The 72,089-nt window shown below is 36.7% G+C and overlaps 4 protein-coding genes across 11 annotated transcripts; 3 read left to right on the forward strand and 1 right to left on the reverse strand.

Moving 5' to 3' along the window:
• The first annotated feature begins 674 nt into the window (after positions 1–674).
• On the forward strand, positions 675–2,579 carry LOC137715986 (uncharacterized). 2 transcript variants are annotated; one of them, XM_068455372.1, is made up of 4 exons: positions 675–861; positions 1,135–1,247; positions 1,334–2,026; positions 2,157–2,579. In XM_068455372.1, exons 3-4 carry the CDS (start codon positions 1,423–1,425, stop codon positions 2,279–2,281), a joined length of 729 nt encoding a protein of 242 aa, XP_068311473.1. In that variant the 5' UTR covers positions 675–861; positions 1,135–1,247; positions 1,334–1,422; the 3' UTR covers positions 2,282–2,579. The 2 variants fall into 2 exon arrangements, with proteins under 2 accessions (XP_068311473.1, XP_068311471.1); XM_068455370.1 differs by lacking the exon at positions 1,135–1,247.
• Positions 2,580–19,906: 17,327 nt separating this feature from the next.
• Positions 19,907–26,595, forward strand: LOC137714932 (nonsense-mediated mRNA decay factor SMG7). 2 transcript variants are annotated; one of them, XM_068454094.1, is made up of 9 exons: positions 19,907–20,072; positions 20,322–20,370; positions 21,316–21,426; positions 21,641–22,228; positions 22,316–22,438; positions 22,742–22,974; positions 23,155–25,181; positions 25,261–25,401; positions 26,016–26,595. In XM_068454094.1, exons 3-7 carry the CDS (start codon positions 21,358–21,360, stop codon positions 25,160–25,162), a joined length of 3,021 nt encoding a protein of 1,006 aa, XP_068310195.1. In that variant the 5' UTR covers positions 19,907–20,072; positions 20,322–20,370; positions 21,316–21,357; the 3' UTR covers positions 25,163–25,181; positions 25,261–25,401; positions 26,016–26,595. The 2 variants fall into 2 exon arrangements, with proteins under 2 accessions (XP_068310195.1, XP_068310196.1); XM_068454095.1 differs by lacking the exon at positions 20,322–20,370.
• Positions 26,596–46,894: 20,299 nt separating this feature from the next.
• LOC137715029 (non-specific phospholipase C2) lies at positions 46,895–53,630 on the forward strand. The gene is made up of 4 exons (XM_068454234.1): positions 46,895–47,563; positions 48,941–49,545; positions 52,903–53,082; positions 53,205–53,630. Exons 1-4 carry the CDS (start codon positions 47,091–47,093, stop codon positions 53,513–53,515), a joined length of 1,569 nt encoding a protein of 522 aa, XP_068310335.1. The 5' UTR covers positions 46,895–47,090; the 3' UTR covers positions 53,516–53,630.
• A 173-nt stretch (positions 53,631–53,803) lies between these two features.
• On the reverse strand, positions 53,804–57,980 carry LOC137715031 (hydroxyproline O-arabinosyltransferase NOD3-like). Of its 6 annotated transcripts, XM_068454238.1 has the most exons (11): positions 57,746–57,980; positions 57,603–57,643; positions 57,376–57,515; positions 56,761–57,229; positions 56,069–56,136; positions 55,772–55,973; positions 55,213–55,310; positions 55,037–55,106; positions 54,886–54,957; positions 54,602–54,715; positions 53,804–54,164 (listed from the first exon to the last, which is right to left on the reverse strand). In XM_068454238.1, exons 4-11 carry the CDS (start codon positions 57,154–57,156, stop codon positions 54,105–54,107), a joined length of 1,080 nt encoding a protein of 359 aa, XP_068310339.1. In that variant the 5' UTR covers positions 57,157–57,229; positions 57,376–57,515; positions 57,603–57,643; positions 57,746–57,980; the 3' UTR covers positions 53,804–54,104. The 6 variants fall into 6 exon arrangements, with proteins under 6 accessions (XP_068310339.1, XP_068310341.1, XP_068310336.1 ...); XM_068454240.1 differs by lacking the exon at positions 57,376–57,515 and having other exon boundaries at positions 57,746–57,979; XM_068454235.1 differs by having other exon boundaries at positions 56,761–57,515; positions 57,746–57,979.
• Between the last annotated feature and the right edge of the window lie 14,109 nt (positions 57,981–72,089).

The raw sequence follows: 72,089 nt of genomic DNA on the forward strand, positions 1-72,089 counted from the left end.
TAACGTGCAAAATTAGAATCCTTTTTTGATTCAATGGACTCGATTAAACGGATGACAGTGCAAAAACTGGATCCAAACATTTTTTCACACAACTCAATATTCATTCGTACTACAATCATTTTATTTTCACATAACAAATTTTCAAAGCATAAAAAATATATTTATGAATTGTACTTTTGCACTTTGCCCTTTTCAAAATAATGGAGTTACACAAAAACAAGTACTAGCCAAAGTAACTAGCAAGAGCAAGCTACTTGCCTTTTACCTTGCCTTGCCCTTGCCCTCGTAAAACTAATAGACTTGCTCTTAAAGTTTGAAAAAAAAAATCCACAAATACCTTTTATTCAATTGGCATTTATTGGATAGTACTATCCACGTATATATTTTTATTTTTCACGCATTTTTCTTATTTTTCGAACGCCAGATCGAATAAATTGAAGAAGATCAATAATAGAAAAATAATAAAATTATATAAAACATAAAAATTAATATGTGAATGGTGGTGTCCTAATTATTAGGAAGAGATCTTCTCCGAATTTATATATTCGGAGTCATGAATCAAATGATCATGACCTTTAAAAATTGAACATACAATCAAAGTTACTGTAGCTTTCAAAAAAATTTCACTAATTCCTCCGCTTGTGTCCGTAAGAACAAATTTTTAAGGTCGGCATGATTTTAGCCCAATCCAAAGTCGTCCTGCCCACCACAATTTTACACGACACGCCTCAGCAGAAAGCCATTCGAGAAGTCTCTGCCATACAAATTGTTAGCGCATTCCTATGATTTCCGAAGCCCTTTTCTCCGTTTCAATCTTCAACATTTGGTTTCGTAGATGAATCTTTGCAGGTTCCGGTGCAGGTGCGTCCATTTTTCCCTATACAATAACTGAATCTCATCTTTACTTTTTCAATTTTCTTGTCTTTGCCTCTGTTTGGCTGCCGAGAAAACGCCCAGGAAAATCGAATTCCTTAATTCCTGTAATTTCTCCTTTTCACGCTTTGCCTTAATTCTTATTATCGTCTACTCAATTGGCAGGCTAGTAAATTTAGTGCAACTTTCCCGTCTTGATTTGATTTTCTCATGGTTTAAAATTCTTGCTTTTCCCGTTTTAATTTTCCCTCACTTTCCCAGCAACCAAACGCAGCGTAGATTGAACTTTTCTATTCAGTAGATGTTAAATCCTATCGGGAAGATCGAGTGTGGAGTGCATATAGCAGCGAACCAATATGGGTTATATGCAAAAAGTGCTAAACTGTTTTCCTCAAAACCCCATAAGTATAAGTGCTAAAATAGTTCTGTGTGGTTGAATTGGGTTTGTGTTTTTATGCAGAAACATAACAGGTGTGCGAATTTTTGTTGATAAACCTTTGCAAATTCGTTGACGGCTCGAATTGAATATATGCTACAACCCTGACCAAAATGAACCTGGGTTTTCTTGGTAATCTCCCTTGGTTTAGGGCCCAATCAAACAGCGATTTGGAATTGGAACCAACTCTTAATCCAACAACTACCCTTTTCGAGCAACCTAACCAAAAGGGTGGTTTTGATGTCAAGTTGTTGGGATTGTCCCTTCTTTCCTTTGTTCCATGGGTGGCGGAGAATTCTAAAGATAAGATTCGAACTCCATCCACTATTAACCGCGGCTTAAGAAGGCGTGCACAGCCTCGCAGGGTGTTTGAGAATGGGGATCCCAGTACGTCTTTGCGATTTAGGCCATATGTTTCTAGGGTTCCGTGGCATACTGGCGTAAGAGGTTTTCTCTCTCAGCTATTTCCGAGATATGGGCATTATTGTGGACCTAATTGGTCAAGTGGGAAAGATGGAGGATCTCCTATTTGGGACAAGCGGCCAATTGATTGGTTGGATTTTTGTTGCTACTGCCATGACATTGGTTATGACAGTCACGATCAGGCTGATCTGCTGAAGGCTGATTTAGCTTTTCTGGACTGCCTTGAGAGGCCAAATATGAGTACTAAAGGAGATGCGCGCATTGCTCACCTTTACAAGACAATGTGCACCACAGGTATGCATTTGCCTTGGCTTTTTTAAAAAAGTCATATTTGGCTTGGTGTATATTTCTCATATATACATGCATTGTTAATGGAGATTGATCTGTAGTGTTTGTTCCGTTTTTGTGCCGACGTGAATGGCAGGTCTCAGGAATTTACTTATTCCGTACAGAAGTCATCTTTTGAAGCTGCAAGCAGGACAACCTTTGATTCAATTTGGATGGCTAAGCAATGTTAGATGGAGAGTTTGGAAATTTCAGAAAACTTGAAAGGGGTCATGAGTTTTGAGAAGTGGTAACCAACAGTACTCAACTTCTCCGCATTGAAACAGGTGGTCTTTTTAAGTACTTTATCTCTGTTGATGCTTTTATGTGTTCCCGGTGGAAAATAGCAATGTTGAGTCTTATTGGCTTTCCTCCATGATGGATTTTATGTATATAACTTTGTTGAGACTTTTGGTGGTGCTTGTCTATCATCCATTAGAAGTCTCATATTCCTTACCTTAACTCTACTAATTGGGTTGTGTCCATAAGTAATGAACAATGCATGTTTCCTCTCTTTTATTTCTTTTTCTTTTTTTCAGTAAGATGATCATTAATCATCATATTCTACTTTGATCCCGATTCTCGTAGGCTCATTTAGGGCTGGAAATTTTTTCGAAAAATCCCAAACCAAACCAAAAAATTCCCGAATCCATACCAAAAAAAATCCCAAACCGATAATACTGAAATTTTCGGGATTCCATCCCGAACCATTTGGTACAGGATTCGGGATTACATATTCATTCCTTCGGTAATCCTGTTATATACTATTTAATTTTAAATATATATTTAGAATTATAACTGTCGAAGATTTGGTTGAGATTTAATCTCAACCATTGAATCCAAATGAAACCCTAGCTCTCTTTCGCCTGACTCAGGAGTGAATGGCAAAGTCCTGGGAAGAAAGAGGACTAAGTGACGTGAGAATTATACGCACACAAATTAAACCCTCTTTTTATCAATTGTACTGAAGAATGTAAGTAGGGATCGTTCTGGACCGGGGATTAGGAGGGATTGTTAATCAATTGGATTTGACTCAAAAACGTAAAAACACAATATAAAACACCAAACTAGACCCAAAGAATGCAAAACTAAAGTTTAAAACACTAAGACAAACCAAAAGACTCAAAACAGCAAGAAAACACTCAAAACTGCCTTAAAACTACTTTCTGAGCAGTTTTGAGCACTAGAGAAGAATTTGGACGAAAATAGTTATAACTTGACTCAAGATACTTTAAAAACACAAACTAAATTGATTTCTAACTAATTTGACACTCCAAGTAAAGGGGGATTTTGATTTTGACGAATTTGAAAACAAAACTTAAAACTTTGTAAAACGAACAGATTTTAAAACGAATTTGGATTTAATGAATGGAATGAAGGCTAGCTAAGGGGTTCATCTCCACACATGCCATACTTGCACACAAAACGATTTCTAATTGCTTTTCAATAAACCATGAATTCTCAACGCCCCAGATTAACCGTGAATTGCACTAATTAACCCTCATTTTTTCCTAACGTTATTGAATTGGATGATTTCATACAGTGGATCTGAATTGAATCATGACTATATAAGCTATTCTGATATTAAGATTCGATATAGATTAAATCGTGGAAGCGGGCCTTTGATTTCCTTGGACCACGTAAGAATTCGTCGTCCGATTGAACCTTCTTGTTCCTGGATGCTCCATAGAAATCCATCGCTATTCCTTTTCTTCCACTGAGAAAGGTTCATTCCAAATCACAAGAAAAATTTCTCTCTTTTTTTGACAACCCAAAGCATTCCCCACAAGTTCCCTACATGAATTGCATAATAGAGATACAAGCAAGAATCATTAAGTTCTTTGAAAACCATAAACATTGACGAAGCACTCGTCCAACGCCTTCGTATTGTTGAGCGTTCAATGCTCGATTAGCAATCAAGGTCTTTGCAGCCGTGGGGGTCTTGTCCACCAAGGCTCCTCCCGCTGAGGCATCTAGCATTTGACGTTCGATTGGTAGAAGTCCCTCGTAGAAGTATTGTAAGAGAAGTTCCTCCTTCATCTGATGCTGTGGACATGAAGCAACAAGAGATTTAAAACGTTCATAATAAGTAGGAAAAGATTCACCTTCATCTTGTTGAATTCCACTTATCCTTTTTCGTAGGAGGATGATTCGAGAGGTTGGGAAAAACTTCTCCAAGAAAACCCGTTTCATGCTCTTCCAAGATGTGACAGTTCTGGGAGCCAATTCATACAACCAATCTTTAGCTTTATCCATTAGAGAGAATGGAAAAGCTTTCATCTTCAAGATGCTTCCATCGACATTCACCGGGGTCATACTCGAACAAACAACTTCGAACTCCTTTAAGTGTTTGTTTGGATCCTCCATGGACAGCCCATGGTACTTCGGAATGTGATGTAACAAACTTGACTTCAATTCGAACTCGGCAGTCTTATCTGGAGCCGCCCTAGGATATTGAATACATAGGGGTGCGGCATTGTCCAATCCCGAAGCGGAAAGCTCCTTGATTATTAGGTTGTTCGCTGCCATGTCTACTTCACCCACTCTTGCCGTGGGTTCCTCTTCTTCAAATTCAGAAACGGACTCGGAACTTTCACTTGATTCGCTAGGTTCTGGGTTCTTTCTCTTTCGTCTCAACTCTTGCTCGAAATCGTCGTCAAAGTCCAAGATATGTTCACGAATCGGATGAGAACTCTGAGTCATAAACTAGTACCTAAAACAAGAAACAAAACGAGATTAAGAATTTGGAATAAAATAAAACAAACGAAAATAAAACAATCCAAGGGATTAGCAAAGTTGCTAATCCCCGGCAACGGCGCCAAAATTTGACGTGAGAATTATACGCACACAAATTAAACCCTCTTTTTATCAATTGTAGTGAAGAATGTAAGTAGGGATCGTTCTGGACCGGGGATTAGGAGGGATTGTTAATCACTTGGATTTGACTCAAAAACGTAAAAACACAATATAAAACACCAAACTAGACCCAAAGAATACAAAACTAAAGTTTAAAACACTAAGACAAACCAAAAGACTCAAAACAGCAAGAAAACACTCAAAACTGCCTTAAAACTACTTTCTGAGCAGTTTTGAGCACTAGAGAAGAATTTGGACGAAAATAGTTATAACTTGACTCAAGATACTTTGAAAACACAAACTAAATTGATTTCTAACTAATTTGACACTCCAAGTAAAGGGGGATTTTGATTTTGACGAATTTGAAAACAAAACTTAAAACTTTGTAAAACGAACAGATTTTAAAACGAATTTGGATTTAATGAATGGAATGAAGGCTAGCTAAGGGGTTCATCTCCACACATGCCATACTTGCACACAAAACGATTTCTAATTGCTTTTCAATAAACCATGAATTCTCAACGCCCCAGATTAACCGTGAATTGCACTAATTAACCCTCAGATTGTCCTAACGTTATTGAATTGGATGATTGCATACGACAACCCAAAGCATTCCCCACAAGTTCCCTACATGAATTGCATAATAGAGATACAAGCAAGAATCATTAAGTTCTTTGAAAACCATAAGGATTGACGAAGCACTCGTTACTATGAATTGCATGAAACTTATGCCAAGAATTTACTTAACGCAATAGAGATCATCAACTTTTACTACTTGTGAATATAAGTTTGTAACGATTAGGTGAAACTTCCTTATATCCTAGCATTAGATTTATGCATGATAATTAAGCGTGCACTCTCAACCAACACACACAAATCAGTTTAATTCAAATAGATAAGTAAATTGAATTCACAACTTATGAAACGCAATTAGAGGTAATCAAATCATATAGCAAGCATGATCATGGTCTCGAATCCCCCCTTAGCCAAGGGGGGGTTTAGTTCCTCATACGTACAAGACAAAGAAAAGTAAATTTAAACATTGAAATTAAAGGAGAGGAAACACCTAAAAATTCCAGCAACTCGAACTTGAATTACATGAACGTCCAAGCCCTCTTCTCCTCCTCTTTGTTGCGGCACAAGGTCTAAGGACAGGTTTTGGGTGTTATTTGTATGGAGGAATGGATGTGTGATGGTAGGGTAGTGTTTAGGAGGGATGGGGAGTGCGGCAAGGTGGGGAAATATGGAGAATGGTGAAGGATGGTTGCAGCAAAGGGTGTTTTCTGAAGGAATGTATGAATGTTGTGTGAAGGGGTGGATGATCTAAATGGTGCGGCAAGGGCTGTTTATATAGGCTAGTTTGGCACATTTAGCAAAGGAAAAGGGTTGCATAATCCCATTGAAAAAAGGTTAACTCAAGGCAGAAATCAAGTGGGATTGGGAATAGGAATTTCGGCTAGGATTTAGGGATTCTAGAAGGTTTTGGTGCGGCACATGAATAGGGCTGAGATAAGGTTTCTAGAAGGGAAGGTTTAGGGCAAATTCCTAAACCTAAAGGGCCAAGGATACATGATATTTGTGTAGGAAAAGGATTGCAATTCCTAAACCTACAAGGAATGGAGTTCTTGCGGCAATTAAGTGGATAAGGCTTCTAGAAACTGAGTTATGTGCTTAAATGTGTAATTAATTCCCTATTATTAGCTAGGAATAAGTCCTAACCTGATTTGGATAGGAGAGAATAGGATAATGTTAGAGATAGGATAGGATAAGGTTTCTAGGATATGATAAGATAAGGTTTGGATAAGGTTGGATAAGGTTCCTTGTTTCTTGCTTCTTCCTTATCTTCATTGCATTAGGACTTCTTCCACCAGATTTGTAGCCTTTCCTAGCCCTTCTTGTCTTCAATTTCGTCCATCCTCTTTGCTCCATGGTTAAGCTATCCAATCCATGCCCAAAAATGCTCCAAATAGCCTCAAAATGCACATTCTTGCTCCCTTTGCCATTAGAACCTAAAAACATACGAAAATGGCTTAAAATACTAAAACAACTATGAATTAATAACGTAAATGCATGAAAACAAGCTAAGTAAGTCGCCTAAATATGCTCCTATCACTAAGGAGGAAGCATGGGTTGATAAGAAGCCAGCTGCAAAGCATGGGAGGTGCTGGTGAGCTCTGTTGGAGTTTTGTTGTTTGTTTGATTATGTTTTTGGTTTAGCTTTTGCTTTTGGTGGGTTTCAAGAAAATGAGAGGAGAGAGGAAAAGTATGCAGAAAGAAAGGGGAATAAAGGAATTAGGTTTAATTTTGCTTTTGATTTAGTTTAGTCCTGTAACCTCTCGGATCCCTCACGATTTGCGTTCTTGTTCTGCTTATGCTTCTGCTTGCATCAAACCCCATCTTTCCTTCTTGGTCAACGTCTGCGTTCTTCTACCTCAATTTTCTGCGCCCTTTCTGAGCTTGCAGTGTGTTCAATTTCGTCAAACTTTGCCATTCTGGAATTTGAATTTTCTGCAATTGGTATGAAATCCCTAGGCTTATACAAATTATGAATTTTCTGGGTGGTTTGTACAAATCCCGAACTATTCTGAAATCCCGAAAATTTTTCGGAAATCCCGAAATTTTGATTTGGTTTTGGATTTTAGAATGCCGTCCCAAAAATTATTGGTTTGAGTTTCGGTACGGGATCCCATTCCAAACCAGCCCTACGCTCATCTAAAATGTTAAATCTTCTTTGATGAAGCATCATTTAATATTTGCGCTATTTTCTTAGGTAGAGTACGAAGATATGAAGCTAGACCTTTTCTGCACGAGTTATATGATGCCACTATTTATCTATTTGTCCTTTCTTGTCTAATTTCTCAGCATCCTACTTACAAATATAGTGGTTGTCACCCTAAAGTTCATTAGTCTCAAGGATATAGTTTTGAAAGAATTTCAGGAAGTGTAAAAAAAGTGCGTGTAAAAGAAGTCTGCCATTGAGCCCATAGAGCAATTTCACTCCTAAAAACCAAGTTGGGCAAGAGTCTTATTCAATCCATCCAAATGAATAGTATTGACTGCAATGAATACTAATTGTCCAAATGCATCTTCACTCCTAAAATGAATAGCCTAGTCAATTCGTATTAAAATATCATTAATTATTTTTTTTTAAATAAGAAAATAATAATTTTATTTTTAATTTCGGATAGAATTTTTAACCAATCTTGTCACTCCAAGTGTAATTATCTGAAAGTACAATTTTTGTGGAAGATGGTGAGGCATATAAAAAAATTAAAAAAAAATTCATTTTATTTTTCTGTATTTTTAAACAATTTTTTTATTAAGTTAATTAATTTGAACCAGTGGATTTCAAAAAGGTTGAAATCCAATAGCCCAAAAGTGGACATGTGGCCAAGCCAGCTAATTGGATGGGGTGGAGTGCATTTTTTGGGGGTTAGGGGGAAAATGGGCTATTGCCTAACTCATTTGTTAGGGGTGGACTTGCTCTTAAGGTAATAGCAATGCATGTAAAAGAAGTTAGCTAAACAAGTATGTTATGCATACATAATGTTGGATCTTGATGTAGATAGTCTATTATGCATTTGTAACGTTGGATCTTGATGTATGCACAACAAAATCAGTTTTTTTTTTAAAGCACAGTCATACCAAACTAGCTCTATGTCCTTCGATTGCTTCTAAAGAGACAATATGCATTATGGATCTTGAGCTCACCATCAAGCTCGAATTTTTTGAACTTGCTTGAGCTCGTCTCGTATAAGAAGCAAGTCAAGCCAAGCTCGAGCTCAAATATAGTTAAACAATCCAAACTTAATCACAATGACATTTTGTTCGGCTCAACAAATTTACTTTTGAACCAAAAATAAAAAAATAACAGTACCCAAAAAACAAATGAAGATACGACTACTTCTGAAGGTGATTGCCTCGCCCTTTCTCCGCCACCACCGCATTTCCACCTCGCCTCCCACCAAAGTCTCTTCTTCATTTCCCTTCTCCACCACTTCGCCTTTCCTCCCTTAACTCCCACCAAAGCTCTTCTACATACATGTTCAGTCACACCCACCTAGAACGTCTCCGATGATTTGGCTACATTTTGCCACCATTCTTAAATATAGCAACTAAAAATATAATTTTTAAAAAAAAAAAATTGTGCAGGCTATAATTTTTTATCCCCAACGGTGCAGGGGCAATATTTATTTCTCTTAATATTTTATTATTTTTTAACTTATTAAAAAATATTATAGTACAACACTCACACATTTAACTATGATATATTGATTTGAATTAATAATTTTTTTTATTTATAACTCTAGTTAAAGTTATTAAAGTTTTTTTATGGAATCAAAATTGAACACTAAGTAATTTTTTTTTTTTTGGCTTATTCTTTTATATGTTCTATGAAATTTAAAGTCTATACTCTCTAAAACTCAAGGGTATTATTCAATTAACCTCTAAAATTCAATTCTTGTCTCAAAGAGTAAAGTGAGATTCGACTTAAGATTAGGAGAACATAGCAAAAAATAAGGTTTTATTTACATTATGTACATAACAAAAAATAATACTATATTAATTATTAATATAATTTTTTTTTTTTAAATTTACTTCAATATAAATTCAGACACCAGCAATGGAATGGAAACATGACCACCTAGTTTTGTACGGGATTTAGAAAAATTACTTGATCTTTAGTGTCCGTTTTCAGCAGCCTTTTAAGATGCTTTCAGAAAAAAAAAATTTGGAAGATCAGCGGCGTGCGGTTGAGTTGCATTTTATCTAGCGATTTTATCGTGTTCGTCGTATTTGTGACATACTCGATATTTTAATGAGTCGTGTCGTATCAAACTCATTAAAATGAACGGGTTATATGACCTAACCCGAACTCGACCCCTTAAAATTAATGGCAATATGCCCTAATCCGTTACCCGTTAAAAAGAATATATTATAATTTACTAAATAATCAAATGAAAAACTTCATACTTTTTTTTTTTTTTTTGAGTCTGAAAAGTAAATTTCATTAATTTGATAGAAGGTTACAGGTCAACACACAGGAAGGCGAAGTAACCCAAATACATTGAGGGGAAATAGATACATAAAAGTCCAGCCCAATGAAATAGGCAAAAACAAAAACCCAAATCCCTAATTTCCGACTGCAAAAAGCAGTGTTTGCTGTCGTCAACGCCACGAAAGTCTTGCCAGCAGCTACCGAAGCAACAACATTAGAGAGAACAATCGAGTGGTGAAATGGACCAAGACATTGCAACACAAAAGTACCAAAAGCACACCACATCTAGATTTCTCCACCGAAGATGCAAAACCAAGAGATAGTCGCCAGATCCAAATCCCATGTACCAGTCCCTGCAAATATATACAAATATAGTAACACAGGGATAGAAGGTAAGGCTTTGGGGGTATGTAAAATATCATTACTTTAGCTGAAGCCGCCAAACACTTTGCCTCGAGGGAAATCCAGCATGCAAGTTGGGGAGGAAAAGTGAGGGAGGGAAATAAATCTGGTAACCATATTCCATATTTAACCATATCCTGCCTAGAGTCCGCATACCAGAGAAAAGGACTGGGTGGGGATAAATTATGAGGAAGGGAGACAGAGTTAAAAAGTGAGGGGAGATGGAGTTTTGGGTTTGGAAAGGAACAACCAAAGGAGGGGGAGGGGAGGGGAGGAGGGACATGAAGCCCAAAAGTGAGACAACCTCAGGGGAAAATTTGAGACAAAGCTCAAGGAATCTAAGATAAATCTTAGGGGAAAAAGAGAGAAAGAGAACAGGAGAATAAGGGAAAAAGGAGAACAAAGAGATTGGACAATGGCAATCACCGGCACCCAAGCCAAAGGCTAAGGCCGGCAGTAAGGGTGTTTGCAGAGTTGGGAAACCATAGAGAAAGCGCATTTTTTTTCCTCTTCCTATAGTACTATTAAATTACATAATAGAAAAAAACTTCATATTAAATTAAAATCTACATACACTAAATCCTAAAACCTAAAAATTCAAATGATGATTTAACTATCGTCAAGGCGTAGAGGATCCAATCACGAGCATTGGCATATTTCTTTCACATTTTTCACACTTGTAAATTAATTATTATGAATTATTACACATTTTCAACTTCACCTAAAAACATTGTTCATGAGAGTTTGGGGGGTTTTCAAAATCCAAATGACAATGTACCCATCAGCAAAAGGTAGAGAATGTGACCGCAAGCATTTACATATTTGTTTCACATTTTTCATACTTGTAAATGAGTTATTATGAATTGTTTAAGGGGAATTTGATCTTTAGCAGATGCAGAAAAATTAACTATTTGGATTATTGATATTGGGTTAGATTTTTACGGTTAGTGAAAATATTGCTCAGAGTTTATAAAGTCTCTTGAAACTATATAACATCCACTCATATTTCAGTTAACCGTAAATATCGAAACATGATATCAATGATTCAAGCCATTTATCTCTACATCTACTAAAGGATCTTATTTTAAAAAAACAAAATTATAAAAAAAAAAAAAAAAAAAAACGAAATCTTTAAGAAGAACGGAGTAAACGAAAACTACGGTTGGCGATTAAATATAAACCTAGGGTTTATAGATTATGGTGTCGAATTTTAGAATTAACCTCTTCACGAAAGTTGTAGAACTTGTCATTATGAGCATATATTTCTTTACATTTTTCACACTTGTACATTAATTATTATGAATTTGTATTAATTTTGCACTCAAACAAAAAAACCCTATCCATGATGGTTTGGTGGGTTTAAAATTTTAAATAATGATGTACCCATTGTTCAAGCTTAGAGAATGCAATCACGAGCTTTTGTATATATTTTTTTCACATTTTTCACACTTGTACATTAATTGCTATGAATTTTTATTTATTTTCAACTCCCCCTAAAAACATTGTTCACTAGGATTTGAAGGGTTTTAAAAATCCAAATGATGATGTACTCATCGTAAAACGAGGATGATGATATGACGAGTGTTTGCATATTTTTTCACATTTCTCACACTTGTAAAATAATTGTTTTAAATTTATTATTGTGCTTTAGTATATTGCAGAAAAAAAATAAAATTACAATACAAAATTCATAATGAGCAGTCAAAGTTGACCACCAGTGACGTTGGCTAACCTTGATCGTTGTGGACCGACGTTGATCAACAATAAGGATTTATGTGAGATTAAATCATATAGCTACTGTAGTAAGATTGTTTTAGTAGTTAAAATTTACCAAATTATCTTTTTTCTTAACAGGTTGAAACGGGTTACTCACGAGTAAACCTATTAATAACCCATTATTAATAGGTTTTTAACAAATGACCTGATTAGTTAACGTGTGGACTTGAAACCTGTTATTTTCGTGTTGTTTCGTGTTGAGTTAATGGGTCCTACAAGAAATTGCCAAGTCTAGGTTGCAAGAATTCCTTGTCGATCGCGTTCATTGGACTCACTCATTATTGAGCACTTACATACTTGTCTTGGTGTTATTCACACCAATGACTTGACTCTCCTCGGATACAAGACATAACAGGTACTGATCTATCTAGATCGTTGTTGGAAATGTTCCCTAAATCCAATCATATGGTGATACTTTACGGACATTTCACATGTTAAACTAAATTAGTTTAATATAGGGGCAAAGATTATTGTTTAAAGCCGTCTCATATAAATGTTATACACTTAAACAATAAGTCCAAGGAGTATGTAATTAGGAGAATGTGATCTAAAGAAGTTAGGTTCATGAGACCATTCTTTTTCGTACACATATCCTAAACGTTCCTGATCATATGATTGCCAATTTGGCATTAACGATCCGTTAAGATCAGTACATGATATGTCTTCTCTCCAGGAAAGTGACTGGTATCGATTCATTGTTATGACTGACACCAAGACAAGTATGTAGGTGCTTAATAGAGAATAAGTAAACTGAATGCAATTAACGAGGAGTTTTCCTTTCCTGTCACATGAGAGTTCATGGTTGAGTTAATGCAAAGTAGCCTTTTGGCCTAAGGCATCATAGTTGTCTTGTGGTTAGGTCCTTGACCTTTGACTGTGTCAAAGGCACTCCATTAGAGGGTGTCCACGACATAGTTGGTGTTAAGCTACTTAACTATGAAGAGAGGTGAATGTGCGACAAAGGATCTATAACCTTCAAACTATAGGATAATACTTTTTTATATGATTAAGAATCTTTAGCAAGAGTATGAATGAGATTTAGGAAGTCGTTTCAAATCACATTCAAGGTAATCATATAAGTAAGAGAATCACATTGGATAGTAGACATGAATAAACTTTCAAACCCAACAATGTGATCAAGAGTATTGTATTAGAGAAAAACTGTATTGCATTTGTAATCCTAAACTAAATAGGTTCTCCACCTCTTCTGTGTAGCTTGGGTAGCCATGACATACTGCTATGTGTCACTCATAGCTTGTGGAAGCCCTGAAGATGTGTAATCACTAAAGGGAGAATTGAAAGTAAGTTTTGATTCACAATCAATTAAAAGAGTTCTAATCGTTCACTCCCTTGCTAATTAGAACCTAATGGATCGTACACCATGTAAGATAGAGATTAGAAACAACAAAGTTGAGTAAGGACAATTAAATGGTTTAATTGTTCATGGTTAGGATTAATTAACATGTTAATTAATCAAACGAATAAGTTTGTTTTAGATCTTAGGTTAGCTTTGGGCCTCGGGGCCCAATGGGGTTTGAACAGTCAAGCCTAATGACTTAAGTTGACAACTTAAATCACAAAAGGGCAAAGATCCACTAACACCTAATGGTCCGCCATAGAGGAGAGTTTAACTTAATTAGATTCATGCCACTGTGAGTGGCTATAAAAGGAAAGTTATAATCCAAATTCATTTAGGGTTTTCATGAGTTCTCCAAATTCATTTAGTTTAACATATGAAATGTTCGTCAAGTGTTATCTTATAATTGGCTTTAACGCATATTTCCAACAGTAACTACAATCACTTCTTGCAACAGTCTTTATGGGGTTGCTTACATCCCATGGATTAGCTTGCAAATCTTACTAGCTCATTGGTTAACTCCATTAAATGGAATTCAAGCCATCTTAACTATGAGACAAAGCTCACAAGTAGGTAATGGTTTAGAAGCTTCAAGATTGATCAGTCTATCGTTAGCTAAACTTATGTGCCTAAGTTTTTGTTAATCGATCTCTTCGCAAAGCTATTTGCTCCTATTAATATTATTATCACTAGTATTGCAGTATAGGTCTCCTTCCAACGAGAGGATATAATGGTGTGCCTCTTACCTGTTATTCCATTCTTAACAGTAATCTTTTCAAAAACCCAATTAAAATCACATTACAAATTTCGAGTCCTGGAGCTTCTGACCGTTGAGATTGGAGTACAAAACGATGACCACTAGATTGATGTTTCTACCGCAAATAAGGGCTTTGAGACTATCAAGGTCTAAGCATAGTTGTAGCCATTGAGCGGGGTCACCTGAGACCTGATCGGATGAGAGGAGGGTGGCGACGATGACGAGATAAATATGAGGAGTGGAAAGAAAAGGAAGAGCAGAGGAAGATAAAAAGATTATGTTTTTATCAGTATAGAATGAGAGAAAGAGGAAGAGTAAGAGATGAAAGGAGAGTGCATAGCTGGCACATGGCCCCTTCTGAGATAAGAGCAAATGGAAAAAGTGTAGGTCTTCCTTCCCTTTTCACGATGACCAACCCGTGTCCCTTTGAATTTTTTTTAAGAGAATGGCAAAGTCGTAAATAATCAAAATCAGCAACTCAAACCCACCCAGATGCACAACAATTATTAATTTAAAATTGAAGCTCTAATTTATATTCAAGATGAATAGTGCAATTCATATCCCAATTTTACAAGAGAGTTGCTATTCCCACACCATGGTCTTATCTTCCCACCCACCTTTTAATGATTTTTTTAATTACAAATTTGTCCATTTGTAAAATAACTAATAAAGACCTTAGTTACCCTCTTTTGCCTTAACTTTTTTTTTTTATATAAAAAAAAAAAATTGTGTGTGATAACTCTCATGCTTTATTTAGACGATTTGTCTCTCTTACACCCTAACTCATCCTTCCCATCTTCTTTCATTCAGAGAAAGCAAAGAGAATGAACTTAGAAGATGACATTTACATGGAAGAAGTAGAGGATTATTTTTCTATCGAAGAGGTAGAAGAATAATTTTATGTGTGGGTCATCTTGATTTGTCACCATTGTACAATTGAAGCATAGCTCTATGGATTTTTATTTGAATTTGCATTAGGTTAGGATGCAATTTGTTTCACGTTTTCATATGGGAATTCTTGGAATTCGTTTGCATTAGGTTAGGGTGCAATTTGTTTCATGTTTCATATGCGAATTCCTAGAATTCGTACTTAACTTTCATATGATTTTATATTTAACCTTCATGTTTTCATACTTGTTCCATGTTTTCATATGATTTTATGTCTAACTTTCACATTTTCATATTCCTAGAATTTGTTTTGAAAAAAATAAACAAAAGCTAGTACAATCATATTTGCACATTTCTTTCTTTGTAGCAGGTGGATGAATCTGGTAGTAATTTAGCATCTACACATATGGTGGACTGTACTAGTGAATTTACCACAAATAAGGTAATATATGGATTGACTAAGTAATTGATTTACTTATATACTTGTATGTTTATTCATAATGTGTAATTTTGGTATGAAGTTATTTAAAAGTAGAGAAGAATTAATATAATGGGCTCGAGAAGTTAGGAAGGTCAATGGTTTTGTTATTGTGATGTTACAATCTGATCAAGGTAGAAAAGATAATAGGAGCCCTAGACTTACATTGGGTTGTGAAAGGATGGACAATATGTAAGTCGAATTCTCAGAAAAAGACATAAAGGATGAGGATAGAAGGAATTCTGGAACGGAAAAATGTGGACGCCCATTTCAATTAAAGGGTAAAAAGCTAGCAACTGATAATGACTGGATATTAAAGGTAGTTAGTAGAGTGCATAATCACACATCAGCAAACCATTTGGAGGGTCAGTCATTTGCTAGTAGATTATCGTGAAGAATTAATATAATGGGCCCAAGAAGTTGGGAAGCTTAGTGGTTTTGTTATTGTGATGTTACGATCCGATCAAGGTGGAAAGATAATAAGAGCCCTAGACTTACATTGGGTTGTGAAAGGAATGGACAATATGTAAGTCAAATTCTCAAAAAAGACAAAGGATGAGGATATAAGGAATTCTGGAACAAAACATGTGGATGCATTTTTCAATTAAAGGGTAAAAAGCTAGCAAATGATAATAATTAGATATCGATGGTAGTTATTAGAGTGCATAATCACACAGCAGTAGATCATTTGGAGGGTCATTCATTTACTGGTAGATTATCTTGAAGAATTAATATAATGGGCTCAAGAAGTTGGGAAGGTCAATGGTTTTGTTATTGTGACCTTATGGTCTAATCGAGGTGAAAAAGATAATAGGAGCCCTAGACTTACATTGGGTTGTGAAAGGAATGGACAATATGTAAGTCGAATTCTCAAAAAAGACATAAAAGATGAGGATAGAAGGAATTCTGGAATGGAAAAATATGGATACCCATTTCAATTAAAGGGTAAAAAGTTAGCAACTGATAATGATTGGATATTGATGGTTGTTATTGGAGTGCATAATCACACAACAGCATACCATTTGGAGGGTCATTCATTTTCTGGTAGATTATCATCAAAAGAGACTTCATTATTGGCTGATCTGTCTAAAAGTTTGGTGCAACCAAAGGAGATTTTGACTACACTAAAACGAAGAGACAAACGAAATGTATTTACACTGAGGATAATTTATAATGCACGTCAATGTTTGAGGCTTTTGGAGAAAGGTGGGAGGTCCTAATGCAATTGATGTGTAAGTTATTTGAGCATAGGTACACTGAGTGGCATAGGAGTTGCCCGACGACTAATGCTATATTGGACTTGTTTTGGACACACCCGACTTGTTTGGAATTGTTACACGCATTTCCATATATTTTGATTATGGACCGTACCTACAAGACCAATGGGTATTATATGCCATTGTTAGAAATTGTTGGAGTTACGTCAACTGATATGACATTTTTTGTTAGTTTTATTTATCTTATTGTGGAATGAGAAAATAATTACATTTGGGCCCTGAGTATATTGCGATGACTCATGGATGGTATTGTTATGCCTGATGTTATTATGATAGATAGAGAAATGGCTTTGATGAGGGCCATTAAACTTATATTGGGTACGAGTAAGCATTTATTATGTAGATGGCACATCAATAAGAATGTGCTAGCCAAGTTCAAAAAATTATATAAGTCCAAGGAAGATTGCGATAGATTTTTGGAGAAATAGAATACAATTTTGCATCTCCTACTGAAGCTGATTTCATAAGGCAGACAAGACAACTATGCAATGAGTTTAGTATGTATCAAGAGATGCTTCAATATGTGATGATACTTGGTTGAATCTATATAAAGAAAGGTTTGGTGCAACATGGATCGATAAATTTATGCCCTTTGGGAATACAACCTCAAATAGGTAAGCATTTATCACTTGTTACTTTATTTTCATTTTCATTTTCTAGTGAGATTGCTAAACCCTTGTTACTTTAACAAGGCCGAGTCCTTACATGCCAAATTAAAAAGACATCTTGGAAGTAGCCAAAGGAACATATGAGACATTGTGGGAAAGTATACGTGTTCTGCTTGGGTTGTAGCACACTAAAATCAAGGCTCATTTTGAGAAAAGTTTGATAGTGGTGCATTATGATTTTAGACATTCAGATTTCATGGAACTTCGTGGCTTTATCTCAATTAGTGCACTATATATGGTCCTAAAGTAGTACGAGTTGTCCAAAATGAACTGTATTGACGTCAAGGCATGTGGTTGTGTTTTACGAGACTCATGGTTTGCTATGTGCTCATGGGATTGTTAGATATATGAGAAATGGTTGACCTATTCCACTTGAGAGCATTGATCCTCATTGGAGGAAACTTAACATGAAGTATACACTTACAAGAAATGCAGCAAAGTATGCTTATGATGCAAAGATAAAGTTGTTTCATAGTCGTTGGATAGAATCTGATGCAACTGCAAGAATGGTCATTCAAATGAAACTTGTGGAGTTAGTATTACCACAAACTTCTTTACTTGTTGAACCATCTGTGACAACCAAGACTAGGGGTAAGCCAAGTAAAAGGATGGATAAATCTACTCGTTGTGATCTGTCATTGTTGAAGATTGTGGAATTGGAGTAAGGAAGTCATTAACTTGGGATGGATAGTTGTACCCTTGGTGGTCTTTATCCTGAAATGAGTTCAAAACAAAAGAGGCGACCAAAGAAGAAGGTGCATCACGCTTGTTCAATTAAGCTAATTGAGTTAACTAATGCATTTTCAGTAGCATTGAGGTCATACATTTTTCTTGTAAAACATGTGGCAGCTGATGTACTTGCGGTTTTAGAGTAATTGCATCATTGTTGGGTTATAATAAGGATGGATGGGTACAAATGCGAAAAGATTTATTAAAAGAGTTAGAGACTTACTCAAGTTGCTACTCCGAGCTATATTGGTCTGAAAATAAGGCCCATGAGTTGGAGCATGCATTGAGATATTTTGAAACTCATGCAAACATGGATCAGTAGATGAGTATGGCTGACATGGGCCATATTATTGCATCATGTTATGGTGTGGTACTTATCCACCTATCGGATGTACAATGTCTTACATTTTTATCTCTTAGAACAACACCTATACCACTAGTAGTGCATAAGGAGAGTCGTCGGATTCACCAATTATCATTTTGTGCAGGTATGGATATAAGGATTTATTGTTGGAAATTTTTGTAGGTGATCTTATAAGGATTGAATGCATTTACTTTAAGTTTAAGTTATAAATTTCTTATAGTCTAGTTTAATTAAGTTGTACTTTTATGCAGGTGTTCTTGAAACCAGGTCATCCAATTCCTCCTATAGCAACAAATTGGGAAGGATATTGTGAACCATGGTGTTTAGAATGGGCTACTCCCTACATTGCTCATATACAACAATTCAAATCCATTCCAAGGTCTATTGTCATAATTAGAGAGATCGTGGAGCTTGACGAAAATTGACGTTGGTGCAGTGCTTGTCCAAAACTCTAAATTTTCTCCTTTTTTGATTGGTCTAAGACCTTTTTTATTTTTTTATTTTTTTTTGCAATTTAAGGTTCAAGATGTTTTCTTTAATTTATATTAGGTATATGGAAAAATTATGTGATGTAAAACTTTTTTCTTAATATGTCGAAGAATTCACCAGGAAGCCCAAGCTTGTCAGGTTTTAAAATATCTTCAATAAAACCCAAAGCTTCCCTTAATGGGATTTCAAAAAGCATTCACAATCATCATATAGCATAACCCCACTTACATGCGTTCCTTGCAAAAACGTCCCATTTGAAGTTGTTTCCATTATCATCTAGCATAACCCCAGGGGTTCAGGTTGGAGAAATGCTTTACTTCAATAAGCTCCTTCATTTCAATAACTTGTCCATCAGGCTAAAGATTGGAAGACCCCTTTGTTTTTTTGGTTGACTTCTAGAAGAGAGTAATATTATTTGTTTATATCCTTGTTTTCTTTTTAAGAGACAAGTTTATAATGTTCATTGTATATATTACATAGGGTGTTAGGAAAACTAAATTTAAAGATAAAATTTACAAATTAAATGATATGTCGATATACTAATATGATATGTAAGTATGTGATGTCTCGGCATTACCAAAAAGGGCACACGAAACAGGTCAAGATTAATTTCCCGACTCAGCCATACAAAGGACAAAATGAAAAAGAAAAAAAGAATATAAATAAATAAATGGACGGCCAATGGGTATCAATAATCAGGACCCAAAACGTCGGCGTATCTTCGCTCGCCGCCTGAAATCGAAGCTGGTAAAAAAAAGGAAAAAAGAAAAGAAAAAAGAAATAGAAATTTCGTTTCTCTAACCTCATCCCATTGGACACAAAAACCACAAACCAAAAGAAACCAAACCACACCGTTCTCTCTCTCGCTCTTTCTTCCCTCATTTCTCTCATTCGCCAAACCCTAAACGCGAAGACTTTCAAATCGCAATCCGATGCTCTAGTCCGTCGAATCGCTGCGTGGATCCGCTGTGGAGTGGTGCGTTTCTCTTCCATCGTTTTTATTTTTTCTGAATTTTTCAATTTATTTCCCAGATTTTTTCGTGGAAAAGTTTAGGGCTGTTTGATGTAAGGCTGGTATGGGGTTTTGCTTATCGGATCTGATGTCTTCGTTAATTTTCATTTTTTTCATATATACTATATTATAAAAAGTCTCTTCTTTCTTTGTCTATATGGGAAAATCTCTCATAATTTTTTTCTTTCTAAATTTATTTTTTGCTGTATTCAGGAAAGGAATAAGGAAATAGAAATAGAAATCGAAAGGGTATGATACGCAGGTATTGGTTTTGAAACCTTTTTTTTTTATTTTTTTCTTCTAGGATTTGGTTTGTGTTCTTTTTCTCCCAAAATTTTCCAGAAACCAGACATGAGTTTTATACTGTTGTGTTTTTTATTTCTGAGTTGTTGATGAATATTAGGGGGTTGTATGAATTTAGTGTTTCCTGTCCTAAATTTCTAACTGTTGTTTGAGAATGTTGTTGGGATGCTTAAATCTGTACACCCGGTTATACGAATAATAAATGCGTGAATGATTTTGTGATGTGGGTTAGCGGTCCGATAAGAAACAAGAGTTTCTATTGGAGCAGGGAATCCTTTCTCATGGTTACAAGGAACCTAGTTATAATGCGGTTGCGGTCTTTAATGAGTTATACTATGCGTTGAATGGGTTGGTAGTCTTTCAGAGGAGCTTTAGGAACTGTTAGTGGTATTATTGGGTTTGTAAGGTAGTTGGTTTCGACAATAAATATATATTCTGTCGTGAATGTGATCACTTTTTTTTTTTTTTTTTTCTTTCAAAAATTTGTTTTGCTTCACGAAAGATGCTTTCTATTATTCTTACGTAAGTGTTTTTGGTGGCGTTATTCATGGGGTGTAGACGGTAAATCAAGCTTGCTACTTAGTTTTGATATTTTAGGGCATGTCTATTCCATGACGGCGTGTTTGGTTAAACTGAGTGGATATCTAGTTGAAATATCAATTGAGACATTGTCAATAAAATGTAGATCATGATATATTTGCTGGCGATAAGGGATGGTGTCCACAATGATTGGTCTTGTGGATGCTTAGTATGAAACCTTTTCAGCTAAATATGTTGCTCTAACAATAGGAATTTATGTTATGCTATTCATCCTCTCTTTCAATGGTCTTGATTTCATTCGGTTGAGGAACAAAATTTGGTTGATTTGTTTCTCAACAACTGATGCAGCTTAAATTTTATGCAGATTTAATGCCGCACCCAGTTAATCAAACACATTTGATGGACAATGATTCCACAGATGGATAACATGTCTGCTCCTTCATCAAGGGAGCGTGCCCAACGCCTGTATGACAAGGTATATCCTTTTGCCCCTGCCCTTTTTGGAAAAATCATGCTGTTTCTTCCTATATGTTTAAACTGCAACTACAACATGCATGATATAAAATGTTAAATGGGAGTTCTGTTAGACTTACAGCAGGAACCTGTGCGTGTATGTGTTGTATCTGAATTTTTCTGTCGATTTTGCTCCAGATTTGATGCTATTTTGCATTCATATTTTTACCTTTCAGATTCTTGAGTTGGAGAATAGGCGTCGGAGGTCTGCCCAAGCACGAATTCCATCAGATCCCAATGCCTGGCAACAGATGCGTGAGAATTATGAAGCAATAATTCTTGAGGATCATGCTTTTTCTGAGCAGAACAATATTGAGTATGCTTTATGGCAGTTACATTACAAGCGTATTGAGGAATTGCGAGCACACTTCAGTGCTGCTATGGCTTCTACAGGTTCAAACACATCTCAGGGTGTGAAGGGGCCAATTAGGCCTGATCGGGTTACAAAAATAAGACTGCAATTTAAAACATTCCTTTCAGAAGCAACTGGATTTTATCATGATTTAATAGTGAAGATCAGAGCAAAGTATGGGCTTCCTCTAGGTTATTTCTCTGAAGATTCTGAAAACCGGACTGTTATAGACAAGGATGGAAAGAAAGGTCTAATTTCATGCCACAGATGCTTGATATATTTGGGTGACCTTGCACGCTACAAAGGACTGTACGGGGAAGGGGACTCAAAAACTCGAGAGTATGCTGCAGCCTCAAGTTACTATATGCAAGCTGCATCTCTCTGGCCATCCAGTGGGAACCCCCATCATCAGGTATTTTCTGTATTTATTTTTCTTCATATATTCTTATCTGGATGTCTCTTTATCATTATTGTGATGGTTCGCTCTGAAATGCTTTAGCTTGCTATATTGGCTTCCTATTCGGGGGATGAGTTGGTGGCTGTTTATCGATATTTTCGTAGCCTGGCGGTGGATAGTCCCTTTTCAACTGCAAGAGATAACTTGATTGTTGCATTTGAGAAGGTATTCTGTATTTAACATGACCTCATTAAATTTTGTAACTATTTGCATTGATATTGTCTTGAAATTTCTGATAAATTTTTATTTATCTGGATCCTCCAATATAATTCTTTCAAATGTTTAAGCCATACATAGAAGTATCAAGCATTCGTTTAAATTTTTGTGCACCAAGAATGACGGAGGTTACTAATGGTTATTATGTATTAGTTCTAATTCTTTCCCAGTATAAATTTTACACGCGATTTTCTGTTCTATTGTCTGACATGCTATAAATTTAAAACCTGTTATTTGTTTATTTTTTTGTAGAATCGTCAGAGTTACTCTCAACTGTCTGGGAATACTAATGCTTCTGCAGTCAAAGAGTTGCCTGCACGGTTGGCAGGCAAAGGTAGAGGGAAAGGGGAAACAATACCCACATCTAAAGGTAACAATACCGAAGTGAGCCTGCTTAACGAAAGAGCATCCAGTACCCAGGAGACTTATAAGGCTTTTTGCATCCGTTTTGTCCGTCTAAATGGCATTCTTTTCACTCGTACTAGGTATGTTTTTGTTGAAGTTTATTAGTTTGGAGTTTTGTTGAAGTATATCAATCTGAATGGCATTCTCTCTCTCTATCTCTCTCTTTATATATATATATATGTATGTATATCCTGCCTGCATCTCTCTCATTACAAAATGTTTGGAAGATTAGCCTCCTTATTATGATTCTTTTTCTGTAGCCTGGAGACATTTGCAGAAGTTCTAACTGTGGTAAGCAGTGGCTTATGTGAGCTTCTGTCTTCTGGAGGAGAAGAGATGCTGAATTTTGGTGCAGATGCTGTTGAAAATGGACTTGTTATTGTTAGACTTATCTCCATATTGATATTCACAGTTCATAATGTGAAAAAGGAGAGCGAAGGTCAGACATATGCAGAAATTGTACAACGTGCTGTCCTGCTGCAGAATGCATTTACTGCTGTTTTTGAGTTGATGGGACACATCTTAGAGAGATGTGTGCAGTTGTGTGATCCTTCTTCAAGTTTCCTGTTACCAGGTATTTTGGTTTTTGTAGAATGGTTGGCATGCTGTCCTGATGTTGCAGCTGGAAGTGATGCAGACGAAAAACAGTCGTCTGTTAGATCCAAATTCTGGAATGTTTGCATATCCTTCTTCAATAGTCTCTCGTCTACTGGGCCAATGTTGATAGATGATGATGAAGATGAGACTTGCTTTAATAACATGAGCAGATACGAAGAAGGTGAAACTGAAAACCGTCTTGCTCTGTGGGAGGATTTTGAGTTGAGAGGATTTATTCCACTAATTCCAGCACAAACAATATTGGACTTCTCAAGGAAGCATTCTTTTGGAAGTGATGGCCATAAGGAAAAAGGGGCCCGTGTTAAGAGGATTCTGGCAGCAGGCAAAGCTCTTGCAAATGTGGTAAAGGTTGACCAGGAAGCAGTATATTTTGATTCGAAGTTAAAGAAATTTGTTGTCGGTTTTGAGCCTCAAGTGCAAAATGATACTGTTCCTACCTCCTATCTACATATGGCTAATGGAAATGATAATCTGCAAGAAAATCAAGTAGAGGGCACAATCAGTTTGGGAGCTGCATATCCAAAGCCAGAGTTATCCATGGAAGGGGATGAGGAAGATGAAGTAATAGTCTTTAAGCCAATAGTGGCTGAGAAGCGACCTGATGCAGTAAGCACCGCATGGACAGCCTATGATGGCCTAGAGCCTGGTAAAAATGCTTCTCCAGGTGATCAAACAGTTAATGTAACTTATGGTTCTGCCGCTTTGGATAATCTACACCATCAAAATGCCTTTAGGGCTGATTTACAAATACCTGTATCTTTTGCAAATGGTATACCCCAACATTTGCAACCAATCCAGTTACATGGTTCCAAGTTTTCAGTGGATACTGGTTTTGGTGTTGGTTCACAACTACCTGCATCAATTACCAATACTGTCCCCCTGAATTTGCAACCAGTTCAATCAAATTCTTTGAATCTCGCAATGGAGGAAGAAATGTCTCTTGCTAATAGCTTGAAGAGTATGGGATTTATGGGGAATGGGCATGCACTAAAATCTGAGCCTGTAGCAGTTTCTGGTCCATACCACCACCCAGTGAATGGTAGTACTGGTGGTATGTTTCACAGCCACACAAAAGCTCCAGAAAATCTTTTGCCTTATAAAGTTGATGCAACTTATGGAGCAATTGCTGACGGGTTGACTGTAAAGACATCATCAGCTCTGCCTACAGGTATCCGAAAAAGTCCAGTAAGTCGACCTGTTAGGCACCTTGGTCCACCACCTGGTTTTAGCCGCATTCCTCCCAAAAATGCGAATGAATCAATTTATAGTTCAGATTCAATGAGTGAGAGTCTAGTGATGGATGATTACAGCTGGTTGGATGGATATCAGATGCCATCTTCAACAAAAGCAAATGGGCTCAATGATTATGTTAGTTATTCATCTCAATACAATCCCCATCGCTTCACAAACAGCAACAGCTTAAGTGGAACAGTGAACTTCCCCTTTCCTGGTAAACAGGGTCCACCCATGCAACTACCAGGGGAAACCCAGAAAAGCTGGCAAGATATCCAGAGGCTTGATGACCTCAAGCTACACCATGAAATGCAGCTGCAGCAACAGCAACAACTTGTAAATGGAAATCAGAACTTGAATCCACAGCCTGAGCAATATCAAGGACAGTCTCTCTGGACGGGCCACCATTTTGTGTGAAGTCAGTATGGTTATAATGGTAAGAATGTTCTTCTCTTCATGATGGCATTACACCTGTTGCCTATCTGTTCTTCACGTGGAGTTACCTTGTTGTTAAGGTTCATGAGGATGATCCTGGTGAATGTCTGCATTGCCCTTTGCTACTGAACACAAACTCCAACTTTGAAGCTTTGTCAATGTTAAATTCTTGTTGGAGCATTGGTGGCCTTGGCTTCTTGCTGGCAGTTACAACTACACAGGTATGTTTGTGAAATGTTATTGTTCATATATCACTTTTCTTTCCGAACGGATCTGTTTTATCTTATGGTTTGTGCTGGTCAAAGTGTAATACAAATAGGTAGTTCGGTCTCTAACATTCTAAAGTCTGTATTAATTAAGAAACCCATACCTGCAGATATTTCCCATCTCTTGCTTATAATATGCAAGGAGATTCTGTCTATGAATTGTCGTTAATACACCTTGTCTCCTCTTATAGTTGCAACCTTCTCCATTCCATAGACCGTATATGGCCTAAAATTGTTGTTAACTTGGTTGTTGTTGATTACCTCATCTTCTCAAAGAAAATGATGAATGTTCATATTGTGGTACCCTGCACTTTGCTTGCATTCCGCGGGGAACATATATCATAAGATTCTGTTCACAGAGATGCCGCTGGCTTCACCATACTAACCTTGAAATGGTGGTTTATAGCCTTTTGGAAGTATATAAATCTTTAACTCCTCCAGAAGTAATGAATCTGATTTTTTTTAATTCTTAAATGAACCTTCCAATCATTTACTCTGAAGGTTGAGCTGGTTTTTTCTATTTACTTATTCGGGTATTGATTTTGTGTTTTGTGTTTTGTGCAAGGCAGAGTTTGCCAAAGCTTTCCAGCTCGGAGGATGAGAGATATGGATTCATGTTTCGTGTTGTGGAGTTCATAAGAAGTAACTGCCTTGTCTGGTAACTTGGGGATGGATAGAAGGTGTTAATAAGATCATATGTTGGTTTTGGGGGATATGTATGCATCCGGCAGCTGGTGGAATAAAAACGGTTTACTCGCTTGCTTGCTCTCTACTGAAGTGTTGAAGCGTATATTGTAGTTGGATATCGGTAATCATCAGGTGGGAGAGCTCTGAGTTGTGCACAGGTTAATGGGAATGGATGATACTAATAATGGGCATGGATGTGAATTGGGATATGTAGTAGATACATACATATAAAATATTTGCGCTGTCAAGTGTGAGGAGTCGTATCGGAGTCGTGTCGGAGTCGTGTCGCGGGTCAGTCGTAATGTGGTGAATGGTGTCATGGTTTCCCAATTTGGTACTCGGATGTTTTTTATTGAGCTTTTATAGTATAACTAAATATGGTGAGTGGAGTATTCTGCCCTCTATGAAGTCAGGGCTTACTTGAACTTCATATATTTGAAATGAAATAAATTATGTGAACAATTTGTAAGTGTTGAATGTCCGGTGGTTTTAATTTTTCTTTGGGTCATTTGCTATATTTTGTTTGCGGGTCGCAGATATTGGCTGTTAGGTCATCTCCAACATAGACAGCTAAAGGTTTGAAAGTCGAAAAATTGCCTGATTTGCTTAAAAACTCATCTCCAACCAATTGTTAGGATATAATTCTAGAGTCCATAGGTTATTATTTGGCAAAGGGACATCAGCTTGCCTAATGTAGCCCTCCTCTCTTGGTCCTTTTTTGGGCTAAGCTTCTCAATTCCAATAAGTGATTTAAATTTCACGACTATATTTGAAAATATTTAACGGTAGTTTAATTAAATTAACCGATCCAATAAATTTAAAGTAGAAATTTAAATCTAATAAATTATTTAGGAGGTTATGTTTAGCTTATTCAGTTGGAGATGATATATGAATATGGCATAACACTGTTCATTTAAAAATAACTTTTTGCATAACTATAATTCTGGACGGAGCTATGTTTAGCTCTTTCGGTTGAAGATAGCGTTATTGATCGATCATGCATGGGATCGGGATGCCTACGCTTATTACGTTGCTGATGTAGCTGACTTGAAGAACGAAAACAGCTGTTTCCAGGCTTACCTTTTATTTTGGTGTTCATTTCGGACGATCTACTGTTGGTGACGCTTGTTGTGGGTAGAATCAAGCTTTGTAGGCTATATGTAGGAAGAGGGACTTTCAAATCTCAAGGGAGCGAGTCCAAGGAATGGGCCGCAAAATGTAAATATGAGGGGATTAGAAATGTGTTACGTGAGATGTGAAATAGATTTTTGAATTACTATTTGGATCGAGTCTAAGCGAGCCTTTAAGTTATTGGAGGCCGAAGTCCAAGGGTCAACCCAAATAAAGATGTTAGTATTGTGATGCAGTCCAATAATTAAATTAGTCGCAACGGGATGTAAGTATTGTGATGCAGTCCCAAAAGAAATGTTCACTCCCAAGGAGATGAGATGACAGGCATCAATCAATCGTTGGCTCGACATGACAACCAGTTTGCGGAGATGAAGGGGATGATGGAGGAAATAAGATTTCGGTTTCTGAAAATCCACCACCAAACTGTCGGGAAAGACAAATCCTCCACCACTACCTAGGGGTTACAAGGTGTTAATCCATTTGCTGGTTGAGGCATGAACGATGCCACATATTCCCCACAGACTAGTTGCTCGGGTGATTCAAAACAACAATAATCGTTGAGATCCTGGATTCAAAACTGAAATCCCTGAGTTTCATGATGGGATGCAACCGAAGGAGCTCTTAGATTGCTTGACTGCGGTATAGGACACCTTTGATTTCAAGGAGGTTGCAGAAGACAAAAAGGTAGGTCTTAGAATAAAACCATATCTAAATTTGTGGGACCATGATTTTTCAAGGTCGAAGTAAGGTGAATCGGAATACAAACACCTCATAAGTTTGGTCATGGACTTAACAATTTTCCAAGCGGAGTTGCACAAACGGATCAGCGATGCCACCATCATTCTATTCCGGAGCAATTGGAGAACTCTGATGACTCCGTTGAGATTGACCATGCTTGTCCAGTAAGACATGGAAACCTAATCGAGGAGGGAATTGCTAGTTTCCTATATACTTGGAGTCCTTACAATCTAAGGATTGGCATGCAATATCTATTTCTAGATATCCTCTGTATTCTCCCGGTTTAATATGGATTCCATATCCGAAAAAGGTCTCTATCTCAACTGGTATAAATACTCCATTCTAAGGTTCATCTTTAGTAATGTAATTATCTCACACTTATTCTCTTGCATACTACTTGAGTCTCATACAGTAACCTGATCATCAAACAGCCTTTGATCAGCACACGCTTAAGGATACAACAATCTTTGATCATCATCAGCGTACACTTGCAATACTTGAATTGGGTGGACAACTCGATTTTCCTTTGGCATATAAAACGTGAAGGATATCACTTTTTTTTTTTTATTGTTATTATTATTTTTAAATTCAACAATATTTTTACACTAAGGGGAGGGGGAGTTCGGTTAAGCCAGATAATGGGCAACTTAATTTGGTATCGAAATCGTCATCTATGAGATTTGAACATAAGACTTCTTACTTCCAAATGAAGAGAAATATCACCAGACCGTAGTACTGAGTGGCTAAAGAATATCCCTTTTAAGAATGAAGAATTATAATGGATAAAAGGGCAACTTAAGAGCTCTTGAAAAAAAAGAATAGAGAAGATTTATATGAAAACAAAAGGCTGCAAAAGCCGTTAGACTATGTCAATGCCCAATTAATGCGTTAAATGACACTTCACACTGTATAACTCCCCCATTTAACTCTTAGTGATAAAATGAATTAAATGAGTTGGCTGGTAACAAATGAGGCTATAAGTGATGAAACGGCCTTGCAATAATATCAAATAAAAAAACAATAATATTGTAAATGGGAGGAAAGGAAACGGGTACAACAAATTTATATTTTCAAATACTTATCAAAATTCTAACCGGATATAGTGGACCCTTTTTAGATTCTTTTCACAATCACTCTACATCAGTTGGTATTGGAGCTATCAATTGGATCCAAGGGTGACGCACTGACATATCAAGGGTAAAGACATCAGCTCGAGTTCCTATAACAAAATTCCAGTTCGTTAGCAAACTGTAATTCTCGAGACAGAGAATCGACACAACCTATATGTCATTAAAAAGCTCTGAGAGTCTAATTTTGAAAGCAACAAACCGTGGCAAGATAAATTTTTTATGAACATATATCGGCAAAACACCATAGAGCGTCGGTGATGCGCAAAACCAACGCATCGTGTCTGTGGCGGGACAAATTAAGACTTAATTAAGCAATACTCAAACTTTACGCTATATATTAATTGAAAGCCCCTTTAGTCTGGATTCCAAATCTTCAAGCGGTTCTCCAATCTGTTACTTCTACAAATACGGTATTTGCAATTTACTAAATCTCGGAACCTGTATTTTAGAATATATATATGTATGTGCGTGTGTGTGTGTCTGTGTTTTAATTTCTATAATTTGTTTATTAATATGTTACATTTATGTTTTAAAATGCCATGTAGTTTTTAATTTCATGAAATGTTGTTTGGTTTTCTTGCTCAATAAGGTAATTTATTATTTTTATATGTTTGCCTTTGATAAATCCTATCTACTTTGCCACATCCTGCTAATTGTAAAGTTGCATTTATCAATTCATGCTTTATGATCTAGACACCTCCACCTTGACTTAAACACGTTTGCATGCAATTAGCAGGAGGTGTAGCCTCACAATCCAAGTATATCTCACATAGTATTTTATTAGTATTTACTTACTTGGCCACTACATTTGTAGCCGCCTCCTAGTCCTATAAATAGGAGATCAACTCCATTTGTTTTCCTCTACGAGCTAGCATGCAATGCATTCTCTGGAGCTCACGTAGTGTGTATACATACATAAATATGTGTGTGTGGGGGTGCACATAGAGGTTAGAAATAAAGGAGAGTGGAATACTAAGGAGTTTGTTGAAGTACATAGAGCTTAGTTATTGCGGTAGTGATGTGGGCTTTCGTTTTAGTTTTGGAATTGAGGTAGGGCTTTTTGGGGAACTTATCACTATTGGGGTATTTGTCTTGTTTAAGCTTTGTTAAATATGTGTTATACTTGATATATCTTTATAATTGATATAAGTGTGTGTTTTGGAATATGATATTCATATTGCTGTTATTGTCGATAATGTGGATATCGAAATAATGTTGGTTATATGCATATCATTTCATATTGGAGCGGATGGATTCTATTAATTTATTTGAGAATGGGATATGGAATGGCACTATCGTTTGTGTGGTTGAGTTCGATTCTAGTAGGGACCAGCAAGGACGGCAAAGTGAAATTATAGGGATGGTACAAAGTAGTGGGGACTCTAGCAAGCGAGAGAAGAACAAGTTCTAACAAAAGGGGTATTTGGGATGATTGAGTTATGGGGGTTAGTTTGTATAATAGAGCACTCGGACAACACCACAATGATAAAATGCATGGTATGGAACATGCAAGTCCGCATGTTATATTTTGTAGATTAATGGGTTGGGTAATTGAAGTTAAGATGCATTCATAAAATATAATATATGTTGATAACAAGTTATAATTGATTACGCGTTGCACAGTAACCTTAACAATTATCCTTCATAAGACTTATGCCTTTACTGAGCTGTGGTTTCGCTCACCCTATACATTTTAGACCTTGCAAGTTTGGTACAAGATTAATGAAGGGTAGATGAGCTAAGGGCGTGTTAGACGATGGATTTAAAGGTTAATTTATTTTTGTACACCTTGAAAGGATTTTGAAGTTTATTTGTAAAGAGAAGTTTGTCTTTCATTTTTTGTTTATATTTTTACTTTTACTCGCACACCAAGCGTGGGATTATTTTTTTGCCGGCCTTAGGTTCGGGCATGACACTAAAGTATGTCGCTACTGTCAGTAATTGAGGCTGGGTATGTTATAAGAATGGAAGTTGAAGAAATAGTTGTTTCAGCTTTTTCATCTGACAAATTCCTAAATCTTGAACTTCTTCCATTGTTTGATTGTTATCCAGATGGTTCTTGTGAAATTTATTGTGGTATATATCATTATAGTTTTGTCTATGATGAGGGTGATGACGAGCGTACAATTGTTGTGGTTGGTCAAGAAGTTTTTCTGCTGTTTGGTGGTAATAGTTTCTTTGATTCGAATTCTCTGCCAATTTGTATTTATTACAGTAGTGATGAAGATATAATTAAAATGGTTTGAAGAGTATCAGGGATAACTAAATATTGAGGCAAAAGTTGTTGACATCCGCAAAATTCATGATCCTTTTTGGGAAGATTTCATGGCTCGGGATATGAGAAGGAAATACTTGGATTTAACTTTTCAAAATGATATGAAGTATTTCTACTCGTTCCCACTGAAGTGTTTAGGAAGCATAATCCCAAGGTGATGGTTTTTAAGAAGAAAAGATTAATGCGTACGTGCATGGTCTACGAGGATGTGGAAAATCGAAAATCAAAAGTTATTTTGACTATTTTGCTTCTTGGAATTTTTCAAGTACTTTAAATTTATTGATATTAAATTGGATGAATTGGAAAATATTCTTGAACATCCAAAAGATCGAAGAAGATCAAACAAAATTCGAGGACGAGTTTTCTTATACGAGGAGAGAATGATGCAGATCATGGAATTTAAGTATTATAATAAAATACATTCTTTTTGAAGCTATAATGCATTTATATTGCTTTAAGTTTGTGACTTACGATTATTTAAATCTTTTAGCTTTTTGGGAGTTGTAAGTCATGATTTGATTTGTCTTTTCATATTTTTTTTTTTTTCATATTTTTCACTTTAAATTGTAAGTTTATAAATACATGTTGTTGTAAGGCAGAAAAAATTAGTAGGAGTTGTTTGAAATATAATATTGAAATTTGAATTGTTAACTCGTTTTTTAAGTGTCTTGCTCTTATTTAAGAGTTTTTGTTTTTTTTTTTTGTAGTTGTATGCGTCGTAGACTGATACTTGATGTGAAATACTTGAATTTTTTAGGTCTCTCTTGGCACATGAGGATAGTGAACCCTACTTATCTACCATATCCTATTCATTTTATTTTCACTCTTATTTCCTACCACATTTGTTCCCTGCATCACCTTGTTTGGTGTCTAAGATTTGATTGAATTGGATATCTTATTCGAGGTATGTTGAAATTTTTTATTTTTTTTAAATATGTCAAGCTTGAATGTATGAGATGAATTATTTATTAATGAAACTTATCCTTAAATGGTAGGATAGTGTTTGCTTCTTGTTTCAGTCTACCTGGAAGAGTATGATTATTCAATCTAATTCAATCTTATGCAATCTATTCAGCAAGCAAATTATTAAGTTGATGAGTTGGATAAGCAGTTGTGACACACGTAAAGAAAAAAAGAACATGGAATATGCTAAGGAAAATGATAAGCACACTATTTTTAACCTCTTATAGACTCTTGTTTATTTTAGTTGTGTGATTCCATTTGATTTATTCAATTTAATGATCATAAATAAAGAGAGATTTGTCCGAAGTTAAAAATGGTGGGTAAAAATCACTTCTTATGCGAATTTATGACTGTGAGACCCAAACTTTGTGGACGGGATGGGGAAAAACATATTAATAGTGTTTGATATTCCTCTTCATTTGTAAATAAGATGTATTAGATTCGATTCTGGCCAATGACGAATTTTAACCACATTATTGCTAATTCATTGTAAAACTTAACTCATTCTCCCTTCGTCTTAGTATAGATAATATTGCTTGGTTAAAAAAAAAAATAAATATATAATAATTAACCGTATGTTGTGATTTATATAGTCCGAAACCATTTTCTTGGCTGAGTGCTAACTGGTTGGATTAACAATGGTCAATCTCATCACGCCTTACACTTTGTTGATGTCCTAACTTTTAACATAAATTGTAAAATGTTCTCTTGAAGTGCATCGATAAAATACTGCTATACAAACACCATGATTTTCAGTTTTTTTGTCCCTTTTTTTCGTCAGGAGATTACTCGAGTGAGTCATTAGTTTACGCAAGTAGCACACCCATCGAAACCCACATCAATTTAAAGTCAAATTTTAAAAACTTAAGAAAATAGTTTTTAGTTTTTATTTTCTTTAAAATTAAAAATAGTTACCAAACAAAATTTTAATTTTAAAGAAAAACGAAAAATGAAAATTGAAATGAAATGATTATCAAAAGACACCCAAGTAAAACTTATTTGGTGTGTTATAATCGGGGGGACACCTATTTGTTTTACGCATATTGTGGCGCATACTTTGTAGAGCCTATTCTATAACTTTTTTCAACAATCCAAACTGTATATATTTCAATTTATCATTCATAAATTATCTTTACAAAAAGTTAGGCAACTTCAAAACTATTAAAATATTCATTTGTAGTTAAGAAAATGAATGAATACGCTTATACAAAGAAAATTAAAGTGACTACCATTTAATTCAATGATCATATAATTTTGGTTTGGATGATTTTTGATATACATGATCGATGAAAAAAGACCAAAATGATAGACAATTGAATTGTTGAAATATATGATGTAGTGGATCCTATAAAATATATGCTAAAAAATAAGCATCATCCGATCCCAACCTTTTGGTTATAGTATCGGTAGAGAATATTCCTGTAATAATTATTTCATATTAAAAAAATGACAAAGAAGACAGAAACTAATTTTCTACCTTAATAATTTTGAATTATTGAACTGCAAACCATCCACACATCTTTTTTTATTTCTTATATACCCTTAATTAATTTCTATCATTTGATCTTTTTCAATTTATTCAATCCAACGGTTAAAAAATTAAAAGGGTGTGTGAGAAGTAAAAATAAATGTGTAGATAACACACCCTATTTGAAAAACGATGGTAAATCCAATATATGTATATAGTGTGTTCTAGAAAGAAAGAGGGGTAAATCTTAAGCACAAAAAATACTTCATTTCCACATTTGTGTTTGGGCTTTTTTATTTTTTTTTATTTTTTATTTTTTATTTTTTTTAACCAAGACTATATAGCTGGTGGTTTCATTACGGTAATCCATTTTTTTGGAGGCCTAGAAGCACATTTGTATTTGTTTGACCAAAGCAAAAATATCAAAGGGGGTTATGCCACTCGTGCAAGATACTCAATATTGTGTTGGAAGGTGATTCGAAACTACTTATTAACAGCATCCTCAAGAAATGAAATATTCTTTGGCATCTTCACACAATGATTATGAAATAATATATTTTTATTACAATTTGTATAATTAAAACTGTTCAATATATTAAAAAGATTATCTTTATAAAATATTATTTGAATCCAATGTTGTTTGTATGCCCAAGTAACCCAACTATAGTGAGAATTTTTCTTTTTTGGATTATCTCATACCTGCAAGATCTTCTTCCAACTACAATGGTTCAATGTCAATAAGGTACATTAATCATAATCAAACACATAAACTATATGAAAGTTCAATGGCACACGTAAGTGGGCAGACTAGTTTAAAGGTTATGATTCAAAAACACACGCTTTTGACATACATTTTGTTATTTTGACACACGTTTTTCTAGAGTTCATTTTGTAATACATTTCAACGATCCAGATCTTCTTTTTGACTCCATCGAAGATTATGTCTACCAAATATCTTCCAAATTCAAAATCATATGACCGTTGTATTAAACTTAGTGCTTCTTTGTAAAATCGTATATGTCCTTTTTTTTTTTTTTTATTACAAATGAATGTCTTAATGATTTTGGATTTCTCTAAATTTTTGTAATGATGATCTATGAATGCTGTACTAAAATATAAATGGTTTGGATCGTTGCAATACATTACAAAGTAGACCCTTCAAAATATGTGTCAAAAACATGTACATCCATATCTATCCCATTTTAAAATATGCTTTTAAGTTATTTATCTTCATCTTCTTCCCTTTTATATCCATCACATTATAGAGAAAGTAATACCACAACCTAAGAATTTGCAAAGTTAGGGGAAATTACTAATTGTTCGGCTGTAAACTTTTCATTAGGTTAAATCTAGATATTTCTGGTTTTAAGGTCCCACGAGAATTTATTTTTACGTTTATCATTATTAGGTTAAAAAACCCTTTTGCAGAAATGAGCAGAACACAATGAACCATATAATACACTGTATCATTTGAATTTCATTCACAATAAACTAAGGCTTTAAAAGGCACTTGAAGCCAGACGCTAGTCGGACGGTGGGTAACAGCTTAGCGCCTCGGCATTTAAGCGGGGGCTTAAGTTTATTTTTATTTTTTATTTTTATTTTTTATTTTTATAAATTAAATTTGTTATATAATATAAAAATAAATATTTACTTATACTTAAAATAGTGTAGATAATATCGTTTGTTAAAAAAAAAAAATTGTATTGGGATATATAAACTGTGAAATATTGGGAACAAACATATAGTAAGTGTTCATCCCTCTCTCCCTTAGTGTAGATAATAGCATTTATTAAAGAAAAAGTGTTTATCTAAGTATTTAACAAGTTTCTTACAATTTATTGAAAAATAAAATGCAAAGTTATCTATTTTTCGTCTAAGTGAGAGTTACGACCTAACCGGGTCTACGCGGGCTAGGCGAACACCTAAGTAGGGGTAGGCGGGCGCCTAGGCAGGTCTAGACACCTTTCCTTAATTTTCAAATGCCTAGGAATTAATCGAGGCGATAGCCATCTGCCAGTGTTCTGATCCTGGATTGGATTTATATCGGCTAGTAATGCTCACATCATAAGTAATATCAGGCCTTATGCATATCATGGCATACATAAGACTTCTTATTGCAGAAGTTTAAAGAATTCTACTCATATGTTATATCTCTTTAGGAATCTTAGGTCCCATAGACTTAGAAATGTGAGTTTCGTGTCTCATAGGAAAAAGGCCTTTCTTAAACTGCTCAATCTGAAACTTGTTTAACACCTTATCTATGTACATAGATTGAGATAATCCAATTAATTTTCTAGATCTATCACGATAGAGCTTGATCCCAAGTACATAAGATACATCTCCTAAATCTTTCATGTGGAAGGTTTTAGACAACCACACTTTAACAGAAGAAGGCACTGCAATATCATTCCCAAATAGTAATATGTCATCTACATATAACATAAAGAATACAACTGCATCTCCAATGAACTTTTGATAAACACAATTGTCATATTCATTTTTTGTGAAACCAAACGATTTGATTTCAATGTTAAAATGAATGTTCTAGCTTCTTGAAGCTTGCTTAAGTCCATAAATGGACCTCTTAAGCTTGCCATTCAGAAGCTTGCTTAAGTCCATACCTTACTCTTTTTAGACTTGGACACAAAGCCTTCGAGTTGAGTTATATAGAGCTCTTCCTCTAGGTAGCCATTAAGAAAGGTTGTCTTCACGTCTATCTGCCATATCTCATAATTATAGTATGCAGCTATAGCAAGTAAAATCCAAATGTAATTAATCTTGGTTACAGAATAAAAGGTTTCCTTATAATCAATCCTTTCCCGTTGTCTATAGCCCTTGGCTACTAATCTAGCTTTATAAGTCTCCATGTTCCCATCAGCGCCTATCTTCCTCTTGATGGCCCATTTGTTTCCAACAAGTACTATATCTTCTAGAGGATCTACAAGAGTCTAGACTTGATTATGATACATGAAATCCATCTCAGATTTCATGGCCTTTTGCCATTTCTTTGAATCAATGCCAAACATTGCTTTGTTGTAGTCTCTGGGGTCCTCTTTTGTGTCATTGTCACCTAGAAGGTGATATTCTCCAAAGTAGTTATCCATGCCATACTTTTAAGGTGGCTAGCTGACCCTTTTAGATCTACGTGGAGCTAAGGGTTCAAAACATGATTTTCTGTATATTGATTTCTTGTTTGTAGTTACTCAGGAATTTCCTTTAACTCTACCATTCTTTTGCCAGTTCTATTGAGAAAAAAAAATTCATCCTCAAGGAACATAGCATTTCTTGAGACAAAGAATTTATAGTCATTAGGGTGATCAATTATTATCCCAAAATCTATTTGGGATACCCCCACAAAGTAGCACTTAGCTGACCTTGCTTCAAGCTAGTTAGCCTTAAGCTTCTTAACATAAGGTGGACAACCCTAAATCTTAGATTTGTTTTTGCCATGCTAGATCTCATGTGCCTATGGAATTGACTTGGAAGGCACTCTATTTAGCACACAAGCTGATGTATGTAGTGAATCCCCATAATGAAACTGATCGATTAGCGAAACTCATCATAGAACAAACTATGTTCATTAAGGTTCGATTTCTCCTCTCAGAAACTTCGTTATACTGATGAGTTCCTGGTGGAGTCCACTGCAATACTATTCCTCACCCACTTGATCTGATCTTAGGATATTTATCTGTTTCCTAATTTGCTCTCTGCTTCATTCTTAAAATCTTTAAACCTTTCAAAGGATTGTCTTGCACTTTATAAGATACACATAGCCAAACCGATAGTGATCATCGATGAATGTGATATGGTAGGAGAAACCTCTTCATGTTGTAGTGTACATAGGTCCATATACATTTGTGTGGATTGTGAGACCAAGATTTTCTAGGTCCAAAGTAAGGTGGATCGGAATACAATTACCTCAGAAACAAGATTCTAAAAGACGCTAGGCGCTAGTCGGGCGGCGGGCTGGGACCTAGTGCCTAGGCAGCTAGGCGAGACCGAGGCGGACTAGGTGAATTTAAGTAAATCTATTATGTTTTGTGTAAATAAGTGTCTGTTTATACTTAAAATATATATAATTTCATCATAAACTACAAAATAGAATGACATATATATTATGAAGTATTGGAACATAATGAAAACATAGGGGAACAAGCATATAATGTATGTTCATTTATTTATTCAACAAGTTTCTTACAATTTATTAAAAAAAATAAAATGCAAAATGAAGGTTATCTATTTTCTGTCTAAGTGAGTCGCAACCAAGGCGGGCGCCTAATTAGGTCTAGGCACCCTTTCTTACTTTTCAAACACCTAGGCATTAATTGGGGCGATGGTCAACCGCCTAGCTCCTAGGCGGCACTAGGAGAGAATTTTTAGAATAGTGCTTAGAAGTCCAGACATTGACTCAGCAGCTCCGAGCAAAGCTAGATTAAGCAGTATTGCCACCATCATCTTGTTTCGAAGGAGTGGGCGAAGTCCGAACGACTTTACTGAAGTTGACCATGCTTGTTTTGCAAGATATGAAACCTGATCCAACAGGGAAACATACTGGTTCCTATATTTTTAGAGTTCCTATAGTCTAGGAATTAGCGTTTTCCGCAAGTAATCACACTCCAAAGGGGATATAATATGTACTCCTAGATATCTTTTGGGATTCTCCCGATTTAATACAAATTCTATCCTTAAAAGGCCTTTCTCCTGACCGGTATAAATACACCATTCTAAAGTTCATATCTGGTAACGCAATCATTGCACTCTAACTCTCTTACTTGCTGCTTAAGTTTTATTATTGCTTACTAACTTGATTGTTGGAGAGCATTTGATCGATAAACCCCCAGGTCTTTGGCTTGCTCAAGCTTGTTACTCTTTTACAAGCTACTCAGATTTGTGCATCTCCACCACTTGCGGTGATACGCAAATTTGGTTCCAACACTTGGTGCTTTCATTGAGAGAGTGAACTCATATTTCTCTCGATCAAATCACTCTACGACAAGCATAGTTGTTGAGAAAGGTTATGTTAACGCCAATGTTAATCCCACCATGGGAAATAATCGCTTTTTGACGCATCTATTGTCCCAACAGGGTTAAACCCACTTCTCTTGGAGCAAATAACAACCCTCTTGAGACGATAGCCTCCCCAAAAAACAATAAGGTCCCAATCGACATGCCATCTCTTACCATGGACCAGATTTGGGAGACTTTGATGAAAATCAACCCTTTTATTAATAAGTTGCAAAAAAACTCAGTGGCGTCTTGGGCTGAGAGTCACGCCAACTTCGTGCACATCAAAAGGCAAATGAAGAATTTAGAGAACTACGATGAGACTACCTCTGCCTCCACCTATGAACCTAGATTCTTGTTTTCAACTATGGGAACATAAGTATTGTAACCCCTAAAGGGCAGCCCATCGTATCAACAACTACTCCAACCCTAGTAGACGTTGCTGATCTGAGTAGAGACACTTCGCATGATGAGCAAATCATTAACATCACCTATGCAACCAAGCTCTAAGTCCCATAAGACCCCTAGCCCTAGGACGCTGTAACGGCACCAAGAGCAGAACCCTGTCGTCTGAGGTTGAGGTTCAACGAACCTCAGTCATCTGAGGAATAAGAATGACGATGTCCCTTAGATAGAGAAAACTCTGGTGGCATAACAAAAGAGGATCATCCTTGTATCCCTATTAAGCTAACATTCTAAATCAGAAGCCTCATTTCCCTAATAATTGAACCCATGCCACCACCTGAGAAGTTCACTCAGCCTCGGTTTAACTTGTTTCGCAAAGAATCCAATTTGGATTACTACGTCATGCACTATTGAAAAACCATGGTGTTATGTAATAACAATAATGCCTGGATGTGCAAGATATTCCCGTCCACGCTGGAAGAACCTGCAATAGGATGGTTTTCAGAGCTACCTGCAAGATTCATTGATTGCTTCAAGAGCCTGGCTGACATTTCCACTAATACTTATCAATGTACCATGGTGTTCGCAAGCGTCATGAGGCAATGTTCCAAATGACTCCCAATCTAAATGATGAAAGCTTTAAGACCTAATTGAAGTGTTTTCACGCGCACCTGTCTGAGGTGGAAAAACCAGACGACAAGTTGGACACCATGGCGTTCAAGCAAGGTCTTTATGTTCACCTGTTTCTATCCCAGAAACTTAACAAAAGAAAATATAACAACGCCACTCTAGTGTAATGTTTCGATATAGTAATTGACCTCACCGAATGGAATGATAAAACCTAGAAGATAGCTATTGATTAGGACTATACCAAAAAAATTGATCGAATGAAACACGACTGAGACACCTTACCTTTTTCTCCACGTTAGGTAGACAAAAGGGAACACTGGGGTAGGCAACCTCTGCCCAAACCAAAGCAATATACGAATCTGAGCACTACCATCAACAACATCAAGGACAAACCATACCTCCGACATCTAAAACCACTTCAACAACACTTAGCTAAGAAAAATCAGAATGAGTGTTGCTCCTTCCACTTAAGTACTGGTCATTTTACTCATAATTGTCGAAGATTGAGAAGCCACATTGAAGAACTGTTAAATTAGGGACATTGTTGGGAGTTCATCAAGGGCATTGCAAGAAAAGAGGATTCAACTAAACCAAAGCACAAGGACCAGTCCAACATGCATACTGTTGATGAGGATCGGCGCCCAACGAAAATGCCTATTCTCAACATCAATTGTATTTTCGCAGGGCAGAGAATCTGAGAAGGCAATGAAGCTGGCAGCCCGACATCCAGAAAAGAAGTCTTCATCACCCTGAGGTGTACCCCTCGCAGGCACCTCCAAATCAATTAGAGAAGCAGCAATGCGAACTACACGCGATTCCAGAGATATATAGGTCGTCCATTCTGAACTCAATCACAATGCCACCAGGCAAAGACAAATCCATGAATAACTCATCTCATTAACGCCCTACCATAGGTTGTTCATCAAAGATGATCCATTTATGTTGTATCATCTTTTCTTAAAATTACACTAGTGATTTAATTCTCATTTCCAAAGATGTGTAGGCAATCCTTCTTGGATTTAATCATAACCCCTTCATAACAACCCTATTTCCTTTAATAATAAAGAAATTTTTGAGTTTGTTTGTCCCATGATCAATATCTATCTCTTCTTTCTTTCTTTTTCTGTGATGCTGGGAATAATCACTTGAGCAGCACATAACTTGGAAACTTAGTATAATCGCAAGTATAAAATTTCAAAGTAATAATGTTAGAGGAGTCTTTTTTAGCCCATTTCGTATTGTTCGGTTAGCAACTTAAGAGGCTCGAGCCGTAATAAGCGCAGTTATGACTGGCGGCCTATGGACACGGAGATACAGCCCCTTGATACAAACTAGAAGGGTTATGGGTTATAATATTCATATACAGGTTCTACGCCATTCAAAATCATCCAAAGGTGGTTCTGAAGTCTAACCTTAAGTACGATTACTTCTACTCGGAGCAACATACTAAGTCAAGTATGTCATGCGACACTATGTGTTAAGCAGGTCCAAAAGGGGCATCCAGACTAGGCAATCCTCAAGAGGAATTTTATTCTAAAAGAGCTCTGATACTCAAAAAATTCTTTAGCGAAGTCAGCTAAGGTAGGTTGATCATAAATTGTAATACCCTGATTATTTTTAATAAATAAGATTTAGTTATGAAATTTAAATGAGCGGAAATGTGAAATCCTACTTCTAGATTTTATTGCTAATTAAGTATTTTGTAGTCGTATTTGGAGTTACGACGTATTTATGGTTACGGTGTATATTTGTTCGATAAGTGAAAATCACAAAAATGCCCTAGTTGGCTAAACAGAATTATATGAGGACGTATTTTATCCTTATATGATTTACCGTACTTCTTGGCATATTTAGATAGAGGTCGATCCTATGAGCATATATGCAAAAACCGTTAGTGAAATGGAATTATAACGAATGAGATATAAACGAGCAAGGGTAAGGGCAAAATGATCATTTGACCATTAATCTGGAAGGCTCCAGTTTTGCTGGAGCGGTGATCTAGGTGCCATGTGTGTGGCTAGGATGAAGATAGAAAGGAGAAATGAGGGAAAAGAGAGAGTGGCTGCCTAATCAGAGGGAAAGAGAAGCAGGGAAAGAGGAGGAAGGGGAAACCAACCGACTCAGTATCTTCCCTTTGACTTACTAACCTGACCTAGTTCCCTTCGACTTCTCCGATGATTTTTCATTGGTTTTTCAGTGAACCACGTTGAGTAACCACCTAAAAAAAATTCCACAACCATCCCTCTTTCATTTCTACCCAGACCCGATAAAAGTTGGCTCCCGTTTAGCGATGAATGGCGTTAAGGGCGATCCGTCGTTTCTGAATGTGTTACTTTGTCCACCACCACCTTTGGCCTCCCCTTGATCCTAGGAACAAACCTCAAACCAATTTGGGAACGGCGGAGCGACGGGTTAAACGAATCAAAGCTCACCCTTTTTAGGGTATTTAGGCAGATTGTGGTGTTTTCAGACCACTTCCCGGTCGAATTGGACTTTGGTCCTGGTATGAAAAGTGTTTCTCTCATTGAGATCTACATGCCTATAAAATTTGGTAATTTTTGGAGTTAGTCAGAAAATTCGGTTTTCGCTCGCTGAAAATCGCCATTTGCGTCGTAGTGTGGCCAGCGGGCTGACGTTGCATGTTTTTTAGTTAAATTTGATATCTTGATTTCATATTTGATATTCATTCTATGTGATTCAATTGTTTGAATTTAGAATCGTAAATGTCTGCCACTTGAATATTAAAGTAAAGGGTTTAAATATGACGGTGAACTACGAATGGCTTGATCCCGTTTAAGGGTACGGAGGCAGTCTAACAAAGAAGTTAGATGCAGCCGTAAAGTAACCAATATAATTTTGAATAATTGTCAAGTAAGGAGATTTATTATGGTTAATAGCGTAAATGTTAACCATGTTATTGTTTTGGCTTACCACTGGATTTGGTTCCGAATAAATTTTGGGTCATTACATAAATGCTCAAGTCTGATGCATAGGGTCTGATAAAAGGATTGCAAAGGTATTTTTGACCCACATCCGGGCAACCAAGTCTCCAAATAACTTTCGTTTAAGATTTAGTGGAGAGGGACAAGCAATTCGAACTAAGGAGGAAATCCTACCTTAGCATCACATTGCAAACATCAAGACCCTCGATCCTAAAATACGGCAAGAAGAACAGACAAAAATGAGACAAGCGCTGGAGGCCATTCCAGACACAAGATGACACTTTCCCATTCTTAGTTCAATCAATGCACCAAGGCCAGTGCAGAGCAAAAGTTAAAGGCAAGTGCAAAGGAAAAGATTTTTCATGGGTTTAATACTTGATATCAGAGTAAGATGGTACTCCGGCTATCGCGATGGGAAACTGTATGAGCACTAAGTTTAGGAGGTAGTATTTTTTCCAATCAAGATTACCAAGGGGGCTTCGAGCTCTATCGAGCCCACAAGGTTACTCGTGTTCCATTATGTTACTCATTACTTTCACGTTAGCTTACTTTGGGAAGATTGACACATTAAACTATATTCTGCAATGTAGAAGCAAATGATCGAAAGTTCTAAGAATTTAGTTGTTTGGACAAAGTTGCTCAAATGCAAGCATAAATATCATTCAAAAAGGTCACCCATTCATTAACAAAGCACAACGAGAGAAGAAAAGCATGAATCCTATTATCAGGGCAAAGATGTTCGAGTTATGGATGAGACATGGCCCCCATTCTGGCAATCAAATAACTAATGAAGGCGTTATCAATAACCCTATTTGGCAATAGCTTTCGCCTTAGCAGCAGTTGAAGGATTCATCGAAGCCCTAGTCGGCGGATCACCATTAAAGATAGATCATTCTTCTTTGGACGCTTCCAGATCCGAAATCTCATTCCTTAAGTCTTCTGGATCAGGGAGTTTTGCTTCTCAGATTTCTTTTAGAATCCAATAGACATCCTAACATTCCAGGTGATCTCGTCACGTGTAACTAGAGATATACCCGAAGTTATATCCCTCCCACGTATTCTATTCTGGATGTCTTCTTAAAGGATGAGTGCAGTCCCGCTAGTTCCGACTCGTGCTTATTCTTAATTTTTTGAAGAGCTGCAAAGGGCACGCTATCATTTTGTTCAGCCTTGTGGTGAAGTCTATCTAACTCCGACTGAAGATTGGTCCACTCATTTTCCCAAGCATTCCGTTCAAAGGAAAGCACCTGTTTCAATTCAGCTTCAAGATGTGCCAAAGCCTATTCCACCTCAACTTTGGCTATGCGCTTTAGCTCTAGTTCTCCCCACACCCTGGTAAAAGCCGCTTGACGATCATTCGCCTTAATCTCCTCAAATATGGCTTGGTTTATTAGCTTTTCCACCTCTACCTCATGAGCCTCTTTCATGGCATGTAGTTCCACTTAAACCCTCTTGAGTTCAGTAGAATGAGCTTGCAACTATTGCTCAAGCTGTGATTTGACCTCTGATTCATGGAGAGAAGACCTTTCAAGTTGACGAATTAGCTTTGTTTGACAAAAGAGAGCCGTCTTCGTTGAGACGTGAGCCCGATCAACACAAGTAAGGGAATAAGAATAGCAAATTTACTAAAGTTATCTTATAAAAGAGAAAGAATGATTACCATGTATAGGCTTTCGTGACATCGCATCAAAGCATCCTAAAAGAATGTACGAACTTTCATGTAATCTGCCAGGGCAATTACAGCGCCAAATAGAGCTTGACAAAGTCCATATTTCAAAGTCTGCTAGTATTTGCTAGAAGGGTAACATGGTTTAGAGAGGGCCTAATCACTAGCAAAGGTTGCGACATCCCTTCAACTCAAGTTAGAGCTGTCAACAAAGGAGTGTGAACTTTGGAAGACACCTGAGCAGGTTCAAGTAGACTTTTTGCTGCTTAAAGTATTGACATTTAGAGAAAAGAGGATTCAGGAACTTAAACATCACTTTGATGTGGCAATGAAGCAGTCTGTTGTTACGTAGATGAAGGTTCGAACCTTGGTTCATGTTATTGTAGATACATTGGTCCTTGGACTGGAAGGAAGAAAGGTTGAGGTCCTCCTATGAAGGGTTGTAGTGTTAACACTACAAGGCCTAGTGAAGGGTGAATCATGACTCTTTACAAGTTAAAGAGAGGAAATGTAGAGCTTTCGTTACCCTTGAAGCTCATCCTTGTATTCACAAGGTTATCACCCAGGTGGACGAGAAAAACTTGTGTAGGGCTTGGCTTGCCATTAGACTTTGCTGAGTGACACTACAATCCACTCAAAACTTGCCACATGACAAGTATTAAATATAATTTTTTAACATTTTTTATATTAAAATTTCTCATAATTATTTTTCTTACTAACTAATATACACCATTTAATGGTTCATTTGTTTCTTCATTTCCCCGTTTTTTTTTCTTAGCAAAATTCCCCTCCAGCAGTAGGACTCCCACTTTCTTCTCTCTCCCACTTATCTTGCTTTCTTCAGAAAACATTATGCACTGAAAAACAAAATTAAAAAAAATTAAAAAAATTAAAAAATTAAAAAAAAGGCCATCTTCTCCAACTTTTATCATAATAAGCAACCAATTTTTCGTTCTTATACAATAGTTGATTTGATCATGTGAACTTGATATGAATAACCCACACATATATAGGCGTAAGAGGGTTAATTCTTTATTTCTTATATTGAGGGTTTTTGGTTTCGAGTTTGGTTATTTGGTTTCTTTATATTTTTTTGTCTTATTTATATAATCTGGCTTGTTGACGATTCGTCAAAATAACTTTTACATTCACTTTGAATATTAAGTTCGTTTCACAACTTATGTTTTGATCAAAGTTTAATTTTCAAATAGTATTATCTATAGTTCTCAATTATATTTGGCGGAGATGCACTTTCTTGAAAATAGAAAGTTGTATTCAGAGAGAGGAGAGACAAAGTAGAGGGGGAGAAGATGGCAAATAAATTTTTGAAAAAAAAAAGGTGAGAGAGAGAGAGAGTAAAAGAAGAAAGAAATGAACCATTAGATTGATCTCATGGTGTATATTAATTAGTAAGAAAAATAACTATGAGAATATTAAGTATAAAAGAATGATAAAAGATTATATTTAATACTTGTCATATGTCAAGTTTTGAGTGTATTGTAGTGTTACTTAGCAAAGTCCAGTAGCAAGCCAAGCCCCACACAAGTTTTTCTCCAAGTGGAGGGCCTTCAAGTTCTCTCCAAACTCCTTGGATGCTCTCTCTCAAGTTGATTACATTCCTCAGATTATGTAACTACTTAAACATATGATACAATAAATAGGGATTAAAAACAAGCTTTGCCCTTCCATTAAACAAATAAGAGTTTAACCTAATAAGTATTTTAAAAGCTATTAAATCAAATGAGTGGCTTTAAGGGCATAGGCGGGTGCCTAGGTGTCTTTTCTTAATGTTCAAACTCCTAAGAATTAATCGAAGTGACGGCCAGCCGTTTAACGCCTAGGCGGCGATAAGTGGAAATTTTTAGAACGGTGCAGAAAACTAAAAAGAATTATGTGAAATTCATGGTTCATGTTTTCCTAGGAAAATTTAGCGAAGAAATTTGGCCATAAATATTAATTAAATTTATAAATGGAAAATCTTCCATTTACCGTTACATCATCATTTCTTTTTTTGTTGTAATTTATCAAGGATTGTCTAGTAGAAAAGACTGGATCGATTCATGAAGAATATTGCTCTCTTCTAATTCTCCCATTTTGAGACGATTTGAATAAATAAATTTTCTTCTTGAGTAATCGCTAATCACTCTACTACTTCTAAATTGATTAACTTTTCATTCATTAGCATACATTAAAATAATATCATATTCATTTTAATTCAGTACTCCTAACCACGCCTTAGATTAGAAAAAGGAAAAGATAAACTCTCAAGAGTAAATATCTTTAAAAGCCTCTGTGAGGCTGTGACATCTTGTCCTGGGGGCCCGACCCCAAAAAAACAAAAACAAGAAAACGGAAAAAGCTTGTGGTCTCAAATCATATCTTCATATATAGTCAATTACTTAATGCACCATCCCCTGCCATCACCACTTGCCCTATAATACCAGCTACTCACGGGCTCGCATTTCTAACTCTCTCTCTCTCTCTCTCTCTCTCTCTCTCTCCATGCAACAGTGATTAATTTAATCACATTACTCACCAAAACACAGAGATAAAGTCCTTCAAACCAAATCCAATCCGGTCCAGTCCAATCCATAATTCTGAAATGGCCGCCGCCGCCTCCACAACCACCATTTCAATCCTCCTTCTGCTGCTCATAGGACTCAACAGTCCAGTCCATGCCAATCCCATCAAAACCATAGTTGTTATAGTGATGGAGAACAGGTCATTCGACCACATGCTGGGGTGGATGAAGAAAATCAACCCTGAAATCAACGGCGTGGATGGCTCCGAGGCCAACCCTCTCTCCACCACCGACCCCAACTCCAAGCGCTTCTTCTTCAACAAGGAGTCTCACTATGTGGACCCTGATCCTGGCCACTCCTTCCAAGCCATCCGAGAGCAGATATTCGGGTCGGATAACACGTCGGCCGACCCTCCACCCATGAATGGCTTTGCTCAGCAGGCATACTCCATGGACAACACCACCGACCTGTCTCAGGATGTTATGAATGGATTCAACCCTGACATGGTTGCTGTCTACAAAACTCTTGTTTCTGAATTTGCTGTCTTTGACAGGTAGGTAACTACGTACCAATTCTTTTCTTATCGCGGAAGCGATTTTCTCACATTTTCGTTTTCTTTGCATTCGCATGATTATTTTTTATATTTAAATTGAATAAATAAAAAGAGAACTAAAAGTAAAAATAAACAGAGATGAGACGAAATTTCATTTGATTAAAATCTCTGATTTTATTTATTTATTTTTATTTTTTGTTAAATGCACTTTTAACAAAAAAAAAATTGCTTTTAACAAAAAAAAAAATTACAAATATATATCAACTTTATTTTATTGCTTTTTATTCTCATAACATAATAATAATTTTTTTTTTTTTAAAAAGTACAACAATATCAAACTAGTTTCATTATTGTTTATGCACATGAGTATTAAGATTAAAATCTCCTCACGATAATGCTTTCATTTTCTTTACTTTTTCATATTTTTAGAACAGTGAAATTCAGGATTCTATTTTTGTTACCAGAATATGAATTTATGTGGTAGTGAAGTGATGACATTTTCGATAAAAACAAGACAACTAACATGTCCTGAAAATGTCAATCAAATTCATTTTGTTCCACTTTTGTAGTTTACCATGCAATAATTGCGGTTGACGCTAGTAATTTCTTAGATTATGACTTCCGATCGATCCGATCGAGCACGCTGTTTTCACTATTTTATCTTTTTAATCTTTTTTATAATACAAGAGATTATTATTTGTCACTTAGTATTATAGTAGTATTTCTTTTACTAACAAGTAAAAAATCCTAAATTTGGTTCTGATAAAAAATGAATTTGAAACATATTGTTGCTAACCTATTATGAGGTTTAGCTTAATCCCTCATCCTTAGTTTCCTTAGTTCGATAATATCGTTTGTTCAAAAAAAATACACAAGAGACTACTACTTTAATTTAACTTTGAACTGAGAGGCAGTGGGTTTTAAAGGTATTCCCTAATTAGCAAGGCAATTAACCACATACATTTTATTGATCGAACATGTCATGCTAGAGAAGATTTTAGGTTCTCAATTGGTAGTAGGATTTTATCCCCTCTAATCCTCTCTTTCAGTCCCCTCTTCTCTTACTTTCCTTTTTTTTTTTCTCTCTATAAATAAAAGTCAACATCAGATGTTACGTGGTTTAATCGTAATCATTCAACTAGGGGAGAACTGAACGGAAGAGAGATTTGGAGGTGAAAAAATCCTACTCCACTCTATTGGTGCACCATTTGTATTTTGATGTGCCAAATGATGTAACGAGTTTATCTCATCAACCTTATGTATTATTTATAATATTACGCAGTACACTAATGTAACCACTAACGTAGTACAAAAATGTAAGTAGCATGCTATAGTTGGCTGTCCCAACCAATTAATTAACCTAAGAATTTTGTAAAGGTGGTTCGCCTCAGTGCCATCCTCAACACAGCCAAATCGGCTCTACGTACATTCAGGGACATCAGCTGGTGCAACAAGCAACATCCCAGCCCTTCTCGCCAAAGGGTACCCTCAAAGAACCATCTTCGAGAACCTCGACGACGCTGGAATATCCTTTGGAATATACTACCAAAACATCCCATCGACATTGTTCTATAGGAACCTGAGGAAGCTCAAGTACATAGGTAAGTTCCATTTGTACGACACCTTCAAAAGCCATGCAAAGGAAGGGAAACTGCCGGGGTACACCGTCATAGAACAGAGGTACTTCGATGTCAAGAGTGCACCAGCAAATGATGATCATCCCTCCCATGACGTGTACCACGGCCAGATGTTTGTGAAGGAGGTGTATGAGACACTGAGAGCAAGTCCTCGGTGGAACAACACCCTGATGATCATCACGTATGATGAACATGGCGGTTTCTATGACCACGTCCCTACGCCGGTTCGTGGGGTCCCCAGCCCGGACGGGATCGTGGGGCCGGAGCCTTTCTTGTTTCAGTTCAACCGTTTGGGAGTTAGGGTTCCAACGATCATGGTCTCACCATGGATAGAGAAGGGTACAGGTGAGTACTAATGCTCCTTAATTAATTTCAAAATTTTCAGCTAATTAAATTATTGACGTATGATTCTCTCCCTTTTTCTATGTTCATATTATTCTAAAGTTTGGAGGTTGGCGAGTACGCATATAGAGTTCCTATTAATAAGAAAGATAATCAAATATCAACACATGAAATTGCTCAAAAAATGTGAGCCTTTTTAGTGTCTGAAGTGTTTTTCTTCTTGGATTACACTTGGACGGAATTGAAACCTATACCTATCATAATCCTTACCCTAAAAAATTAGCCCACCATACGTCACCATTACCTTTTTTTTAGTACATACGATATTATCTACACTAAAGACTGTATGAATGTGATAAGTTTTACAATGCTAGTTATAATAATTTGATTCGAATTCGTTTTTTGGCGAGAACTGAATCTAAGATCTCAATCACAAAGCAAAGAATAATACCTCTAAATCATAATACTAAGTAGTTCAGTCATCACTACCTAGAATAAGGTTGATCTATATACTTTTAAGTTGTATGTCATGATGTTAGCATAGGTTCGTCTTGATTGGGAGAGAATATATAAAATGATTGCTTGGTTGATAACCTTAGTTAGAAAATAGTATTAACACTATACATAGAGGGGGTGTTTGTTTGACTAGATAAGGACTGGATTTAGCTATTTATTAGAAATTCCAACATGGACCAAACGTGGGACTCCGGTTGATTATCCTATGCGGGCTTATTTTAAACTATTTAGCCTGATTTGGTAAAAAAGTTGAAAGAGTTTTTGGTGTTTGGTAAACACCCCAAACCAACTTTATTTCAAAGTTTATGATGAAAAAAAAAAACCCAAAAACTTGATGCAGCTTCAAGAAACCAACTTATTTGAAAAACACAGATAAACAGTAAATTCATTAATGAATTTTTCAATTTGCCAACATTGCCCTCCTTCCTCCTGACTTCCTCACACTCTCACTCTCGCACGCCTTCTCGCAAAACCCTTGCAGAACCAGACCTGAAACTTCAATCCCAGCTCAAGCCTCTACCTCCTGCCATATAAAACTCCTATACTATTTGATTCCAACCCATTTGCGAACCCCGACTTCCCTCCTGACCCAATCTCCTCCAGAATCCATTAACAAGTCGTCTTCTCCAAAAGCTGTGAAAGCTAACCTCCACCAAACTAGCGTCTACAGCTCCACCCAAAGACTCAACCTTTAATCCTTGCTTCTCACTCCAACCCCCCACTTTCTCTCTCTAAACGCTTCACCGTCAATACCCACATCCCAAATTCTTCAGTCCTCCGACCCATCGAAGAAAAAACCAGAATCAATCACCTGGTTTCTTCGGATAGGTTTGGATTTGCCGCCCATGAAAGCCACCCTAATCCTCACCCACGACAAAGACTCGCCGAACCAATCGGCAGCGCTGCTCTCTTTCAACACCGACTCATCCGCCTCTCCGATCCCATCGTCTTCCCCTTCTCATAAACCCAACACCACCGTCATCTTCATCTCTCTCCTCCTCACCACCTGCGTTGCTCTCTCCGCTGCTGCCGCATTTGCCTTCCTCTTCTTCTCCAACTCACCAAAATCCACCCCCGTTTACAACTCCTCATCAGGGGAATCCAAGGCTCGACTTTGAAAAAACTCGATCACCCGGTTGTTCTGTTAGTTTCCTCAGATGGGTTTCGATTCGGGTATCAATTCAAGGCTCCGACGCCGAATATCCGCCGCCTCATCGCCAATGGGACGGCGGCGAAAGAGGGTTTGATTCCGATGCTTCCAACTCTAACATTTCCTTACCATCACTCCATCGTAAAGTTTATAAATATTTTTTTTTATAAATAAAGTGTATTTAGTAATTTATCTTTATTTGTTAAAAAATTAAATTAATAAAACATCTATATCTAGTATTATAAATTTTTTTTTTCATTTCACATAGCCACATCTATTTTACATAAAAGTTTACCAAATATAATAATATTACTATTTTTTTTTTTTCCCAAATGCACTTTTACAAGAAAGTTTACCAAACACTCTGCTGTTTTATTTCACAACTGTTTATTCTTACAGTAGAATCAATTTTTTTTTTCAAATCACAGTAATATCAAACCAACCCTTAGCTATATCAATCCATGATTCCACGCTAATCCCCACAATTAGTCTAATAAGCCAATCCAATCCTGTTTATATCAAGCGTATCCATATTTAAGCTACTCATTTCAGTCTATTAATTAGTCGTCACGTAACACAAAAAAAAGTCGTAGAAGTTAAAAAAAAGGTATCGATCATATGGTACCACCACTCTTTGTCGGTACATCTGTTTCATAATCTCATTTGGATTGCTGCCAATTGTACGCAATTGACAAAGAATTTGGTGTCTATTTCACACTGCCTTTTTTAAGCAGAGGTGTGGAGCGATGGATCATGGCATGGTTAGGAGAGCACCTACAATTGTATGTGTTGTATGGGTTGTCTACATCGTCAATCAACAACGATGTAGTTTTGTTGATAACTTGGAGTTCGTTTGGAAATACTTTTAAAATATCTGAAAACGTTTTTTGTGAAATTAATTTTGAGTTCCAAAAGCACTTTAAGTGTTTTTTGAAAGAACCATTAGATATGTGCTTCATGCAGGGAGCACTTAGTGTTTTTCTATAATCATTTGGATTTTTACTAAGAATTGATTTAAAAAACATATTCATCAAAATTGCTTTCAGTTATTTTAAAAGTATTTTCAAACGAGCCCTTAATCAGCTAATATATGCGAGGCAGTTAACAGGTTTGTTGAGAGAGAAATGATACACACACACACCCTGTTTAGTCTCTCAAACACCCATGTTTAATCGTGTCGGTGATTTTGGTTGATTTAATTCAATCCAATTGACAATAAACAAAGAGGTGAAAATCATCTCCCTTGTTGAGATTGTTAGTTAACTTGCGAGAAGCACATAAGCAAGCACACGGCACGAAAGTAACATAAATTTAAATATCTTGGAAAGAAAGAAGGAATGGCAAAAGTATGCCAAGGATGGTGACTTTTGCACACCATTTTTCACCTTTACACGCACTCTCGATACAGTAATCTAAATAAATTTTCTTATTTTGCTCGTTTATCCGAATTTTGTACGTACAAAATGAGTTGAACTGGGGGGCAATTACAGGCTAGTTTAACATAAGTGGAGTGGCGTTAAACATAGTTTACTAATTGATGAGAACGTTTGTTACTTAATATCATCTGCTTGTAAGCTTTGTTTAGTTGGAACTAATGCTCATAAGCTTTGATTTCTAGCAAAGTATAATATGTTTAGAATAATAAAAACTAATGACTAACAGCTTATTGTTTGCATTGACGATGATGAATGCAGTCATCCATGGTCCTAATGGATCACCATCTCCAACTTCGGAATTTGAACATTCATCTATTCCAGCAACAGTTAAGAAGATCTTCAACCTAACCGCACCCTTCCTCACGAAGAGGGATGAATGGGCGGGCACCTTCGAAGGCATTGTCCGAAAGCGGACAGAACCCAGAACTGACTGCCCAGGTTAGTTACATTTTACTAGCTATCAGAACAGGAGAAGGTTACCTGTAATGTTGATGTATTAATCCTGCATAGCAAAAGCATTGACTAACATGTATGTCTCAATTGCCTGGAATTTTTACCAGAGCAACTACCGACACCAGTTGCCATCAGAAAGGGGGAGCCTAATGAAGATGCCAAGCTTACTGAATTTCAACAGGAGATGATGCAACTCGCAGCAGTTCTGAAAGGAGACAACATATTTACAAGTTACCCGGAAAAGACGGGGAAGGAGATGACTGTCAAGGATGGGAAGAAATATGCCGATGATGCAGTTAAACGATTCTTTGAAGCGGGGCTTTACGCTAAAAGAATGGGAGTTAACGAGGAACAGATTGTCCAGATGAGGCCCTCCCTTACTTCGAGATCATCCAAAACTTCACCAGAACACCCATAGAAATCTAGCAGTGGTTCCTCAGGTGCACATGTATAGAGCAGTCATATATTTATGTAGTTATACAAATCCAAGGAAAGAAATGAAATAATCCAATGAAGCATTTCATGATGTTCAATATATCGAATTTTTTCTCCCATCTCGATCTCCAAGTTCTTAAACCGTATATTTGTATCAGGAAGATAAAATTTCCCTCTCTTTTGTATACTTTAAGCCCCTTCTTAAGCACTCAACGGCATAAAGATTCAACAGAAAACATCTTAAAACTGTTAACTCATAAACATCCCGGGAAAACAAACCGCAACCCAAAATCTTATTGTGAGGTCAAAGTGCAAAAATTTGTAACATGAGAATGTATGGTATACAAAAGAATTAATTAGCCTTGATGGCTTTCTGTCAATGTGCATCAACAACAAAAGATCATTCTTTACTCACCAAAGACATTCCTTATCTAACTATAAATATTCTTTTGTAACATAAATTTGTATCGACAGAACCTCCCCAACGGTGACAAGCTGACAGCGTTTAAAATATCAGTAAGCAAGAGAAGAACTGATGGGCTTATATCTTACTTTTCATCTCAACCACAGGTTTAGCTGTCCCACCCAGGAATGTTTGCAGTAGCCTCGTTAACCATTTTCACGAGCCTTACCTGCATACGAAACATTTATTAACTGGATGATTGAATGATGAATGACTCATATCGTATCATCTCATGACATAACAAGCACGTGGACTCCAGTTATCGGAATGACAAACAAACATTACTTCATATGGAAAATCCCATAAATGGTGCACGACTTCTCCCTTTATTTTCGCTAATTAGTAATTCCATTGGCCTGATTTTTCCCTAACAGTATATTTTCTTTCTAAAGAATGCAGAAAAGTTAAAGTGCACGAAAGCAGACAATTTTATGCCATAGATTTAATTCAGCCAAATAACGCACGCACTAAACCGACAAAATATTCGTTGAAATTTTTCTTTCTTGCCAATTAATAACAGCATTAACCAACCACACCAGATCCCGCAAACATATTCTCAAACAGGCCATTTGAACATATTAGTCTACATATTAGTAATAGACTTACCACGCTTTCAGGAACTCCTGGAGGGGGCAAAGAGAGGTTTCTTGGTGGAGGACCACTGAGATATGCTCTCTTGTCAAAACGCCATTCTCCAGTCTTACCATAAGTCAGGTCTCCCTAAATGTTGACAGAAAAACTCTTTCAGAAACAAATAAATACTAAGGAAGCAATCATAAAAATACATGCAAAAGGGTAGACCGTGAAATAATTGCAGTTCCATCCATTACAAATTAAAAATAAAAATAAAAAATAAAAAATAAAAGAAAGAAGGAGAGAAAGAGGGATACTTTTAAATTATAGTCGCATCCGTAAGTATAATGGATGATGAACCTCTTCCCAACTTTCAAATCCCATGGAGGCTGCAAGATTGGACAAAATCCAATTACTTAGAAGAAAAGGATAACTAATACATATAAAATAAAAAATAATCATTCAAACCTGCAACATAAAGTCTTCACGAAGAATATGCCGCACGCCATGCAATGCAGATGCCACAGCATATGCATACCTTAGTTCAGTAAAGAAACGACACCAACATCAGATAAAAAACAACTCACGATCATTTTACAACACATCAGACCGAAATTAACTTATAATTCAAGCTTAGTACTCACATCTCAAGCACCCATCCAAAAGCCTTATCAGTCTCTAGGTCATCTTTCATTCTCAAAGACACATTCACCCATGTGGGAGCGATTTCCTCCAGCACGGACTGAAATAGATAACTAAGTGAGCATGCATTTCAAAAGTACGATTTGTAGTGATTGTGAAACTGTCAGCCTGATGGCACAACTATAAATACAACGCCGAGATGATATAAATACAAGTATAGACATGCAGCAGAGCAATGTATACATAATAAATAATGTTCCATCATTTAAAATCACAACAATTCATAAACCACATTAGCGATAAAATATTTTCTTTATGATTCAAAGATAAATTGCCAATCTGATGAATATCATTGATTTTCCAAATTATTTTCAGAATTATGCTTTGTAGCAAAAGTAAAATGGTCTGCCTGATTACAGGACAGCCAGAGCTACGGTGAGGAAATGATAAATCATTTACAAACTGGCATGCACCAGCACACTACCACACTTTATGACAAGAAATGTTTTACAATCCATAACCATGTAAACTGAAAGTTAGATTAACACTACGTTATTTTACCTTCTTTATGATTACAGGAGAATTGCCAATTGGATCAACATCAGTCACAGGGCCTTTTTCCACAGGATAAAACTTCCTAATTATTTTCTCATTTTCGGTTGGTTTAATGTAGAAAAATGGATACCCTGCTGGATTGTTTCCACGTGCTAAGTTTGGCAAAGGATTTACAAATATGTGGTCAGGTTCAGCCATTAGAATGTATCTGCATTGATCATGATAGACACCAGTTTTCTGATTCATAGTGAAGAAAATTTTACAAGAACTTCAAACGGGAAGGATAGATAAAAAAGCCCTTACTCTTCCTCGATTGTTGCTTTCTCCAGCCATTGCACAAAAGCCCATGGTCTGTTTAGGACAATATAGCCCTGGATACAACATTGAATTTAAGTCTTAATAATTGGTAGCAGAGATTAAACATTAGTTGCTAAGTCACTATAGATGTTAAATTCTTTAATCTTCTCGGGGACACTAAAAATAAGGAATAAATTCTTTAAATATGTTAGTTACTAAGTCCCTACAGAGATTAAACATTGTGGTTAGGAAAGCATAAATCTTCCAATTAAAAACAAAATAGTTGCATTTACCATTTACCGAAACAATATAGGAAGAGACCCTTCTGACAAATATGCTGGGATTTGATGGTTCAAGTAATCTCCAGCAACATACATTGCATTCTCCATACATAGGAGCCCTCTCTCATAAAATGGAATGATAAATGGCTCTTCTATAACTAACAATATGTAGGGACATTTCTAACATGTGATTTTCTTCAATATCAAATTTCTGCCCAATTAGTTTTGTTCATTATGTTAAATACTTGCGATGAAACAACCTATACCAATAATGCCTTAATGAACTAGCTCATGAAATAAGTTGAAACGTTATACAAACAGCATAAGCAAAGAAGAAGATTACAACTTAGAAAGAATGGAAACTAAATAGCAAGTAGAGAGAGAGAACTGAGACAAAGTGGCAAAAAAAATTCTCACCCGATCCAAGCCCTCCGGAAGAGGATCAACCACAACTGTTGGAATCTCCTCCGTCAAATTGTCAGCATTTCCAGAATGCAAAACTCGAGTGAACTTTCCCATATCTGATCCAGGCATATCTTTTACCTTGTTATACCAGTAATACATGATCCGACACTGCCACTGGCTATACGGAGCATCAGTGGCTGTAACAACAACATGAAATTTTGGATTCTCCGCCTTCGAGGGCCTCTGAATCACGGGATCTTCTAACCGGTCTTCCCCCAAAATGCCCGAGTAGGAGGCTTTGTTGTGTACTATAATGGTTAACAAATTATACGTTGCAAAGAAAAAACCAAGTGCTAAAAGCACCAAAAGTACCGGCGATGCACGTCCCATGCTTTTTCTCCCAATCATTCTTCCGCCTCAATCCAAAATGCAGACTTTAAATCCCCAATGTAGAACACAACTCATTAGTTACCTACAAAATCTTTTCAAAACAAACCCATTAATCCCATCGATTCCTCCACTTCTGAGTTCAATTACAACGATATAGGAAAGCCACCCTTATTACAATAAACCCATTAAACAATAAACAGTATCCTTTCCCAAAGTTCTACTGAATCAAGCACAAACCCGAAAACAAGCAACTGGCATTTCTGCATTACGATTACAATTTACAAGAGAGACAATAACAAGTCAATGCATCGGGTTTGATGTTCGAAGAGCAGCACAGCCACCAAGCAATCCAATGAGCATAAATATTAAGTCCAAAACTAGAAAAACAAAACAAACAAGAAGTTGGAAAGTTTCCAATAAATCAAACAATCAGAGCAGCAAAAACAAAAGGGGAAAATTCATACTTGAGCTACAATTCAGAGGAATGTGAACTGGACACGCAGATCTACAGAGAGAGAAAGCAAATAAAGCAGGATAACTGGAAACAGTTTATAACCGAAGAAACACCTTAAAAGAGCAATGATTGTGAAAGGCAAGAGCAACTGACCTGTTAAAATTGCAGGTTGGGAGTTTCTAACAGATGAAAAGTTTCCCTTCTCTTCTCTCCTCTTCTGAGGGACTTGGAAAATGAAAGAGTAGCGACTCGGTGGTTTTTTTTTCAACGCCACCTATAAAACGCGCTTTACGACGCGGAGGTTTTTTTGGATTGGTATTTCTGACATACCTCAGCGCTTGGGAAGTCTGAAAAGTCGGATACCGAATCTGTCTGTATAAAGACCCATTTCAAAAGCAGGATACTGAACCATCCTTTGTTGTTTTTTTGGGGATTTTCTTTCTACGATGGCCCCTTGTATCGAAACTCCTGATTTTGTAACTGCTAGATGTTTGACAAAAATTAAAATTTAACGGTTAAAAGTTAAAAATATGGAATACTTCTTAATATCATAGAATTATTTGTGTTTGTAGTTTTATTTACGATAATGCTTCTCTAAACTCAATTTGAGTCTCACTCAATCCTCTAAAATTCAAATAGTATCACTTTTTCTTTTAAATAAATGATAGTATCTGCACTAAGGTGATAGGGGAATGAGCTAAACTTCACACTAGGCCAACTATAATAATGTGGTTTGATTTCGCCTTTGTCAAGAATCGAATCTAAGACCTCTCACTTCAAATGAAGATAAATACTACTAGACCATAGTACTAACTTACTAAGGACTATCTTGGTATTGTTGTGCTTTAAAAAAAAATAATTGTTTCCGCTGTACTGTGATAATAAATAGCTGCAATGTTATTGAGTGTTTGGTAAATAATTTTTTTAGCAAAAGAGCTTTTTACGAAACAAACAATAGTGTATGAGTGGTTAGTAAATTATTTATTTATTTATTTATTTATTTTTGTAAAAGTGCTTTTAACAAAAACAAAATAGTGTCTGAGTGTTTAGTAAATTTTTATATAAATTTTTGTGAATATGTTAAATGATTAAAAAGAATATGGTATATAATGTGATATAGTAATTGTCAAAGAGAATAATGTAAGGGTAATGATTGTAATTTTGTAAAATATGTGGGGGTATATTTGCTATTTGAAAATCTCATTCCATGGCACTGATTACTATACTTTGAAAAAATAAAGAAAAAAAATTAAGCATGATAGAACTGCTTCTGCTTTTCTATGCTTTTCTACTGTCAATGTCAGCAATTTTTTTAAAAGACTACTTTTTTTGTTTTACCAAACACATTTGACGTTCCATATTTTTTTAATAATTAAGATGGATTTTTTAAAAGCACCACAATTTCAAAGTAGCCCTAAGACCAACTCCAACCCTTAGAGTAAATTCTAAATTTTCCCTTATATTCCCAAGTTATAAATTTTTCCTTCTATTCCCCCCTCTCCCATTTCATTCCAACCCTTGTTCTAAAATGGGGTTAAGTCTTAAAACTAAAAAATAAAGCCAGATTTAGGCCAAGATTAGTGATGGAGCCCATATGTGAGAGTGGAAGAAAGGGAGTCGGATGACTAGCGCCTAAAACCGCTCGCAGCACATGAAGGACGCGCTCTAGCATTGCTCCAACATTTATCATTGTTGTAAAGGGTAGCCCCCACCCACATGGGTATGTCTAGCAAATGTCAGCCAAGAAAAGTGAGCCAACGACTCTTTTGGATGATCAATGCCTGAAATTCAAACGGCTCATTGGTTATCCAACGGTTCGCATTTAATTTAGTTAATATTTTTGTTTTATATTTATAATTTTATTGAATCCAACAGTTGATATCTAATATGATCAAATCCAACGGTATAAAAAAAAAAAGGATCTAACAACCCAAATTTTAATCTAACAGCTCAAATAATCAAAAAAATTATTTAACTCAAAATTCACCCAAATTTAGTGATTTTTCAATATTTATCGGAATCTAAATATTTTTGGGTACCAGTGGGTCACCCATCATGGGATTGCTCTAGCCCCCTTCTCGCTTAACTTCGGAGTTCCTACGAAACCCGAAGCCAGTGAGCTCCCAAAAGGCCTCGTGCTAGGTAGGGATGGGAATATACATATAAGGATCACTCCCCTGGGCGATGTGGGATGTCACAATCCACCCCCCTTAGGGGCCCGACGTCCTCGTCGGCACAACACAGCCAGGGTTAGGCTCTGATACCAAATTGTCACATCCCGGCCTGGGGCGGATCACTTCCCGGGCCCGCTCCACCACCGTAGCACGATATTGTTCGCTTTGGGCTTACCATTCCCTCACGGTTTTGTTTTTGGGAACTCACGAGCAACTTCCCAGTGGGTCACCCATCATGGGATTGCTCTAGCTCCCTTCTCGCTTAACTTCGGAGTTCCTACGAAACCCGAAGCCAGTGAGCTCCCAAAAGGCCTCGTGCTAGGTAGGGATGGGAATATACATATAAGGATCACTCCCCTGGGCGATGTGGGATGTCACACCTCGGGCTAAAAAATTTAGGCCAGAAGGGTTGGAGCAGAAAAACTGTTTTTAGGTTAAAACCTAAATTTTCTGGGCTAAAAATTGTAGGTTTTACTCCAAGGGTTGGAGATGGTCTAAGTGGCTTGAATAGTATCACTCAATAATTAAAAGTACCACAATTCCAAAACAGCCCAAACGTAATAAAATACAATGGAAAATTTTATTTGAACTCATGTAACCTCTCTCTACACTTAACTTAAATTGTAAATGTGAAATGTCCTTATTACCTTATTGTATAACTACCATAAAGTACAAGATGAAATTAATAATAAAAATAAGATTATAAACCCACACCCAATAATTAAACCTAACCATCACCATCATGTATCATTCTCCTACGTTCTATTATGACAAAAATCATAAGACGCTCTCATGGAGAAAAACAAGCTCTTTTGGACGGATGGATAGTAATTTTGAACTATCGACAATCTATACTGAGGCAACTGCCCCTTCTCCTATACCCGGCTAAGATAGAAATGCATGGAGTGGACGGAAGAGGGAAGGAGCTTTCTCTTCCTTTTCTGTACAGAGCAAGAATGGAGGGGTGTAGCATGCATGCAAACCCATCATACTCAACCCCTTAAAAATTGGACAGATTTGAGGGAAGAAACAAATAAAAATCGCAATAAAGTTAATGCAAGCTCAAATTGTAAACATGGGAACATAAACTTGTATGCAGCACATATGATGCACATGAACCTAATTTCAAAAACATCTTAAAAAACTTAAGTTTTTGAATTCTACCCAGGATAAGTCAAATAAGAACTTGCATTGTGCTTAAAAACTGGCTCTTACAATGTACGAATGATTAAGTAGCAATTCAATGGACTCCATCTCAATAAATATAATGAGAAAATTGACCAATACTATCAAGTCTCGACAAATACGAAACTATGTTGAGAGAGCAACGCTATAGATGGTGATCATGACTCTATCAAAAGCAACTATTGGAATGAGAGAATGGTAGAGGATAGAATGCTTTGAATTTTTTTTTTTTTTGTTTTTTTTTTTCAGATTAGTGTAAAGATAAATTTACATATTGAATTGGGTCTGTGAGGATAATTTAGATAATAAATTTGAATTTAAAAAGATATTGATAATTCAATTAAAAATAAAATAGATGTGAAAAAAAATTAAATGAATTTAAATAAAATTAGCCAAATCCAATTCGTGTCACATTTTGCCCATAATCGTTAAACTCCATTATAAATCCGCTAAAATTATTTACTTTACATAAATATGACCTATTGTTACTCCGACACGTTCCAGTGTAAAATTTTTGTTTGACTTTTTGTTTATTCTTATTTTTTTATGAATTTGTCTATTCATATTTTGAAAAGAGGGGTTTTTATTAAAAAGTCTGTTTTTTAATTAATTTTTCAACCACAGTCGTGCGACAAACATCTCAACAGTAGTGAGTCCCATTTTTTATATAAATACTTTTGATAAAATTATTACCGATTTTTGACGGCAAGGACGAAGTGAGGCACAAGTTTAGTTTGATGAGATTAAGTCGTAAAATTTTAGTTTTGGAGGATTAAGTGAGATTGGAGTTAAAATTGAGGGACATAGATGTGATTAAGCATTTTTTTGTGGGAACTTTAACGACAAGCTTTCTGTACTGTTTATTTTAACAAAAAAAAACCACATTTTTACACTAAAAATTCAATCTTGATATTATTCACTTTACCTTTTATTTTGTCCTTATCGTTAAAACTGAAAGTTTTCAAGCTTTTTTCATTAGTTTTTTTTTTTTTTTTTTTTTTTTTTTTTTTTTTTTAATAGGAAAAGAAAAGTGTACAACTATGCAACCAGTTAGAGACTATTCTAATTAAGTTTGTGGAAACTTTCTCATATATATTCTTCTCCGTCCGAAGGACAATATATAGTGTTCAAACACTTAAAAAGAAATAGAGGTGATAAAGCATAACTTTCTACAGTAGGAACTAAATCCTGATAGGAAACAAATCTCACTAATCACAATTAATTACAAAATGGGAAACTCACAATGTCACGTCCTCTCGGATGGTGCATAGATGTCTTTGATGTCCAAGTTGCCAAGTGAGTTGTTGAACGCCTACAACATTTACCAACGCATTTTCCAATTTATCTTCACTACTAACAAATAGAAACTGAACGATTTCTGCCTTCATTAGCTTGTGGTTCCAATACTCGGTGACGTCCATCTTATAAACGAGTCTTTCATGAACCTAATCTATATTTTTCAGCAGCGTCTCCGAGTTGATAGAGCTAAACGATGACGTAGGATTTGTCTTGGGTGACTCTGAAAGTGAAGGAGGTTCCATGTTGTATCACACGTAGAACTCGACATTAAAGCCCTCAGTTTCATGTCTGAACTTGGACATGTATGTGTTGGAAATTGTTTTGGCTACCTGAGAAGTGGAATACCTTTTTTGCTATGGGTTAACGGTTATGGCAACTAAGTGTAAGAAGCCTATTTATACAAGTGTAGCATGGTGTGAAGGAAAAATAGTTTCTCTATTTATGGGTAACGATTTTCATACTTTGTTTATCCTTTTCATAGCTGTTTTATACTTTCTTTTTATCTTCCATGGACTGGTTATTCAAAGCTAGTTTATACATATGCTTACTTCGATCAAATCTATGTATTCGGTTCTAAGTATGTATATTTCTTTGAGTTGGTTGTTTTAATTATAAAATATGAAAGGGCTATGGATAATACCCTAGTTTAACAATTCCAATTCAATTTCCTTTTCCAAACTACTTATTACTTATGTATATTATGTTAATTTAATTGAGAATAGATAAAGTTTATTATGTTCATATGTATCTGCCGCTGGTTTCAAACTATCAAACTATACACACACACACACACACACACACACACACACACACACATGTATATATAGTTATCCTTTTCTGCATTTGAATATACTGTAACAAAACCATACTTGGTCTTCAGTTTTTTATGCACTATATATATCGTTTTAGTTATATTAAATGAATAAGCATGTTGGTAAATGGTTTTATGTACAGTTTAATTTATACATATTACTTGAATGGTTTTGAAGGCAAATGATTTTTGAATAAGCACCATGTGTTTGCTATATACAAAACTATTTTGTATAGCATTATAGTTCAACCAAATGACTTTTGAATTGAGTAGCGTGGAACTAATGAGCTTAAGTGTGTTGCTTAGTATTAAAATTCATACCATGCATTTGGTAATTTTCTTATACTTGTGAATAGGAGCTTATCACAATTGTGGTTTCTTGTGTTAATATCCTGGAGCAATGCTTTGGAATCTAGGTAGGTATAATATGGTAAACCTTTACATAGATTGATTTTATTAAATTTCATGAAGTGTTATAATATTCTTGATCTTTTTGGTTGATTAATGTGGTTGGATATTAATTGGGTAATTGCTTCGACTGAGTGTTTATTTGTTATTGATTATACTGGAATGTGATCCGTCACTACTACAAAAGTGGCTTATTGTGTCAGTGGTTGGTGTTGGTTTTATATAATATACTGACAGATAATACATTTCCGACACCCTCTTTACATGGTGTCGGAATTATTGTTGGTTATAAACGACATAAACTGTCTATTCACTTGTAACTGACATAGATTGTTAATGTTGCTTATAACCAACATAACTTTTAATCTTTTTAAATGGTGGTGTCGTATGAAAAGAAAACTATGTCGCTTTCAACCAACATAAAGTTAGTGTCAGTTAAAAAAATAATTGTGTCGCTTCTACCTGACACTAATAATTATTTTTAAATATTTTAAAACCCGGTGTCGGTTGTAGCCGACACTAATAATTATTTTTAAATATTTTAAAACCCAATGTCGGTTGTAGCTGACACATTGGTATTCTTTATATGCGCTACCTCGTGTCTTCTTCTTTCTCTCTCACGTCTTTCTTATTCGTTCTTCTATGATAGGAGCATATTCATGCGACTTAAATGGCTTGTTCTCGTGCATTTACGTTATGTTTCTCTCGTTATTTTAGTCCTTTATGCTTCTTTTGTGTGTTTTCAGGTTTTAAGGGCCTAGGGAGCAAGAAAGTGCATTTTGAGGCCATTTGGAGCATTTTTGGGCATGGATTGGATAGCTTATCCATGGAGCCAAGAGGATGGACGAATTTGAAGGCCTTGTATGCACTTGAAGACACAAAACAATGGCTCTAGCCCAATCAAACACATTATGCCATACAAACCAACCTATTTTAGGCCCATTCTATGTACTTAAACCCTAGCCCTTTAAACTAATTCATTTATCACTTATCAAACCATTCACTTATCACTCACCACATATCATTCACTTATCACTTAACATATCATTCATTTATTTCACTTCCATACTCCTCTTAATTCCACATGCATTCTCACACATGCACATCATTCACTCACATTTCCACCATTCATTCTTTATTCCTTTCCAAACATCTCACATGCATTTCCACCTTCCTACTTCATCATTTCACCACATTCTCCCTCTTTAACTCACATGCATTCATCATAATTCACAACACAAAACAACTTCATTGCCATGGGTTCCCATTTCCTTTCCAAACATCTCACATGCATTTCTTCATTATTTCCTAACCCTACATGCATTATTTATTGCATCTTCACATGCATTCACACACACTTTACACATTCAAACCGTGAGCTCCCATTCCTATATGCCATTTTCAGATTTCCACCCACTAACCTAGTCATCAACACATGCACTTCCACCTTTCATCCACAATGATTCATGATTCATTCACTTTGCATCCTTTAAATCACATACTTTTCCATCATTAATTAGCCACTTGCATCTTAAACAAACAACCATATGTTCCCTCCACTACTCCTATAAATACCCTTGCATTCATTCATTCAATTCATATCTCATATTTCCATTCACAACACTTCACACAACACAAATACACATCCATTGCCGCAATTCCCCTTCCATTTTCTGTGCAGTTTTTCTCCTTCATTGCAGCCACTATCCAACCACTTCCCATCCCTCCAAAACACTTCACATAATCCCCAAAGCTCACTTAGACCTTGTGCTACAACAACGAGGAAGAAAAGAGTGCCTAAACGTTCATACAATTCAAGTTTGAGTTGTTGGAATTTTTAGGTGTTTCTTTGATTTCAAAGTTTAAATTTAATTCTCTTTGTTTTGTACGTATGAGAATGGAAGAGAAGAGTGCCTAAACGTTCATACAATTCAAGTTTGAGTTGTTGGAATGTTTAGGGGTTTCTTTGATTTCAAAGTTATGAGGAACTAAACCCCCTTTAGCTAGGGGGTGATTCGAAACTATGTTTATATTTGCAATATGAATTGATTACTTTTGGTTGGTATTTCATAAGTTGTGGATTCAATTCGTTTAACTGTTTGATTGATAAATTATTTATGTATGTTCATTAAGATTGCAAGCTTAATTTTCATGCATGAATATGACGCTAGAATATAAGTGAGTTTCACCTAATCGTTATGAACTTATATTCACAAGTAGTGGAGGTTGCTTATAAACAATCGCGTTAAACGAATTCTTGGCATAAGTTTCATGCGTATTCCATAGTAACGAGTGCCTCGTCAACACTTATAATTTTCATTGAACTTAATGATCTTTGTTGAATGTCTCTATCATGCGTATTCCATAGTTAGGGACTTTGATTAAGAATAATTTGGTTGTAATGCGTATTCCATTCAATCCAATGAATTTAGGGAAATTTGAAAGTTAATTTAAGCGGACCTAATTAACTTGGAGCATTGAGTTTCATAATTTATCGAAAGACCAACCGAAAATCAATCTTGTATTGCAAGTGTAACATGTGTGGAGAAGAACCCCTTAGCTATTCCATCATCCATATTTTTATCACATTCATATTTACATTTTGCCTTCAATTATATTCTGTCTTTTTAATTTAATATCGTCCAACCACAATTCCCCCCCCCCTATTTTGTTAAAGTCTTAATCATTCGTATTTGTTTTATTTGTGTATCTTTAAAGCTTTTGGAGTGATAAACAATTGCAAATTCGTCTAAATCAAGTTCTAGCTTCTATTTGAGTCAATTTGATTGTTTTAGACAATTTGAGTTTTTCAAAGCCATTCTGAGTCATAGTAGTCTTGTTAAGAGTATTTTAATTTAGTTTTTATGTTTTTAAGTCAATTTAGAAGGTTTTAGCAAGCCCTCCTAATCCCCGGTCTAGAACGATCCCTCACTTATCCATTCTACTACAATTGTCAAACGAGGGTTTAATTTGAGTGTCAAGTAAATCTCACATCAAATTTTGGCGCCGTTGCCGGGGATTAGCAACTTTGCTAATCCTTTGTCTTTATTTTTATATTTTGTTTTTCGTGCATTCTTATTTCAAATTCTTAGTTTGTTTGTTTCCTTGTTTTTTTTTAGGTACTGTGTATGACTCGTAGCTCTCGGCCTATTATAGAGAACATCTCCGACTTTGACGGTGATTTTGAACGCACTTTGAGGAGAACGAGGAGTCAACAAGAGCCACCACAACCTCCACCACAACCTGGGCTTGAAGAAGACGAAGTAGGTGTAGAAGAAAAGCCCACGGATCAGATTTTTGAAGAAGAACAAGCCATGGCAGCAGATAATAGAACCATCAAGGAGCTTTCGGCCTCGGGTCTGGATAATGCATTGCCTCTTTGTATCCAATACCCCACGGCTGCCCAAGGCAAGACCGATGAATTTGAACTCAAATCCAGTTTGTTACACCATATTCCGAAGTTCCATGGCTTGTCTATGGAAGACCCCAACAAACACTTGAAGGAGTTCGAGGTGGTTTGTTCGAGCATGACCCCCGTCAATGTGGATGGGAGTATATTGAAGATGAAGGCCTTTCCATTTTCACTTATGGACAAGGCCAAAGATTGGCTCTACGAACTAGCCCCGGGAACTGTGACTTCGTGGGAGAGTATGAAGCGTGCTTTCTTGGAGAAATTCTTCCCTACTTCGAGAGTGATTCTCCTACGGAAGAAAATTAGTGGTATTCAACAGAATCATGGTGAGACATTCCCGGCTTATTATGAGCGCTTCAAGGGCCTTGTAGCTTCATGTCCTCAACATCAAATGAAGGAGGAACTTCTCCTTCAATATTTCTATGAGGGCCTCCTTCCTATCGAACGTCAAATGCTTGATGCATCAGCGGGAGGAGCATTGGTGGACAAAACACCAAGGGATGCCAAGGTTCTCATAGCCAACCGAGCGCTCAACGCTCAACAATATGAAGGAGTGGGCCAAAGGGAAGCCCCACGGCAACAAAGTGTAAATGAGGTGAGTGCTATTTCTGAAATTCAATCACAACTTGCTAATCTTACTTCTCTTGTTTCTCAGGTTGTGATTGGTCCAAAAGCACAAGAACACCAAGTCTGTGGCGTGTGCTCAATTCAAGGGCATCCATCCGACAAGTGCCCTCAACTAATCGAGAATGGTGGGTGGGAATCTGCCAATGCAATTGGTTTCCAAGGACAAAATCAAAACAACCCATACTCGAACACTTACAATGCCGGATGGAGGGACCATCCAAACTTCAAATGGAGGGAGCCACAACAAGCTGCCCAACAAGGAGGATTTAGGCCAAACCCCCCTGGTTTTTATTCCAAGCCGTATGCACCCCAACAATCCCAACAACCTTCGGCATCATCTCATTCAGGTACGTCTTTGGAAAGTAATCAAGCTATGCAATTACTAACCTCTATTTCGCAGGGGTTGCAAAATCAAAACAACCGGATAGAAAATAACGAGAAGGAGATGATGGATATGAAGAAACAAATAGGGCAGATTTCTGAGTTCCTTGGACAGATTAGAGAGCAAGGAAAGCTTCCTAGCTCAACCACAGTCAATCCAAAGGGAGGATTCGAATCCGCCAAGGCCATCACCCTAAGGGGTGGAAAAGAAGTTGGGACCGAGCCAAACAATCCCAAATCTGCCCAGAAAGTAGATGAAGAGACGACACAACCTGAGGCAGATCACCCTAACTCGGCCAAATCAGGTAATTTAAGTTCAAATTCATGTACTTCACGTCCTAATCTGCCCAATGTACCTTTTCCTCGCAGGTTCATGCAAGAAAAAAAGGAAGAAAGCGAGAAGGACATTCTTGAAACGTTCCGGAAGGTGCAAGTGAACATACCGCTTCTCGATGCAATCAAACAGGTTCCAAAGTATGCTAAATTCCTCAAGGACCTATGCAATACAAGGAGAAGAAGGGCAAACAAAGAGGTAGTGAAGGTAAGCGAGAATGTGTCCGCTGTTTTGCAACATAAACTGCCTACCAAGTGCAAAGACCCCAGTAGTTTCACGATTCCTTGTGTGATTGGACATAATCGTTTTGAACATGCCATGCTTGATTTAGGTGCATCCATAAATGTCATGCCTTATTCTATTTATGCATCTATGAATTTGGGTGAATTAAAACAAGATGGTGTAATTATACAATTGGCCGATCGTTCTAACGCGTATCCAAAAGGAGTTTTGGAAGATGTGCTTGTGCAGGTGAACCATTTAATTTTTCCGGCTGATTTCTACGTCCTAGACATGGAGGATTCAGCCCATTCTACATCTTTGCCGATTCTCCTTGGTAGGCCATTCATGAAGACGGCCCGAACGAAGATTGATGTATACAAAGGCACCTTGACAATGGAATTCGATGGGGAAGTGATTGATTTTAATATTTCTGAAACTATGAGATATCCCGTTGATGACCATTCTTGTTTTTCCATTGATGTTATCGATTCTTTGGCGCAGGTATACCTTGAAGAATTGAATGAGGACGCCCTGGAAACAACCATCACTAAGGCCATAGAGCGCAAAAATGAAGGATTTGGGCCAATGCAAGGCCACGGCAAAGAGGAGGAATTCTTTGCAATGGGTTCTAGTGAAGAAATAATTGAGGTTGTGGCAGCCCTTGAGTCATTACCACAACAATATGGTAAGGTTCCACTCTCACTTTCAAATTCAGTTTCCACTAAGATGCTACCTTCTGTTGTTCAGGCACCATCGCTTGAACTTAAGCCGTTGCCGGACCATTTGAAGTATGTGTTTTTGGGAAAAGGCGAAACATTGCCCGTCATCATTTCATCAAGTCTCACGGCAATGGAGGAGGAGAAGCTTGAGAGGGTGCTGCGAGAGCACAAAACGGCCATAGGGTGGACTTTGGCCGACATTAAAGGAATAAGCCCTACCACATGCATGCACCGTATACTTCTTGAGGAGGGGGCTAAACCAACTCGAGAGGCTCAACGCCGTCTCAACCCTCCGATGATGGAAGTGGTGAAGAAGGAAATAATCAAACTTTTGGATTGCGGAGTGATCTACCCTATCTCCGATAGCCATTGGGTCTCTCCAGTTCAAGTCGTTCCCAAGAAGTCCGGAGTAACTGTTATCAAGAATGATGAGAATGAGCTCGTGCCTACACGCATTCAGACTGGATGGCGAGTGTGTATCGATTACCGGAAGCTAAATGCCATGACTAGGAAAGATCACTTTCCTTTGCCATTCATCGACCAGATGCTCGAAAGGTTAGCCGGTCATGCTTTTTACTGTTTTCTTGATGGATACTCTGGATATAACCAAATTGTGATAGCCCCGGATGATCAAGAGAAGACCACATTCACATGTCCCTTTGGAACATTTGCTTATCGTCGCATGCCATTTGGCTTATGCAACGCACCGGCCACTTTCCAAAGGTGTATGGTAAGTATATTTTCCGATTTTGTTGAAAAGATCATTGAGGTTTTCATGGATGATTTCAGTGTATTTGGGAGTTCATTTGATAATTGCTTGGATAATCTGACCTTAATTTTGAAACGATGTGTTGAAACTAACCTTGTCTTGAATTGGGAGAAATGTCACTTTATGGTGAAACAGGGTATAGTTTTAGGACATATTGTTTCAGAAAAAGGAATTGAAGTAGATAAATCAAAAATAGACCTTGTACGTCACTTACCCTCTCCTACTTCGGTTAGAGAGGTACGTTCGTTTCTTGGCCATGCAGGGTTCTATAGGCGTTTTATCAAGGACTTCTCCAAGATGTCCAACCCTCTTTGCCGATTGCTTCAAAAAGATGTGCCATTCAAGTTTGATGGAGAGTGTAATTCGGCATTTAACCAACTCAAGGAGAAGCTAGTCTCAGCCCCCATTATTGTACCTCCAGATTGGAGCCTTCCGTTCGAGCTCATGTGCGATGCATCCGACTATGCATTAGGAGCTGTTCTAGGACAAAGAAGAGACAAGCGGCCGCATGTCATATACTATGCCTCTCGGACTCTCAATGATGCCCAATTGAACTACTCCACGACGGAAAAAGAACTTCTAGCTGTGGTTTTTGCTTTAGATAAATTTCGTTCATATTTAATTGGTACTAAAGTAATCGTTTATTCTGATCATGCAGCTTTGAGGTACTTGCTCACGAAAAAGGAAGCAAAGCCGAGGCTTATCCGTTGGATTCTTCTTCTTCAAGAATTTGATATTGAAATCCGGGATAAGAAAGGAAGCGAGAATGTAGTGGCTGACCATTTAAGCCGAATGATCCACGAGGAGCATGAACATGCCGTACCTATCCCTGAAACTTTTCCCGATGAGCAGCTGCTTTCCATTGAGGTAAGTGAACCATGGTATGCAGATTTAGTGAATTACTTGGTGGCTAAACAAATTCCAAATGAACTAAACAAGCACCAACGTGATAAGCTTAAAAATGATGCACGTTTCTATGTTTGGGATGACCCTTATTTGTGGAAGTATTGCTCAGATCAAATTGTACGTAGATGTGTGCATGATTCTGAATTTCACTCAATTCTAAGCTTTTGTCACACATATGCATGTGGTGGTCATTTTGGCACACAACGCACTGCCCTCAAGGTTTTAGAGTGTGGTTTTTATTGGCCGACTATATTTAGGGATGCTAGAACCTTTTGTATGTCTTGTGATCGTTGCCAACGAATGGGTAACATAGGTACCAAGGACCAAATGCTGCAAACCCCTGTCTTTAATGTTGAAATTTTTGATGTTTGGGGCATTGATTTCATGGGCCCTTTCCCTCCATCTTATGGTTTCACTTATATCTTGCTAGCCGTTGATTATGTTTCTAAATGGGTGGAAGCAAAAGCCACCCGTACTAACGATTCTAAGGTGGTTGCAGATTTCGTGAAAACTAACATTTTTGCTAGGTTTGGAATGCCGAGAGTAATCATAAGTGATGGAGGGTCTCACTTTTGCAATCGGACCATTGAGGCTTTGCTAAGAAAGTACCATGTCAACCATAAGGTCTCCACACCTTACCATCCTCAAACAAATGGCCAAGCCGAGGTGTCTAACCGAGAAATCAAACAAATTTTGGAGAAGACCGTTGGACCAACAAGGAGGGATTGGAGCTTACGTTTAGATGATGCACTGTGGGCATATCGTACGGCATACAAAACACCCATTGGGATGTCACCTTTTCGGCTCGTCTATGGTAAGCCATGTCATTTGCCCGTAGAGTTAGAGCACAAGGCACATTGGGCCGTGAAGACTTTCAACATGGACATAGATGCAGCGGGAGTTCATAGGAAGCTCCAATTGAATGAACTTGAGGAGATTCGGAATGAAGCCTATGAGAATGCCCGGATGTACAAGGCCAAGACCAAAGCATTCCATGATAAAATGATTCGAACCAAGACCTTCACAGTTGGGCAGAAAGTGTTACTTTTCAACTCTCGCCTACGTTTGTTTCCTGGTAAGTTGCGTTCTAAATGGATTGGCCCGTTTGTTGTTACTAATGTTTTCCCTCATGGTGCAGTGCAAATCAAAAGTTCAAGGACGCAGCAAGAATTCAAAGTGAATGGGCATCGATTGAAGCCCTATTACGAGATGTTTGAGGAGCATGTCGTGGAGGAGGTACCCTTCCATGC

This window comes from Pyrus communis, chromosome 14 (assembly GCF_963583255.1).
Source record: "Pyrus communis chromosome 14, drPyrComm1.1, whole genome shotgun sequence".
Classification (NCBI taxonomy): Eukaryota; Viridiplantae; Streptophyta; class Magnoliopsida; order Rosales; family Rosaceae; genus Pyrus; species Pyrus communis.

Bases quoted from the DNA above. Each gene is read 5' to 3' on its own strand.
- LOC137715986 (XM_068455372.1), top strand. From the start codon at position 1,423: ATGAACCTGGGTTTTCTTGGTAATCTCCCTTGGTTTAGGGCCCAATCA. The intron at 2,027-2,156 runs GTATGCATTTGC...CGTGAATGGCAG, and splicing joins CAAGACAATGTGCACCACAG to GTCTCAGGAATTTACTTATT.
- LOC137714932 (XM_068454094.1), top strand. From the start codon at position 21,358: ATGATTCCACAGATGGATAACATGTCTGCTCCTTCATCAAGGGAGCGT. The intron at 22,229-22,315 runs GTATTTTCTGTA...GAAATGCTTTAG, and splicing joins GTGGGAACCCCCATCATCAG to CTTGCTATATTGGCTTCCTA. The intron at 22,439-22,741 runs GTATTCTGTATT...ATTTTTTTGTAG, and splicing joins TGATTGTTGCATTTGAGAAG to AATCGTCAGAGTTACTCTCA.
- LOC137715029 (XM_068454234.1), top strand. From the start codon at position 47,091: ATGGCCGCCGCCGCCTCCACAACCACCATTTCAATCCTCCTTCTGCTG. The intron at 49,546-52,902 runs GTGAGTACTAAT...TGATGAATGCAG, and splicing joins ATGGATAGAGAAGGGTACAG to TCATCCATGGTCCTAATGGA. The intron at 53,083-53,204 runs GTTAGTTACATT...AATTTTTACCAG, and splicing joins ACCCAGAACTGACTGCCCAG to AGCAACTACCGACACCAGTT.
- LOC137715031 (XM_068454238.1), bottom strand. From the start codon at position 57,156: ATGATTGGGAGAAAAAGCATGGGACGTGCATCGCCGGTACTTTTGGTG. The intron at 54,958-55,036 runs GTTTGAATGATT...CCAATCTTGCAG, and splicing joins GTGAAGACTTTATGTTGCAG to CCTCCATGGGATTTGAAAGT. The intron at 54,165-54,601 runs GTAAGTCTATTA...TTTCGTATGCAG, and splicing joins CAGGAGTTCCTGAAAGCGTG to GTAAGGCTCGTGAAAATGGT.